Source organism: Centruroides sculpturatus, unplaced genomic scaffold (genome assembly GCF_000671375.1).
Source record: "Centruroides sculpturatus isolate CEXI.00-Female unplaced genomic scaffold, Cexi_2.0 scaffold202, whole genome shotgun sequence".
NCBI lineage: Eukaryota > Metazoa > Arthropoda > Arachnida > Scorpiones > Buthidae > Centruroides > Centruroides sculpturatus.
In genome coordinates this window covers 441,929-514,017 of record NW_019384441.1, presented here as the reverse complement: position 1 = coordinate 514,017, position 72,089 = coordinate 441,929, and the positions used below count along the sequence as shown (strand labels likewise).

The following is a 72,089-nucleotide window of genomic DNA, read 5'->3' as shown; positions in this document are numbered from 1 at the left end:
TTTTTTTATTGATAGTAATTTGTGAAAAATAGGAAAAATATAATTAAATTTTAAGATTTATTACAATTTTTTATTATATAACTTATAATAAGCAATAATTAATAGATAGTCATTAATTAACTTAATTACAGAATTTTCATGTTACATGTGATCTGTGTTCATCACTGTTGTGATGTGATCATATGTTTGCTTAAATTACGGAATTGTTTATTATTATTGTTATTCATATAAATAAGAAACTTTAGAATAAATTAAATTGTAAGAAACAGATTCAGGTATAGAAGGCCATAGTTTTTATTTCATTTGAAATATTTTCAAGCCATCTCATTTCATCATTAGCTAAATTTAGACATATGGAAGAATGTATACAAGTGCACAAAATTTGCATATCTAAAACTAAATGACAATGACCAGGACAGTTCAAAATATTTGATGAAATAAAAATTATGGATTTCTACATTCAAGTCTGTTTCTTACAATTTACTGATTGTGGAATTGTTTTATGCTGTTTTAACTAACTGTAGAACAACGAAATTTAGTTAAACTATTTCAGTGGTCCCCAAACTTTTTTATGACAAACCTCATTGATATTTGCATAGAGACTTGCAACTGAAATATTTATTTTACAGAAATTATTTAAGCTCCTTTAACAACAGTTATGCAAAGTTTGTGTATTTATACATATTGGCTACATTTGCTACATTTTAGAATTTCTTACAACGAACTGTTTTGTCAATGATCAAAAAACTTTTATTTATTAAAAGCTAAGGAAACAGAGAGAAACAAACAAATGTCAATAAACTATCATAAAATATGTTTAACAGCTTTTAGTACTTTATTCTTAAAATATTAGTAAATTTGTTTTTTAATTAATGAAAGTTTCTTTTTGTTATCTGTACATTTTAAGTTTTAAAGTTAAGACTATAAAGCATTTTGAACTATCAGATATTTGATCTAGATGATATGCTAGATCTTATTTTTTCCCATATTTAACCTGTAGTGTGAGCTATAGTTTGGGGACCCTTGAGTTTTGTGATGATAAACAGTTTGTAAGGTGAGAAGATAAATATGCCGAAGTTTTCTGACTTAGTGCATATACATTCTTGCCTTATAGGTTGTCATGATTGTGTTTCATTTGATAACATTGTATGTAGCTCATAATTAACATGAATTTTAATATTTTTCAAAATAACAAGAAAATTGAACAAGTTAGCTTTTAATTAAAATTATTTTGTTTATAAAATTATATCATACTATATTACACACAATGAAAACATAATATAAAATCTGTCATTATCATTTTACTTTTTTCATTTATAAAAGAAATTACATTAAATAATTGTAATTCTTTCATCTTTCATTCTTTTAAAAATAATAATTTTTGTAAACATTGTCCAATTTGTTTAAATAAAATATATCTTTTTCTTTAAATTCATCAAAAAGAAAAATGTGATTTTGCAAGAGCTGAAATATGCTCTTAAAACTTTAAGTATAATAATCTGATTGGAAGTTACTGAATTAATTTTTTAGCAAAAATTCATTGGTAATTGATTTAAAGACAGATTATATTTGTTGAAATGAAAAATTAAATTTNGAATCTTTATTATTAGACTACAATTGTACAAAATTACCACTGTCGTCCTTCCGCCCGTCCATCTTTCCTTAATCTTGAGAACGGTGTTGGATAAATGAAATTAAATAGCAGATACGGAAAGCTTGGCGCAAGAGACCCTGATACATGAACTTCTGATGCAAACCGCAAGTCACGTTATTTCAATTCAAAACTTCTCCCCTGAGAGCAGTTATTAGATGAACTGCACGATTCCATTGCTAACGGAAAAGTATAATGTACAGGGGTAAGACTACTAATTTGAGATGGAGTGCATATATTTTAAATGAGATAGATTAAAAATTGCAACCCAGCATTGTGACGTAAACCCAGCGCGTAATTATAAAATATTTTTTTCAAGTAAATCATAAAAATCGATACGTAAAATTATAAAAACTGTACTCGTTCTAACTAGTTTCAAAATTTGAAGTGAAAGGCCTTTGAAAATGGAATTTCAACCTAAAGAAAAATAAACGTATGTTCTAATTGTAAAAATAAACGTATGTTCTAATTGTATGTTCTAAACGTATGTTCTAATTTGCATGTAATTATATTTTTGCTTCACAACAGGCATTTTAATTCCTCCTTTTAAAATTTATAGCTTATTTTATCAAGATAGGAATACATACTTTGAGAATAAATTTATGGACAGTATTTAAGTAAAGGATATCATTATTCTCTGCAACTAAAGTAATTAAAGGTGTATATCATACCTATTTTTGGTTGAAAATTTTAGAGTAAAGATATGTTGCAGTTATAATTTTTGAATGATTTAAGAATTAAAAAATATCCATGTTTACAATCAATAATATAATTTAAAAAGTAAATAACAAGAAATAATTTTGTTTAATTACTGAGTTTTTACATTTAGGAATAATTATATATCATAATGATAGCTTCATTACTATGGTTATTATTATTAAATTTCTTTTGTGCAAGAAACACACTTATGAATTTATTGGGACAATAATTCAGATCAAGAATTAAATTGTGAAGAAATTTATGAAAATTTTTGTAAATAATAATTGATATTACAATTACAGTAGAATTCAGAACATTTTAACTGATGTTATTTGGTCCTGTTATTAATTACACATAAGTCTTTTTATAATTTTGATATGTATGTATTATACGCACATGAAAATTGTAAAAAGACTAGTTAAAAGCAATAAAACGATTTATTTTGATACTTATGTACATAATGTCCATGTAGGTAAGGTACATATATGTATATAAGTAAGATGATCAGATATCCCATTTTAGAACCTAAAATCCTGCATGTTTTCAGGATTGACATTTTTCTCACTTCTGACAAATAGAAAACTTTTGTGAAACTTGTGAACTTGAATTTACAGGCTTTTATCTATGTCTTGAAACAGTTGTAAAAACTGAAGAGAAAAAGTCATGTCTACAACATTTCATTTTAAGGAACAAATATTGGCAGAGAAGCACTTCAGTTTGTTTAGCAAATGCTTAACAATGAATTGAAGAACTGGAAAATAACAACATAAAAACTGAAGTGTAAGAATACAAATATTTAATTTCTATTAAGCTTGTTATGATATCTGAATCAAATGACTGATTAGTTTGAAAAATTAAAATAATATAGTAGTGTTCATTAAAATTCAAAATATCTTTGAATAATGCTGAAGATAACATGAATTCTATTGCAAAAATACTTTTTGATATAAATGACAAAAAATAAATTTTCTGAAATCACTTAATTAAATGAATTTACTTATAAAAAATTTAATGAACAGAACCTTAAAAAAATTACAATACAAATTCAAACTTACAATTACAATTTTAACATTGAATACTTAACTTCACCACACACCGGTTGAATATATGACATGAGATCGACTTACTTTAACCAAATAACCGGAGTGCTTATGTTTGATAACTGCAAATGTTTTCAAAGCACCTTGTTCACGCTTCTACCCTCATTCCATTCAAGCTGGCCGTTAATATTCTAACACACTGTGTTTGAATATTAATGAATATTATTGCGTTCGAAGCCTGAAGAAGAGCCCAGAAGGGGCTTTGAAAATGTTTGCAGTTATTGAACATAAGCACTCTGGTTATTTGGTTAAAGTAAGTCGATCTTGTGTCATAAATTTTAATGCTGTTTAATTGTTTTTAATTATTTAAAAACATTGAACATATGTATAGTTGAACCTCACATAACAAGTAATTTGCACAATGAGCAAAACAAATGTGGCTTGTGATCACACATTTTTCCAAACTTGTGTTCACACATATTACATATAAACATCAACAGCCATAGCCCATTATATAATAAACATGCCAAATGATATGTCAAATTCTTGGGTTATGTGAAGGCTATAATTAAATATTAGAAATTGTTTAATTTAACTAGAGGTAGGCAGTTATGCTACCATCTTGTATTAAATTTAATGACCAATTCCAGAAATGTCTAAATTAAAAATTAATTATAATTATTAAATTTAATATGAGATGGCAGCATAACTATCTACATCTAGTCAAATTAATTAATTTTTAATATTTAATTATAGCCTTTACATAACCCAAGAATTTGGCTTATCGTTTGGCATGTTAATCAGACATGTTATCTGTGATTTTTTTTTTATTTTTTTCTTTCTGCAAATCAAATTTACATTCAGGTTAGTTCATTCCACACTAGAAGAAATGATGATGATTCACACTCCTTAACAATTTATATTGTTTAATTTTCTTTGAATAAACATTATACATAAAATATTGAGTATTTTTTTCTGCATGGAACACATTATCGTATTTTACATTAATTTATATGGGAAAAATTGTTTTGCTTAACAAGTGTTTTGCATTAAGAATAAAATTCTGGAACGAATTATGCTCATTAAGCGAGGTTCCACTGTAGTTGGGTCAACAAGTTCTCAAATTCACAGGGATAGAGAAACAAAACTATTAAACTTTTCACTATTAAAAGGCAGTATTGTTTACATTTATTTTTTAATGCATGAGTCATTTTACTGTACATACTCTCCGACAGCAGACAACATCTTTAAATGTCTTTTTGAAGAATGTTGGAGGAAGGATGTTCAGAAATTTGGTCACTTCAGTTCATCAAGTAATGAGAAATATTTGTCCTGCCAAGTATTTTTCAGTTCTCAAAATCTGTAGATGAAGCTGCAACTCAAACTCTGAAGTGGAACATGCCACAAGTGAACATCCATGTTCACTGTTTTCTGTGACCATAAAGGAATCATCAAGATTGGTTTTATTGATAAAGGTAATGTAATGAACAGCAGCTGCTATTCTGAACTGGTAAATGAGATCTGTAAAGTGTCTGAAATCAAAGAAATTTTTTTTTTCTTCATGACAATCCATTTGCCCACATCAACCATGTTACAAACATGACAGTTGAACAAAGCAAGAACTCCCATGCCCCAAACAGCCCTGGTCTTATTCCTAGTGAAACATCATTCCAACATTCTTCAAAAAGACATTTGAAGATGTCTGCTGCTGGAGAAAGTGTGTAGAGAAAAATGGTCCATATATTAAAAAATAAGCATAAATAGTTATGCCTTTTAGTAGTAAAAAGTTTAATAGTTTTCTATTTCTCCATCCATGTGAGTCTGGGAACTTATTGACCAAACTATATAAGTTATAGGAAAACCCCATTTATCTGTGGTGGCCAATGCTATCTCAAATAACTGAAAACTAAAATAAAACAGACACTCATTGTTATTTCAGATTAAAAATTACAAATATAAAAGATTTATATAGCATCACTTTTAAGTCTTTTTATACTTTAGTGAATTTAATCATATATAAGAACATTTTTTTAAATATCATTTATTATACAGCTAATGCATATTTTTAAGAATAAAAAACATATATTTTTGTAGTTACAAATATAACTAAAAAATGACATAATTTTTATACTTAAAACTGTTTAATATAAATGGTTTGTCCCACATTGAAGTTAAATGATAAAAGATAACAGAAACAAATCATTTTGTAATACATATTATTGTTTTAAGCTTTCTTTAAAATGCCTTTTAGAGTTTTTTCTTTTATAGCTTCTTTTGCCACAATGTTTCACAATCGCCTAAGTACAGCCACTCACTTGGTACAGTGAAGATTAAAAGTACTACAGTATTTATGCATTGAATACTTTCATGGCAAAGCTTTTATGAATTATAGAAAAAGTAGTTCACTTATAGATTTGCCTTGTATAACGTAGATGGAACCTTGATTAATCAGGACTTGGATAATCAGTATTCTATTGTATTTTATATTTGCAAGGAACAGATGCATTGGTAGAAAGAATTTTTTATTCAATAACAGAATATGGATTCCAGGGGAAAAAAAGAACAGTTTTAAGTAGGAACCTTAATCATTGGTAATCACAAAACTTAATATAAAATTTGATCATTTAGGATTTTATCTTAAAAGTCAGCCAGATACATTAAAATATATTTTAGCAAATAAGAAATGTGTATGAATTATGTTGTTAGTACTTAATAAATAATGGGAGTATTTTTTTGTTCTAAGAAAGAATTTTGCACTATTTTTAAGCTATCATATTTTCAGTTTAGTTTAATTTACATAATTAAGATATGTTTCAATTATAATATAGTACAGTGTTTTTTTCCTTTTCAATGATGTCCAGTTTTGTGTTCAGATATTTCTGGTTGCCTTACATATAGAATATAATTTATGCTAGAATTTAAAAATTAATCCAAAGAAAATTTTTCACTATGACATAAATCATATTTGTTTTTAAATTATCTTCTAGTAGAAACAGCACTTGATTTTCCCTAATCGTATTTTATCACGCAAACTTGTTTTGAAATGTAAAATGTCTGCGTTTTAGTCTTAATTCATGTTTCACTTATTATTTGTAGGAATAGTATAAAATTTCTCTGTTTAATTAATCAAACACAGCATTTTTCNATAATATGGTTCAGTTTTTCATTATTCTGATAAATCTTTTTATTATATTAAAAAAATTAACTGTTTTATTATTAATAAGTTTTATGAATACAGTATATATAAAAATATTAAATTCAAACATGATAACCAGTTATTTTAAAACATTTCAAGTAACTCAATGTATAATATAAATTTTTTAAAATACTAATCATATCCTTATAAAAATAGGGAAATATTGTTTAAATAAATACTTTCATAATTAAACTCCTTATAAGAATATATTATTTAGTAATTTTTTATTCCAGTTTTAATATAATTATTTATTAAATATAATTTTATACTGTAATAATTTTAATTTTGAAATCATGAAACATTTTTAAAGATTAGAGAATTTATTTTTTATTGTAAAATTATCTATATTCTATTGTGTTTGTTAAAATTTTTAAAATATTTTAAATATATTTTTATTAGACTTTTTCATATTTATTTTTGATAAATACATATATTTAAAATTATTGTTTTATTTAAACAATTTTAATCAATTCAAATAGTGTTTATATTTAAAATTTATTTAAAAGTTTAAATTTTTATTTCTGAAATTAAGAGAGAAACTATTTTTGAAAAAGTTAAATCATATAATTATTATAAAATGGAATTCTAAAATTTTTCTCTAATTAATAAAACAATGAATTTTATTTTATGTAAATTTTGAAGGATAAATTTCTAGTTTAATTCAACCTTCAACCACATCTTAAAAAAAGTAGAACAATAAATTGAGATAATGATTTAGGTCAAATACTTCTGCTTTGTTTTTTTTTCCCCCTTCTTTGATGTCAAAATAGAAGCACATTCTGTATAACAACAAATCATTTTTTTCTAGCATTTTTTAAATTTTGAAAGGAAAAGAAATAGTTTATTTTGTTTATTTAAATACAAAAGAAGTTATTAAAATTCTGATATAATTTTTCATACCAAAGATATCATAAATTAATTTCTTTGATTAAATTGCAGAATTTTGAATTGATGAATTGAATGTTTGGAATTCATCAAATAATCAATAGTTAATAATATAAAATTTCACATTAATTTTTATTTATTATTTTATTATGAAGATAATTAAAAAACTTCTATTAATTTTTTTTTGTAGTGTTTTGTACATAAATTCTCTTAAAAGTATTTTAAAGTAAATAAACTGCATTTTATATAAAAGAAAAAGAATAACTAATTAAGCAATAATTCAAGTCATTTAACTTAAATAAATCTGATATGTAAATCAGAAGTGATCGTTTTGCATCCTTCTTTTCATTTAAATGACAGTATTTTAAATACATTTATTTTCATAGATTAATGAAACAATATTTCATTAAACATTTTTTAATTGTTTTTAGAATTGTATCTAGTTTATAGATTGATTTTCATCTTTCTATACTATACTAATAGAAAATTAGCTGTATATATGTACTGTACATAATGTATGAACATACATATATACAGGTATACCTCGCCTTACGTCGGTAATTGGTTTCAGGAGAACGACGTAAGTTGAATTTACTTGTCTCTGAATCTACTTATCACCAGGCTAAACCGTAAATTACCATTCCCGGTTCTGTATTTTATTTATTAATGCATTTTTAATAATATATGGTTAATAAAAATCTGTTTTAAGCTTACAAACAAATAAATTTTAGTTTTTAATATAGTACAGAAAAAAGTAATCTAAATTTACGAATGCATGTACCGTAAATACAGTACATACTTGTATATATTTTAATATTATTTTATGTGCTTTAATTTAAACGTTTTTCTAGTGATATTACGACTTCAATATTTGTGGCGGACAGACATAAAATCGAATAAAATGACTTAAACTTGATTTTTATTTTTCCATATACTTTTTTGACTAACGACGTATAATCGGGAATGATGTAACTCGAAACGACGTAAGTCGAGGTATGCCTGTATATTATAATTATTTTCTCTGAGTATAATATAAAGCCACAAAGTAAAGTACTTCGGCACAGATGAATAAGTAACTTTATTATTAGGTATAGAGTGACTTTGTTAGTAAGTAACAACAAATTCTAGTTCAGGAGATGAATAAAGCCAGGACAACTTTCCTAGGTACTGATTATATTGCTTGAGGATTTAAAATTCAGCAGCTAGTGAAATATAAAGAAAAAATATGATGATCCTACATGTGAGGAACAACCACAATGAAAGCAGATAGGCATTCTATTGGAGACTCTTCAAAGATTGGTGTGGGCTATACAGTGAAGGATGATTTCCTTTCAATAGTACAACAGTGAAGAAATTAATTGTAAAAACAGTATATAGATTTTAATCTCTTTTCTGTTCTTAATTTACAGCTAGAATTAGAAAACATCTGGTTGGATATATTTATAATTCACTTTTAGTATCAAATATTTTTAAGATAATTTGGCAATATGCACCTAAAACTATTTTAAACCGTTCATCACTTTGCCAAATACAAAAAGAAAAAAAGAGGTTTTAAAATAGTTGGAATTACTCAATGCTGTGTTGTTTGGATTACAAAGTATGCTGTAAGAAAGCAGATGTAAAAATAAATGCTTATAATAATTTTATAACTATTCCATGTTGACCCATTGAATTAATTAGAATTGTCTAAGTCATGGTGATTCTTATCTGTTACATGGAATAGAGATTTAATAATTTGAAATCGATTATTTATAACATTAATTGTGTGTTAACTAACACACAATTAATGTAATAAATAATCGATTTCAAAGTATCAAACCCTACTTTCCCCTAAGTGTTTTAACTTAGGGGAAAGTAGGGTAATTGTGAGTTTGCTGACACTGGTGGAGATTGGGGACTGAAAATCCCACCTGACACCAGTGTCACTTTGCCGACTGTCAAGGGGGAAAATATTACTTCTGCATCAGGAATGGTCTAGGGTTTGTTCTGATGTGGGTGGTGGTGTTGGAGACTTATAATCAACCTACTTATTAAACGAAGTGAAGCTTACAAAATTCACAAAGTAGTTTCCCTTTTGGCACTGGTTCTAGAAGTTCAAAGTTAGCTCAAACTGGCGTCTTGGGAACAGCGAATATTATCGGTGTTGGTGATGTCAGCCTAGGTGTGAGGACCCAAAAAATGAATTGAAATTAAATAATTATTATTAGAAATTTATTAAAACGAAACTAGAAGAAAAAATCGTCTATTGTTAAAAACCGATCAAAGATCGAATTAGTTGTGTTAGTCATATGAAACCGCGACGAGAGGAAAAAAAACTTTATTGATGTAAACAGAATGTAATAATTTTAAATGATTAATTAATAATTGTAAACAAACGACCTCCAGTAGAGATGGACCTTTGAAAAGTCGCTCATATGCACATAATTAGAATATAGAAATTTTGAAAAGAGGAAACATTAATGTCAAAAAAGGACATCGCGTCGTGTCGTTAAATTTCAAAAACGTCACAGACTAGACAACAATGGTGGAAAATATGAGCGCAAGTTTCAAAGTTCCATCAACATTTTGCAGCCAGAATAACGGATGGTGTCAAGTAGATTCTTCAAGGCGGATCTTTCTCGTGACTCGAAAAGGAATCGTTTTTCGCTTAGAGACAGACGAGGGAGCTAATCAGAATAAACAAATTAGAGAACGGAGATTGATATAATCCCCAATCTTCAAGGACAGAGAGACTTCTTCCGTAAACTATGCTACAGAGTACCTGCACTCCAAAAAGTCCGAAGCAAAAACTCTCTGTGTGTCGGCGCACAGAAGACGAAGAGTCCGCACTAGTGTCCATCGAGAGAGCCGTGCCGCCGACGCCTACCGACAAGTCTCCTTACCTGCCGCAGCCCCGGGGCCCATCTCTGAGTGACGATAGAAAAACATCCTCGACGTTTAAAACTTACGAACATTTAATTGGTTAAGGAACTTTGTACATAGTGTAAGTTATTTCCTGTTAAATTAAACAGATTTTTGTGAGATTCTTGTCATCTGTGTCTCCTCCGCCACACCCACACGCGTTCGACCCTAGATCATTCTGACGCGGGATTAACGATTTCCCCCCGGAAGTCGGCGAACTTACACTAGGGCAGTATTTGATAAGAGGTAGATGGGTTTTCTATCAAGTTACCAAGTTTCGACTTGATGGGCGGTGAGGGTAAAGTGACCAGAGGGACTGTTGTTCACTGGCGCACAAATTATAATCTGCTGATATTAGGTCAAGGATCTGTGTGCCCAATCTTGAAATCCAAAGTTTTTATAATTTTTTCCCTCTCCATCTACCTTTCAGATTGGCCCAACATCCCTCATCTTGTTTCCCCAATTGGTCTCTCCCCTGTCTCCAGGTGAAAACTGAGACCAGTTTGGGAGAGTCTATCTGACACCTTCTGTTGACTCTGATCAGATGTTGATAGAACTATAAACCTTGCACTTGTAATTTAGTCTATTGTTTCCCTTTTCTGTCAATTTAGAATGTTAATGATTGTGCGTGTTGTCTCTGACTGTCAACCCTTCCCCCTTTTCTGATTTTCTAACATAGGTTGATTGTTTACAAGCACTCTTGTCGAAGTTCCATCTCCTGGGTCAACATTCCATTATGATGTATTACATCGTTTATCTCTGTGTCGCATTTGTTTTGACAACTACAGTTCTTTTTCTTCTCTCTCTCTCTCTTTCTCACTCACATAACTTACATGACCTTTGTTCTGATTTAACAGTAACTTCCCTTCTTTTTCTATAGTGTAATAATAATAATTTGATTTCGAACCTTGTCTGAAACCTCACAAATGCTGTACACCTAAGAGAAACCTAAAATAATATACACAAATTTATACAAACATCAAAACTTTATTAGTAAAATATAAGTTTAAAGTGTTCTTTACAATTTGGTTTTGTTTACTTTACATATAAGTTATTTAAAACATTTTTATTAATCAATTTCCAATGCTATCCATCAACAGGAAACCATCCTTCATCTTATAGTCTGCACTGATCTTTGAAGAATCTCCAATAGAATGCCCATCTGCTTTCATTGTGGCTATCCCTCACACATAAGGTCACCAAATTTTTTCTTTATATTTCACCAGCTGCTGAAATATAATCAAGTACAGTATTAAGAATACATGAAAGAATAGTCTTTCATGTGTTCTTAATACTGTACTTGATTTTTGTACATTTTGATATGAATAGTTTACAGAATGCGCAAGTGTCTCAAAATATCAGATCTTTTCAAAAACAGGTAGGCTAATGGACAGAAAATTACACTCATATTTCATACTTGCCAATCATCAGCATTTTGTATGCTTTGTCATTGGACAGGCTGCTTTTCCTTTTTGTCATCGTTTTAAAGAATTCAATATTATTACATAAGCACTTCATTTAAAAATTCTAATACCAATATATAGTATATGCTGATGATATTGTATGTATTTTATTATGAATGACTGGAGTGAACCAGAACAATGTACTCAGATTCATTCAGATTTAGATTCAATTGGGAAAGAATCAAGATTGATATTTTTATATATGTATGTTGGTATAGGTATGAGAATTTTAGCTCAAATATGTTAATTTTTAATGGCAGATATGATAAATTGCATCTTCAAGTCTGGCAATGTTGGTGCCCTTAAGTTGGCAGTTGCATCAATTATGGCCAACCCATCAGAAAGAAACAAATTACTTTTACAATTAGACTAAATTATTGATCAGTTCTACAGTTTCTCCACCCAAAAAGAAGAAGCATCTGATTAGTCACTTAAGAATATACAGACCATATGATACGAACTTTCTCAGGAAAAGAAACCAGTTGGTTCTTTGAGATTTGTGAATTTTACAAAGATTTGTAATCTTTATAAAATAGTAAAATAAGCTGATGATGGTTTTGTCACACAACATTGCAGGACCTCTCTTGAATTGGAGTGTGGCAAATGAAAAAGAAATTCTGTATGATAAGAAACAGTAAGACAGAGATAGGAAATAAATCACAACCAGGAAAATTATTGTCCATAATAATTGCTGTGAAAGTCAATAAACTGACTGATAGCAACTGTCATGAGTACACTGTAACACTAACAAAGCAAACCATGGCACAAATGCATATTGCAGGAAGCACTCATCATGCAACAATATCAAGAACACATCCTAATAATAATGTGATTTATAATGTGCCCCATAAAATACTTGACCTTTTCAAAATTGTGATGTTAAAGAGTATAAAGCTTTTGTCATATTGAAAAATAAACTACACCGATATAAATCCAGCAAAATTTAATAAAATAAAAACGTTTTCAATCATTGAGAAATGATTGAAAACGTTTTTATTTTATTAATGTCATTAATGTAGTCGAATACAGTCATACATTCCTTGTCCATAATTTTATTAATTATGGACAAGGAATGTATGACTGTATTCGACTACAAATACTTGTACCCATTGATAAAATTACCTCCTTGCTTTTGTGTCTAAGGGATTTTTTATTTACCAATATAGAAAATGCACCATCTTATTATGTGCATATCCTGGAATTAGCGCATTTAATTTGTTATACATCATTTTTTGAGTTTGAAGGAAATGTCGTCTTACAAGGAAGAGGCGTATCTATGGGTAGTCCTACATCTGCAATCCTTTGCGAATTGGTTTTGCGGCAACTTGAAAACTCCATCCTACCCGAATTTCAACAACAAATCATTTTGTATGCTAGATATATTGATGACATTTTCATACTTTGGTGTGAAGAACCTAACCTGCAATATTTTTTAAACAAGATCAACGATAACCTTTACGGTTTAACATTACAGCTTGACCAGAAGAGCGACTCCATTGTTAACTTCCTCAACATTTCCATTACATGCAAACAAGGGGAGATCTGGACCGATATTTACCGTAAACTCTGCTTTCAACCTGTTATCATCCCACGCCAATCAGTCGATCCCAAGCGTATCAAATTGGCGGTTTTCAGATCATGGATTAAACTTGCTTATATGCATTATACCAAGTTTCTACGACATGATAAGAGAGCTAGAGTACATTCTCAAGATAGCCTAACTACACGGATATCCAAAGGAAGAGATAGAGGGTCTTATTTCATCCTTCCAATCCTCTGCACAGCACTCTCCCAGGGTTGACCATAATAAATGAATAGTGCTTAATTACATCCCATTTTTAAACAAGATACACAGATCTACTGCTAGGTCTAATAACTTTTGCATTGTATACCAGCACAATCCCACTATTTTCAAACTGTTAAGAAATTATAAAAAGAAAGAGGATCAGAATTCAACAATGGTATATATTCAGTGCCTTTACATGACCAATGTTTTGATTCCAGGCTGGTTTACATGGGTGCGACAATGTGCGGTCTAAAGCAAAGGCTCAAGGAACACAAATATACAATCAATAAGAACCTTGATAACACTGTTAGCATCATATGCAAAGCAACAGGATATTAACGTACAATGGGATCAAGCAGCAAGTATAAAAACGATGACTAATAGACAAACGATCAAACATCTGGAGAGATTGGAAATCTATAAGGCACACATGAAAACTGGTTTATAAACTATAGAGATGCCGACTCATTGTCCTGTATGGAGGTCCTTTTACAATTATTAATTTTTCGCTGTTTATTTGGTTTGTTTGTTAATTTTTCTTTAGTTCGTCCGCTAGGGCATTTTCCGTTAATATTTATTTTTTGTATTTATTTCAAATGCATTTTATATTCTATTTTTGGTAACTGAGGATGATCGTTGAAAAACGATTGAAAGCATTTTTATTTTATTAAATTTTGCTGGGTTTATATCAGTGTAGTTTATTTTTCAACTTATTCTACTTCCAGTACATATTTGTTATATGTTTTGCCATATTCTTGACAGTGTATATGGCAATAGCTTTATAAAATATATGCAGAGATAAATTAAATTTTGTTTATTAAAGGTATTTAATATAAGCCTTGTGCAATATCAATGTTAATACAGAATTTCATTTTTTATGATGTCAGTGTTTTTATTCAAAAATCAGCATTTTTCTATGAACATCCCAGCTAGTCTTCATACTGAAGGTTGGCAAGTATGCATATTTAAAAAAGCATAATTATCTAATCTGTAACTTAAATAGCAGTCCAAGTACAGCTATGAGAATTCTGATCAGATCACAATCTGGAGAGAGCAGGGAACTCTATACAGTCTGTGAACATTGTGGAAAGTGATCAGTTTGCAGATGGTAGTAGTATGGTCTGGGATGAAATTATGCTTAATGGCCACACTGAACTCCATGTTTATAGGGTTCCCATTACTGAAAGAATGTACAAAGACAAGGTTTTGGGATCTCACATCAGACTTTTCTGAATTGCTGTGGCTATAGATTTCATTTTAATGGATGATAAAATTACAGATAGATGCATAAATACACTCATGTCCATACAAATAAGCATTACCATTAATCTAGCTTATCTGTCATTTCATCATCAATGAATTAAATTAAATATTAGCCTAAAGCATAGAGAGCATATATTCATTAAATGCACTCAGATCTAAACAAACAAGCATAAGTATTAGTTTGGTCTATATCTCCGGAACTGATTAGAACAGTGTAAAAAACTTAACATATGAGCAGAACATTGTTTTGTTTGTATGTTAACATTCAATTGCTAAACATAAGGAATGCAATTAAAAAGCAAAAATTTAATCTAAGTTATGTCAAAGCAAAAAACAAGAAAAAGTACCAAGCATATCATAAATCTTTTTGCATAGAAAATTGTTAATATGGCATGTGGTTGCTTCCTGCATGTACATGTTGCATTGCTATGCTGGTTATATAATGTTTATCAGCAAAGTCCATTCTTGAAGCTCCTGGAATGCTTGGTAAAAGCTGGTGATATATTCAATATTGTTTTACAATATTCTTCATCCTCCAGTTCAATATCTTTAGCACATTGTATAAATAGAACAAACATATTAGTACTGAGCATGCTTATCTTCTTTATATTATAATTATTTAAAAATGTAAAGAATTATAAAGTTGTATTATGATTATTATTATATTATTGTAAGGCTAAAGATGAAAATTGAGGGAAAGTGTGTATCTGTAGTATAATTTCGATAGAAAGGAAGTCATCTGATTAAATTGAAATTATTATTTACTGGTGTGTTATTTACTGTAGAAAATTATGTTCATTGCTGTCGTAAATCTTTTATAATTTTATAACAATTATGAAAAGAAAACTTTCCACTTATATATAAATAATTTATAAATTATGCAGTTGATCAAATTTACCTTAATTAGATAAAAAGATATTAAGAAAATTCTGAAATAAAAAATTGTGGGATAAGAACCACAGTATTTAGATAATCTGGACCTCTATCCATTAATTGTTACTTACACAATCTTTCGGATGTAGGTTAATAATAATACCCCAAAAAGAGCTTTTTTTATTTTCATATTATTGCTAAACAACAGAATACTATCTATTGAAATAGAAGTTATTACATTATTATTGTGATCATTTCTAAAATAAATAGAATTTCTGTTATATGGGTAACATATAGGCTGCCTGATAGAATTGCTATTATCTAACAACTTAAACAATTTAGTCATATATCAGGATAATTGCAGGCAGAAAAATGTAAATTAATATAAACTTATGAGATTATCTTTTATACATGGCCTCCATATGTTGTATCCATATATGGCTTCCATATGTAATTTGTTTCATTTGTAGATTGGCTAGCTCAAATTACAGGAATGATTCATAAACATATTGCTTGTTAGACTTTAAATCATCTGACATCTGATTTAAGAAAGGGTTGATATATTATATATATATGTTACTGTGAAAGACTGAAATTAGAGAATGTCGACACATACAAAATACGTCGGTGAAAGACCGAATATTTGGTTAAAGTATTATACATTCGAACAATCGCCAGTGTATGTCGACAAGCACACACAAGCCTTGGTGGAGGTCGAAACGACACCCGAGAAGCTGATGTTGACAGAAAGGCGACAGTCTGTTGTTAAATTCTTTGGCGTTTCCTTCTGCTCAAATTGGTGATACCGTACAAATGCAAGTCCCTGATGTTGACTGTGGCCGTACGGATGCCCAAAATGTGTTGGCGGTTGTTGTTGGAATAGAAGGCTCTGACTTTTATAAATTAGCGAACAAAAATGGTGCCCTCAAGCAGCTTTATACCTGTAATCAGTTCGTAATTTGTAAAGAAAAGTTACTTTCCATAGATGAGGTTTCTTCTCAAGAATTATTGCTGAGAGAAGCAGCTGCAGCTAATTCGAAAAGTGGAGAGCAAGGCTATACATGCTGTAATTGCAAAAGGATGTGTTCCACAAATAAATGCAGTTATAAAACAAAGAACTCTTGTGCAATTCAAAGTACCATAACAGTTTAAGTTGTTGCAATAAATAAGATTGTATGGTTAATGTTACCTATGGTTCCAAAATGCCCGCGCTTCGGGTGGGTTCATTTTGCTTCCGTTAGATTAACTACATTTTTAGTAGATGTTTCCTTTTTTTATATTTATTTTGTTCAAGAACTACCATGAATCAATAAGTAGTGACGTTTGGCACTTGGCAGCCTGCTGGCGGCTCCCCTCCGGGAGGAGTCCGTCTAGACCACAAACAGTTGGAAGCGCATCCATTTTGGAATCATACGTAATATTAACCGATTGGATAATGTTAACCACATAATTTATGTGTAAGTTTATTATTTTTTTTAATGATTTAGGATGTACTGTTTGTTTTAGGTTCAACAGTTTATTTACATGCACTATTACTTAAGCTTTCTCCTATTTTGACATATTAAAAAGTTGCATTTTTGTCTTAACATAATAAAAATATTTTTATTCAACATTCACCATCAGTGCATGCTTAATGTCGACATTTGCCAGTGTAAGTTAGAAATAATGATATTTAGCAAATATTTCATACATACACGAAACGACTGTGTAAATACTGACATTCACCAGAGAATCTTGACATTCGTCAGATATTGGTCATTCACAGTAACATATATATAAGTCTATTTGATACTTTAGAATCCTATCAATAGCATAATTTTACTCTATGTGAAACCAGATGAAAGTTCTCATTTTTGAGCCATGTAAATCATTTTTAATTCAATTCAATTAATTTAATCAATTTAATTTAATTCAATTAATTGCAGGATTAGATTGGTAGCAAACATGCAATAAATCTTAAAATATAATTTTTGAAGTGTATCATTTATTTAATATGTTTTGATAGAATCATGAATGTAACACAATATTTCCATATAATTCCATCATATTTAATTATGTAATAAAGATAACAGATCAAACTGTGTTGACTTTTCTTCTTATAAGATCAAATCTTGAGCTTTTCTGTTTCTTAAAAACATTTTTAAATATATTTGCAATTTCAGTTTTCCTTCTATAAAATATAAAAGAGAAACAAATGCCAAAAAACTGCATAGTAAATTTTTGTACTCAATTTTGTGTTCAATTAACTCAAATTCTTTCATAAATTTTAAAATAACTAAATACCATATCAGTATCAACTTCTAAATCTCCCGTGGGAAAATCTGGATATTCAAAACTTACATCAACAATGATCTTGAGTTTTTGAGCATTTAGTATAACACTACATTTTTCTGTTCACTACAGCATTATTTTTTGTGCTAAAAAAATTAAAAATTGCCTAAATTTAAAAATGAAACTACATAAATAATTTTTTTATATTATTGAAATTAATTAAGTTTTTCTAGAATGATCAAGGATTAAATGTTAAGAGTCCATTTGGTATAATCCTGTAAATATTCAGGTAGGTAAATTTTAATGCTGTTTTTAGCATTAAATTACTTTTAAAGAATAGAGTTTTTAATTTTATTTTATATTAAAATTTTTGCCAATTGAAAAAGCTTTAACTATAGAAATAAAAATATATACAGTACAGCGTCGATTTTCCGAATCAATTGGGGACTGGGGTTCTCCGGATAACTGATATTTCGGATAACTGATTTACATACGAAAAAATAGTTTAACGTATCCGATGTCNAATAACAGGTTATCAAATATGATGATCATCAGAAATAATGCTAAAGATATATTAGAAGAAGAAGGTGTTGTTTATCGGATAGAATGCACGTGTAACAATCCTAGTTTTTACGTCGGTGAAACAAAACGAAGATTAAGGATCAGACTGTCGGAACATTTGGCTGCCGTAAGGTTGAAAATGAGTAATTCTCCTGTCTTCCAACATTGTAATAGTAATAATTGTCAGATTAATATTAATAAATTAAAAATAATTTTTAAGGAAAAAAATATTGTAAAGCGAAAGGTAAAAGAACACTTCGCTATAATTATGCAAAACAATAATGTTAATTTAAATACCGGAATGTTAACAGCGGCATGCTGGGAGTTTTTTGTTAACTGTATAAGTGGCTCTTCAATGAGTTGACTGTTTGAACGTAGATTTTGTGCTGTAAGCCCCACTGAAGAGGCCATAGGCGAAATGCATTTGGGAAGCTTGTTAGTAATGATGTAAATAAAAATTTTTTTCTCTCTGCAGATTATTTTCTTTTTTATACCTTTTTAAACTCTGTTTTTTAAAGATTTTATAGTCATTATTGGCTTGTTTTTTTGAAAAATTGAAGTTTTATATTATCCAAAAGTCAGAAGGGAAAGAAAAATATAATTTTTTCGTAATTTTACATTTTACGTAAGAAAACAAAAGAAGAAATTTTCTGACTCCATTGAATTTTTATAACCTTTTTTTGGTAAACATTTTTTAACATATTTGAAAATCTTAGAAGATATATACTATACTGTATTTGTAAATAAACAACATACTGTAATATAGCATTTACACTATGTATCAATGACATTGTTGAGAATTTATGGAAAATTTTTATAGCTGACATGTGTCACATCTTAGAAATCATAGAAATGTAAAATTTGAATTTTATTAGGCTGTAAAGGGGCTTTCCATAAATTACATAATGCAGATATGGGTGAGTGAGTAGGCCTATACAGGTTATTGTTACAATGGGTCGATATGATACGTAATGATATGTTATGATATCATTACAAGGGAATGAGAATGTTTACAAAAAAATGTAATGCTAGGGTCTTTAAATCAACTGTTATTGTTTGTTAAATATGTTCAGAACAAGTTACCGGTAGTTTTTTTGCCAAATGGCAATGATAACTCAGATTGGATATAGGCTAATTTTCGTTGTCTAATTCTCCAAAAAACAAATGTGAAAGAAGTGTTGCATAGTGGACTGTATGTTTATGCAACTGCTTTGTATGTTATATATATGTAATAATTGTAATTAATAAAATAATTAATGTCTAGTACCCTGTGCTGTTTATTATTCCTTAGTTCAGTAAAAGGGAGAGAGAAGGATCAAAGATATGCATTATGAACTTTGGGGAAGGTTGCGATAGCATTACGGAACATTACAGGGAAGTAGGATGGTAGTTGGAAAGTATAAAAATAGTGTTACATAATTTATGGATTATCACCAATATGATAGGTGAGATGTCAATTTGAAATTCATGTTTTAGGAACTCTTATTTTGTTTAGCATTTAGATTCTATAATTATTTAAATATAAGATTTTATGGTTTATGATCTAAGAAGCAATAAATGATATGAAAATATGTTTGTTAAATTATAGCTTAAAACTTCCAAATGACCAAAAGTAGGCAGATTATTACTTGTGACCAATTGCTACTATTTATAATAACAATAAAAGGTGTGCAAAAACAACAGAAAGAGAACAGTTATAATTATTGATATTTTATGAAATAAAAATATAGTTTAAGGAATATTACAGATACATTTGATGATTAAAAAATATATTTGATTATTAATTCATTCATTATAATAAAATCAACACTTTTATTCTATATAAAATATACAATGTGATAAATAAGAACAATGGTATAAATTAAAAATTAACATTATTTGCTAAAATTGTACTATTACAATACATTATGAAATTACGCACTATAAGCTATTTGAGACTACAAAATCTCTAATACTATAAAAAAAGATTAAATTACTTAAATAAGAGCGTTTAAACTACAAACATAAGAGTAACATGCATATATAGTTAGCATTTTTTAAGAAAAATTCTAGAAAGAAGAAAACATTGAATAAAATTTTATCAAATTTTCTTGATCAAGAAAATTACAATAGTAGAATATCTTCATTTAGTGAAATTTAGCTTTATTAAAATTTATTTTATTCTTATTCAGTATTCAACTTTTAAAATGCTTTTAATATTTCATTTTAAAAGCTGGATACTGAATAAGAATAAAATAAATTTTAATAAAGCTAAATTTCACTAAATGAAGATATATATATATCTAAAAATTATAATAAGAAGGAAAATTTACTTTTTTTCCTTAGTGATTTTATCCAAATTAAAAATTTTTTTCATTAACTTATTTCAGCTTTAACTAAACTATTTACAGTTTAAATAATCCTTTCTATGGAACATTTTAACTAAATAATAATTAGTAATTTTGAATATACCATAAAATCATATAAATAATAAATCATCATTGTACATTTAAACTAATAAAAAATATATAGCCATAAAAGTTGTTTAGTATAATGAAAATAATATCCTACAATCAAAATTTATTAAGGTTTTGATGATGATGATTATAGTAAATTTACTGGGCTTGTTTTTTGTTTTTGACTAAGCAAGTGAGCATTTTTATTTTATTGATATTCAACTTATGAAGTTAAATTATCATATTTTACTATAAATACAACAACTGACATACATAAAGCATTGTTTCTCAACAATATAATACTTTCATATTCCATACTATAAAACAAAATCACTATAATACTACATTACACACACACTCACTTACATATATAAAATTGTCAAACATTTATCATTAAAAACAATCCTTAAAAGAATGTTTTTCTTCTTTTGGAATAAAAAATAATTGCAACTATTTTAATCACAATTACTTTATCATTTGTGCACACATGTATATGGCAGTGAAGGCAGATAATAAATTGCAATAATAAAATATAATTGAGTGTACCTCAATTATATTTTATTAAAATAAGGTACACTCAATAAAATATATTCATTTTGATATACTTAAGCTTGCCTCATTTTAATGTACTTGTTAATGATATATTTTAGTAGTTAGTCTAAATAGCAATTTCTTTCAAATTTTATTTATAAATGTTGTACCAAATTAATTTATTGTTATGAGTTAAATATAGATAGTTTTTAAAATTCATTTAAAACAATACAGAGAGAATTATCAGTTTTCACATTAGATTTAAAATTTTAATAAATTAAATGATATTTAGTTTTTTTTATAAAAATCTAAAATGTCATATAGCTTTGTTAATAAATATTATTTAATTTATTCAGATTTACAAATATTAATTTGAAATTTTATTTTAAATATAGTTACAAAACGTACAAATATATTCAATAATGTAGCCAAAATATACATTTTTGAAATTAATCTTAGAAAAACATTTTTATAAACATTATGCAAAAGTGGAAAAATGCTCAAAAATTTGCAAAATATTGAATTTTATTATAAAACATTTGATATTTGAGTATTTTGTAATAATAATAATAAATATATTATGATGAAATATTAAATAATGATATAAATTTTTATCACAGGTTTTATAAAAATTTTGGTGAAATTTGAAATCATTAAATGTTACATTTATTGTTTAAAGATTTTTTAAAATCAGAAACAATTTGTTTTATTTTTATTCACTGTGTTTACGCTGAATCAATTTTGAATTCATAGATTTTGATTTTCTTTTGGTTTCTGGAAGAAGAACTTTATCAATGCAATGAATGATACCATCTGTTGCAAGCACATCAGACTCAATTACATGAGCATCATTTACCATCAGTTCACCCTTTTCCTTATGTACATGTACTGTTTGAAATTCTGTTTTTAAATCATACATTAACTGAGATTTGAAAGATCCTGTTGAATACATGTTGTCAACTACATGATTCTGAATTACCTGAAAAATGAAAACAAAGTTTAAATCAATAAATTAAATTACTTATCTTAAAATGAAATTTTCCAATGATAAATTTACAGCTAATTTTTGAAACTCTAGCATTAATAATATGATTAATATTTGAAATTAGATCCTTTTTGTTTCTTAGAATAAATTGCTAGCTTTTATAAAAGGGACTTAACTCTACTATTTGGACCAAGGTCGAGCGAGTATCAGTTGGTTTTCAGAAGTCTTTTTCTACATAAATGGATTGTGTGTCAGAGTTTAATAATTTTTTCTATTAGGTTGTTAATGTTTAAAATTACTGTTATGTAATTTTTTAAAACTAGTAGTTGTAAAGTTTAGTAGTGCAAACATTGACATTTACATAATCATATTTATCTACATTTGAATTTCTATCAATAAATTTCTATATAAAAAGTAACATAAATAAAATTTAATTATATATTCTAGAAATTTATACAATTTATGCTATCTAATACTTTCTGATATATGTATTTAAAATTTTTCTGAATATCTTATTAGAAAAATCAAACTAATTTTAGCTAATGTATATTCACACTGGTTTGGTTGCTAATTTATCATCATCATTTTGCAAACAGATTTATAAAAATAAATGTAGTTATCATAGTGATAAATTTTGTAATTTCTTAAAATTTATTTTAAATTACAACTAATAGTATATTAAATATTCTATATTAATCTTATTTTTAAAAATTCTTACTTAATTCTTAAATTTATATATAATTTTTAATATTATCTTTCAAACATGGATAAATAATAAATATAAATATATTGTACTGCAAAATAGTTTCATACAAATAAGCATAAATTGTGATTCTGTAATGGGGCAATAAGTTTCAACAATAATCAGGCTGGATAAACATATCAAGAGCCTATTTTTAAATGTATTTTTTCTGTGGTCACTGAATAATAATGTTAAAGGTGATTACTAATAGACTGACCATAATGTTTAGAATGGAAGAGTAGGTTTTTTGCTCCGTCCAGACTATCTTGTTTTAGTAAAATTTTCATTTTTGTCCTGTTTGTTGAAAATTAAAAACTTAGTTCTCTAGTTTCTATATTAAACACATTTGTAACAAATCTCAACTTCAGATTACAATATACAACATATTTATTTTGCTTTGATAAGGGTCAAAAAATTGAATGGAAACTAGTGAGGAAGATATGTCATGAAATACAGAAATTTCAACAAATTTAAAGAATATATTACACAAACAGAAACAGATTAAATCGATCAATGGTTAATAAAGACAATAATAACCGAACACTTTAAAAAATTAAATGAAGAAAAAATAAATAAATAAATAATTGACATAGCAGACAGATGGGTCAAAATATTTAATGAAATGCATGAAAAGAATCTTGAATTCCAAGATTTTAATAATTTGATAAAATTAGTTCTTTGTTTTTCAAAAACTATAACGTCTGTAGAAAGAATATTCTTACTTCTGAATTTGTGTGGTGAAAAGAGAAGTCAAAATTAAATATTGAAGCTACAAAAAAATGCTAATTATAAAGTAAAATTGCAACTTACAAGATAAGTTTACAATAAAATTGTGAGTGACCAAAACATAAACAAAATAATGACAGCAAAATAAATCCATGTGAAAAATATGCTTGGTTTGATTCTATCAATAGGAAACTTTCTACATCAACCTAACAATACAATATGATACCAAATTAAATAAAGATTTTTGAAAATAAAAACTGATATTTTTGAGAAATTTACATATTCTTTTTTATGCCACCAAAGCAAATCAGTAATAATGTACTAACAAATTGTTAATAATGCCCATCTATATTTTGTGACAAAATTTTAATAAGTATACTCTTATATCTATCATCTTTAGCTCCTTGTCCTGTCCTGGTATCAAGAAAGTACGGTCAGCCTATTTATTATTAAATAATCTCTATAGTTGTAAAAATTTACATTTTTCCAAAGTTTGGAACTTAATTTTAATATTGAAAAATTATAGTTTATTTATTAATTAGCCAATTTCATTTATACAATACAGCTTGATCTTCATGCCAAATATTGAATATAAGGAAGGAAAAACACACTGAGTGCGGCATTATCATCAGCCTTATGTTTTTTGGTAACAAATTGTGTGTTTACAATAAAGAGGCACTAGAATCAGGGTCCTGACCAAACACTGTCTGTAGACAAGAGTTTGGGTCACTGACAATCTTTTTTCTTTCTTCCATTAAAACAGGTAAGAATAAATGTTGTTCTCCTTATCTAGAAACCATTAAATGCAATGTACAGTGAAGACAAAGAGTGAGGGTCATGGAAATGTTCTTAGAAAAACTTTTCTAAGTCTTTCTCACAAGGGAAAACAGGTTAGGGGCATTGGGTATAAATTTACACAACCAAGGGAGGGGTGGTGGTTCAAAAAAGTTTGGGAATCACTGTTGTAAATGATCACAACTGATAATTACTTTGTAATTCTTCTAACACATCTAAGAATATATACAGGGTTTGACTACGCAGAAATAATAAAAGTGCAATGAATTCCTTACAATATTTCACTGATATAAATGTAAAATTTTATTAGGAATTAATTTTTTGCACTATATATTTATAAGTTAAAGTAAAGAATCCACACTTCATATCTGAAAGTTTATGAAATTATAACTGTAGTACACCATTAATACAAAAAGTTAATATTATGATATCACCTGTTTTAATTGATTAGCAACATTTGTTCATTCATAGATTATTTATTTATGAGAATAACATTTCTAATATAACAGGGTTTAAAATGAAATGCCATCCAATATTACTCTAGTAAGCAAAAATTTAGAATAAACAGATTTATTATAAAAATTTGTAAATATCAAAGTTAGGATAGGATAATGAAGAAAAGAATGTTAATCTCAGATACCAACAAATAATTTCAGAATTGTTTTAGATAGAGTAAGTGGAATGAGAAAAAAAAAACATATTGGGAGAATAACCATACTTAATCATCATTGAAACATTTTTTTAAGAATATACTAGGTAATAAAGATGGCAGTATTGTATATTAATAAAATATAGTCTGCTCATCCATATTGCACATTTTGTCAGATTAATTTCTTTTTGTGAAATAAAAGCATTCAGAATATAGCATATTATTTTGAACATGTTATATTTGGTTTCAACAATCTTATTTTCAATTTTTCTATGTTTAGCAATAGACCAAAATTATTCTTTTAGTTCTAATATTTTGCTGCCTTGTTGTTTGATATAATTTGTTTACACAATACTATGAAATCTATTTAAACTAAACTGTTTTATCTGAAAATAACCCCTATGTTAAAATACATATAAAAATAGTCACAATTAGAAAAAAACAATAAAATGTCTTCATATCTTGTGTTCCTGAGGTGTTGAAAAGGACAAGTCTTAATGGCTGAGTTGACCTTTTATTTGAGACATTTTGCACATTGAGACCTATCTCAATGTGCAAAAATGTTAAAAAAATTTCCAGGGCAATGGCACAATTATAAAAACATTAATTAATTAATAAACAAACTAACCAGGACAATAATAAAATATAAAAATATTCATATTGTTTTTCTAATTTGTAAATAAATGTTTTCATATTTTATTGTCTGGGCTATTTTATAGATTATTATAATAATCCATAAAAATTTAAAATCAATAAAAGCATTTATCTTAAAAGATTGATGCTCATTATTGAATAAGTATTAAGAATTACAGTTATTAGCCATACATCAGCAACAATCTTTTCTTTCATGTAAATTTTTTATCTTCCTTTCATCTTGTTGTTTCAATACAGACCTATGTTTGTATTTATAATTCTTCTGATAACAATATTATTGCCAACTCAGCTTTCACAACTTGGGTCTATCAAAATTTTTACATTTATTATTAACCTGTATTATTTCAGAAAAATTATCCAAGATTCAATGTGCTAAATGTTGATTTAACAAGCAATAGCAATCATTCATAGTTTAATGATTGTCTAAAATGCAGTGCACAAATGTAGCATAATGTAACAAATTTATTTTATAAGATATATTTTTAACTTTAAAATTGTACTTGCAATTATTGCATTTGTCAGAAAAATAAAATTGCTTTATTCATTAGTTTACAAACTGTGTGTGGATTTTATATTGGAAATTAGAATTTGATATATTTTTATATCAAATTTTTATTATAAGTCTATACCTCATAACTTTGTTCTCTAATATCTTCTATTTTTGATTCTTTCCACTCTGTAGGTACTAAGAGGGTCTTTTTTTTTTATCAGACCTATTATGGTTTTGACCAAGTGATGAGGGATAGAACCACAACATATCTGCAACAGACTGCCATCTGAAAAATTCCTGGGTTTTTTGACTTGACCAAATTAATTGATGGGTCACCCAGAGCAGTAGGCTGTCATCTTAACTGTTCATTCATCTAACCACACAATAAAGATGTGTTTATGCATATAGTTTCTTTTCATCAAGTCTGACTCAAATCAAAGTTTAAACAGTGTGAAAGTCACAGAAATCAATTTTGCAATTTTAAAAGTGAAATTTAATGAATTTATAAATATTCAACACAGAATTAATTTTAAGTGATAATTTCAATTCAATTGATTAAATCAAGCCAATCATAAAATATTTAAGATTTCTCTGAAAAAATTTTTCGAAATAATCATTTGTTACATTATTGTAATATGGGATTAATATATGTAGAAAGAAATAAAAAATAATTATTGCATATTGTGAAATTAATATATATATTTGATACTAATCACAAAACAACTCACATTTGTAAATTGGTCAGAACATTATAAACAGTAATAATAATCATTGTTCATTAAACTCTATTGTAGAAGTATTTTCAGTTAAAAATATACATGTAATATAACATAAATAATACTATATTTACTTTATGTAATTATTATATTTAAAATATATATCTTTATCTGAATATATTTTTTATTTAAAATTTTATCATTTAATTTAAGATGAATATTCTTTTGAAGCAAGTAGCATTTGATCTTAGTATTTGAAAGTGTTCACTTTTTAGGATAAAAAATATAAGTTAATACGTCATTATCACCATTCTATGAATTTTTAGTCTAGTAAAATGTATTTCTATGTTTTCAATTTATGGAATTTTAAGAATCATTATGTATTGTTAAATTTAATTTTTTAACATATTATTATGTATTTTTGTTTTAAGTGTATTAAATATAATTAAGTTTTGATATATCAAGTCCTTTTCCTTCATATTTATCTAATATCATTGAGCACTATTAACACATTTAGTCTATTGTTAACTTAATTTAAATATTTGAAAAAGTAACCTACTTTTTTCAAATTCCTCTTGTTTCTCATTAAAGATCTCAATTTATCTTTATGCAGTTTATGAAATGCTTTATTGACAGGTGCAAAAAGTGTAAAAGTTGTATCAATTTTAGATTCCATGCTAAGAAATTTTGGATCTTCTCGTCTCACACGGTGAATTGCATCAGCAAACATGCTAACAGATATCAAATTATTAGAAAATTATCATCATTAAATTGTAAAGCCACTGGTTTACTTATTTTATACTTACCTAAAGTCACCTGTAGTTTCAACAACTTCCAAGATACTTGTACTTGGTTGGGTTAATACTTTGTCAACAATATGAAGTATACCATTTTCTCCTTCTATGTTAGGCCTTTTTACTACAGCAGATTCTATACCTATAGCCTGTTTAAAATAAAGCACTATCTACTAATATAATATAATTCTGATAAATATTACACAACTATCTTAATGTTTAAATAATTATATATTAAAGTATAATGAACAGAATTTTTAATTATTTTATTTAATTTAGCTCCAACTATTTTAATAATAAATTTATATATCAAGCATTATGATTATTCTATAGTAACTTTTCTAATGTTGCTAATAAAAAATATTTTAGAAATATATAATTAAAAATATATATAAATTTATAGACATCAAAAATTATTTATTCAGAAAAAGAGCTTTACTTTTAAGTCTTAATGTTTATTTGAATAATTTTTTAAAAATAAATAATGTCTAATGTCTGTTGCAAAGCAATAAACTCTCCCTAAAATCCATTAGACCTATAATAAAAAAAAAAAAAAAACAAAATAGCAATACAATACAAACAGACAATAGTTTTTTATATTTTATTTTTAAGTGTATAAAACAATGAGGAATGTAAACTTTGTCTACAAGTGTTAAAAAATAATATAAAGTTTATTCCTCATAAAAATGCTTTTATAGTTATATAAAAATAGAATATTTACAGAATGGAATAATTTTAAAAGTTATAAAATAGTTAAATTTTGATATTGTAAAAATTTAAAAAAATCCTGTTCGTTTATAAATATAAAAAATGTACTCTGTTTCTTGATTCTTCACTATGATAAATATGTAAAACTTTAGCATTATAATAAAATTTTTTACTCTGACCTGTTTAAAAAGTATTTTCATACTACAGTAATTATTTCTCTTAAAATCTTTTCAAAACTTTTGGTAATATTTTTGGTTTATCTTTCTTCTATCACATTTACAATAATAATTTTAAAAATCTATCTTGAAACTACTAAAGAGTTCTGAATAAAATTTGATCATTATTCTATATTGAATAGTTTTGCATTTTTCCAGATTAAACTTCATTTGTGTATGTTTAGAATATGTATTTTTGTGTGAAAATATAAATTTTATGTTGTTCATGAACATATGAAGTAATTATTTATATTGTAAGTATTTATATTGTATTGTTCTGTGTCTATATTTTATGTTATCTTATATAAAGTAAAGTAAAGTAATGTGATTTACCTGCATGCTAATGAAATAATAAACTGCAACATTAAAACAGCAAAAATTGAATAAAATACAAAAATATTTTTGTCTGGTTAGTTAGCTGGTTAATTATAGTAGAATTGAGAATTCTACTAAAGCTTCTTCTGCAAGAATCTAACAGTTTTCTCATCATTTTTTTACAAACTATACTTATATTTATTGAAAAGTAAACAAACTTAATCACTTTTTTTCTAATCTTATTAACATGATCACATTTATACTCCTGTAATCTTGATTTTTAGGAATATCTGTAGTAAATATTCTTACAGTTGGAAATTAAAGAAATTTTATAGATTTATGACATGATTCTCTGTTTCTCTTTTGGAATAAAAAAGATTTTTTGAAGATCATCTTTCAATTTAGAGAGTTTCCTAAATTGTAGGTTGAATGCCCCTAATCTGAAAAATAATCTTCAAAAATTTCTTTTTATTCCTGAAGGGAACCAGACAATCATGCTTATTCTTGGATTTACCAGGAATCTGTACAATTTCTTTAATTCAAACAATAAGAATCCATAATTATATCACTTATACTATATAAAAGTTCATAAACATTAGAATTGAATCATAACATTTACATTGTACTACAGAAAATAGTAAAATTAAATATGTTTCATATAATCAGGAACTTTTCAATATAGATTTGTACATTAACAACACAAATTCATGATAAAATAATTGTTTTTATTAAGTATACTTTGACTTTAAGCTAGCATAGAACTTTATACCAGTATCAAGTGAATACTGCATTTACATAATCACCCCAACTATAATATATAAAGTTTTGTAATTTAAAATTAATTTAAATAATTGAAAATTATTGTGTAGAATAAATATCACTTAATTTAAACATTAAAAAATCTATGCTAAATAAATACATACATACATACATACATACATATAAATTAATTCATATTTTGTGTACAAAATAATTTTCAATATAAATCATCTCAATTTCTTTAAATATTTATTTTGAAAAATTGTAATTTTTAAATAAATGTTTTGTTTTTCTTTACAGAAAATTTGATTCTTTATATATGTTACCGGCCAAACCCGATTTCAGGCCAAACTAGTATATCCTACACATGTCAGGATATACTAGATTAGCCTAGGACAATCTAGTTTGGCCTAAATACTTTAGGCTTAACTAGTTTGTTTTAGGCCGAACTGATTTAGAATTATTATTTAAGTCAGGCCTGGCCAACCCAAATTGTTTCGCAAGCCACTTTGATCACGCGTAACATTACAATGGGTCACAATTTAGGCAAACATGCTTTTAAAAAAGTAAAATAAATACAAAATGAATAAGATTTCATTGTTATACCAAGAGTTTGTACTCGCACTTGCTCATTATAACAATGACACATGCAAATTTTATTTAATTGGCCAGGCCTGATTTAAGTATATTAATGGTTAAAATAAAATTAAAAGGCAATCAATTAGATGAACAATATTTATTCAAACATAGTCTACTTAATTATAAAAAACGGTATTGATTAGAAGTGACACAACACTTGTACAAAACTATAAAATAAAAATAAGCTAATCAGTACTTATCAGTTTGTATTTTTTTATTACGCCATGCACTTTTAAAGGTAATTAACTTTCAAAAATATTTTCAAAAATTCAAATGAAAGAATAAAAATAACTTTTAAAGTCAAAGTAAAATTAAAAATGAACTTGTTTGTGTTATTTAGTATAGCATATAAAGTATTTAATCATTTATTTATTTTTACAGGGTGGGTTAAAGTGTACCTAGGTAACCCCAATGGTGGCACTTCACACTGTTCGTGCTCCCGGCGGACTCCTCCCAAAGGGGAGCCGCTGGCAGGCTGCCCATTGTTTAACGTCACTAGTTATTGATTCATAGTATTTCTTGAACAAAAGAAAAAAAAGGAAACGTCTACTAAAACTGTAGTTAACCTAACCAAACCAACCTAACCGAAGCACCACTATTGCAGTTACGTAGGTACACTTTAACCACCGGGTGTACTGTGGTGGCATTTCGAATTACACAAAATCATTTTTTTTTACACTGGCATATATTTGTAGTACATAAATCAGTTCAGCCTAGGTCAAACTAGTTAAGCCTAAAGTAGTTAGGCCAAACTAGATTATCCTAGGCTAAACTAGTATATCCTGACATGCGTAGGATAAAGAAGTTTGGCCTGAAATTGGGTTTGGCCAGTAACATATATATGTAGACTGTTGCATACATTCAGAATTCAAGTTTTCAATTGATTTTCTTTCTGAGAAATTGATAAAGCTTATTTATTTCAATTTGTCTAACTTGTAAGAAAGTTTTATTATATTACTTTTTCAGTTATTCTTGTTATACTTGTGAAATATCTGGTTTTAAGTTTCAGTTTTTTAAACAGCATAAGTCTAAAGATTTATTACCACAATAAGTTTACATTACAGTATAATCATGATTCGTGTATGGATTTTGTTCTTAGAACAAAAAACTGATTCATGTAAATTGAGACTAATCATATCTTAGAAACACATTAAAATCTAAGAAAATGTTATTGACTACCTTTTTATAATTACATTCATAAGAAATATAATTTAAAAATTTAAGATTTTTTTTTATTGTGCTTAATTTTTCAGTTGCTTGCATTATAAAAAAATTATTTTCATAAACTCATCTTAAAAATTGTTTTTATTGTACTACATAAACAACTTCAAGTGTCATGTAGCTAGTGACATTTTTCCAGTAATTGGGAAAAATATTATTCAGTGATTATTTGATTCTTTTGAGTTAAGAATATAAGATTGACTGTTTTGTTTTTGAGTTTGTTTGAATATAACATACAAAATTGATTATTTGTCATATTTAAAGTAGTAGATAAATTTTGAAAAAAAGAACTGTAAATCACAACCATATTGTATTACATAGCTGTGTATAAAATAAAGTAAAATATTTTATTTTCTGACAAATTTGCTTGAAGATATAATTTTTAACATATGTATAGTTTTTTATTTTGGCTGAACGTGGGTTGTAGGAATCAGAAATTTTAGGATAAAGTATAGGTATGAACCTTGAAAAGCAGTTTTCTGTGAAGTGATTCTAAAATTTTTAATAAATACAACTGAAGAAGAATAATTTGTTGGAAATATTTTCCAAAATTCATATCATATGATAATGCTAAACAACAAATTAACTAGCACAACAAAAATACTTAGGCTTACCAAACATCCCGTTTTGACCGGGATTGTCCCTATTTGATGATGTGGTCTCAGCATACTGGCCAGTTTGTCATTTTGTCCTGGTTATTTGGTAAAATTTTAAAAATGCCAAATATACAAGAAGTAAAAATAGTGCAGCCTTAAGTAAAATGGCAATTTGGCAACTAAATAATCCCTTCTGTTACACATGCTGTTGCCAATCTAAATATTTTGTATCTAGATCTAAGTACATTTAATGTCTAGATCTTTTCCCCAAAAATTTATGTCATCTGGCCTAATGAATTTAGATGTTTTATTTTTTCATTCAGATATTTTTTCACAGAATTTATAATAGCATGTAGCCTTTGAGTTCCAGATATTTTTATTTCATTTTTTAGATATTTTGTTTCAATTAGAGTTGGAAATACTGAAACTTACACTGGTTATGTCATTGTTGCACATGTCCTATCTTAGTCCAGTTCAAATTGCTAGTTGGCATTTGTGATTATTTTGTACTGTACATTAAATTAATATAATCTCCAAAATGCCAAAAAGAAACCATGTATTTACTGATGATTGAGAAAAGTCTGCAATTATGTTGATGAAGTGAAATGTGAACTGTGCTTTTCAGAATTTTCAGTAACTCATGTTGGGTGTTCAAACATTAAAAATCATATAAATTGTGTGAATCATAAGGCAAGCCTAGTAACAATAGGAACTTCCTGAAATATATAGTCATATTTTAAATGGTACTGATTTAAATGACAAAGAATTTTTAAAGAAAGTTCCCACTAAGGATAAATATTAATAACTTCTTAATTAATAATAAGATGTGTTCAGTTGAATTATTAAAAATTGTTTTTAACTCATTGTTGTTTTTTGTTAACAACTTTTTATGTAGTCTTTTCAATTATAAGTACTTATCCTAGTAGGCTTTATTTTCTGTTGAGAGTATTTTCTTAAAATCAACAACAGTGAAGTGTCTGTACAAGAGAGATCTGGGAGGAATAAAATGATCAATTTTTTCTTTTCAGGTCAGCATCTGCTTAGATTTTTAATTTTTAAACTACTATTAATCTAGTAACCCTGTTATTTGCAAGTTTATATTAACAATTAACTACAATGGATACTGGAACAAGATACATTTCAGGATATGCAGGATACCAGGATACTACAAAAACTGAATTGTGACAATTGTGAATTCAAATTATCTCATGATTTACTTCAATCTAACTGCCACAGAATCAATGAAGTGTTTGGAACTGTGTCCTCTGCTGGAAAAACATTTGTTGCACAACATTTCACTAATGAGTGAATTTTTTTATGTAAGATCCAAGTGCTGTTTGAATGCCTTGTATAGTTACTGCAAATGTTCCCAGTACCAGAGGCATCAATGTAACATTTCACCAGAAGCAATGTTGTAACAAGTATAAACATCTAGATTTATGGTTAAGAAAAGTCAACAAGAACAATAAGTCCATTCATGAGAAATCCTTCCAGTGAGTGCATTAGTCCCAGCAAGACAGAAAACCACCAGATTTTAGGTTGAATGATACTGCTGAAGCTGCATTGAAATATTGTATTGGAGTATTGGTTGACTTATAATTTTACTACACACATGCAACAGACTTCAATCAATTGTCAGTGCATCCTATATAATATGGTAACATTGTTCAGTCAGTGAATTGAGGTCATCAGGAGGAACATTCATTATGTTGTTCTTCTAAAGCAGGATGTTCAGTATCCTGCCAAATATTTGGGAGACAGTGGGACAATAGAAGCTCAAATGTGGGAGTGACTCATCTAATTTGGGACTTATAGCCAGCCACATTAGATTAATACTAAATTTCAGATTTCCAGATGAAAAAATTATAATATTTGTAAGTATGAATTTAAATATTAAAAATAATTTTGTTAAATTATCTGATTAGTTACAGAAATTGATATATATTAATTAATCATATAAAATTAATAAATTTTTGTTATACTTAATAATTTTAGTTGTATGATGAAGTTATGTTTATAATGATCTTTCATAATCTATTTTAGATTAGGACTGTATCAGTATGCAATGCATTTATTATTATTTTTAATGATAGATTCAAAAATAGGTTGAAGTTTTATGAAGTGTATGAATATGGAGGAGGAGGAAGAAGGCTTACATTTCAGCATATGTTGATCAGTATATACAAAGTTCTCAATATTACACTTCTGGAGACAATTCTGTAGTGCTAGACAGATGGTCCTGCCTGGCATTTCAATCTGTGACCTTGGAACAGTGAATATAAGTGCATTTGATTAAGGTGCAGAAGGACACAGTATTATGCATGAAGGGGTTGAAGGAAGTGGAACCATTACATATCTCCACCTCCTCCTGTCCAGCATAATCATCATATCTCATCAAGAATTTTCCACATATTGATAAATGCCAAAATGTAAGCCTACTTACTCTTCTACACTCAGTTTGAAGGGTTTTGGAGTACATATCTTAAATCTATTGCTCAAAATAATAGTAATTGCATTGCCTATGGATGCAATCCATACTTTTTACCACCTCCTACAGTATTTTAGATTGTTATATATTTATTTATATGATAAAACTTTGCATTTAACTTTACCTTTCTGTAAACTTTTAATCGAAGATGATTCTGCCTATCTAAAGTCAAGACTTTTTGGTTGTCTGCTATATTGTCAGATCGATGTCTACCATGGACAACATGATAATTAATTAATTCACGTGCTTTTTCTACATCTGACATCAATTGGTTTAATTCTGATTCATCCAATGTTTCAAATGCAGCATCCGATGGTGCAAATATAGTTACTGTAAGATTTGCACTATTAAGTATAGATTCCATATTTGCTTTTTTTAAAATTTTTAAAAATATATCAATTTTATCAGAATTCTTCTTCATTAAATCTTCCAGGCTTCTAGCTGTAAAATATTTAATTAAAATATTAATTAAAATGACATTTATGGTAAATTTATTAATTTTTGATTACAAAATAGTTTACCTCTGTCAGGAATAATAACATTTTCTAAAACTTGAATCATTCCATTACTAGCTATTAATGTTTCTTTCTTCAGTTTTGCATCATTTGCATATAAACCAGATTTATTACAATGCAATTCTAAAACTCCACCTCCAAGTGTTGTGAGATGATGTTTATCAATGACAACTGATGGACACACAGCATGTGGGATAATGTGATTTTTCAAAAGTGCTAAAAATCATAGAAATAAATTAAATTATTGAAAGCATTCAATCAGCAGAATTACATTTTATGTTTTCAATAATAATTCATAAACATTTATTACTTCTAAATATATTTTAAAATTACCTCTTTTTGCTTCTTTGTTGTTGGAAAAAGATATTCCATTTTCACGCATTTTGTAAAATGTTTCATCAGTTGGAGCCAAAATAGTGAAAGGCCCATTAGCTCTTAATTCATTCACATAATTGGTTTCTATCATTAATTGAGCCATTTCACGAAATCTTCCATCAGTAAATATAATTTCTGGAATACTTGAAAGTCCTCTAGATGGTGGTGGAACGAGTACTTTATCGATAAGATGGACAATTCCATTGGTGGCTTGTTGATCTTTACGTACAACAAGAGCACAATCTACAGTCATCATCTAAAAACAGCATTAGAGATTTATATTTTATTATTTTTAATGCATTTTAAAAGTATGGAAAAGGCAATTTATTTATAATAAAATTCATTGAAAATTAATAATAATTTAAATTAATATTTATGATTTATTTTAATTTGACACTATATGTTTGACACTATTGACACTTTTCAGTTAAAATAATATTTTATTTTTTTATAAGCTATTTGAAAGTTTTTTAATGTTTATTCTGTAAACTTACTCCATTTCCAAAACGACTAATTCTTAATTTTTTTCCACTATACAATGTTTCTGCTTCATTATTGCCATGTAATTCTCGACTCAGTAATTTATTTTCAATAATATGATAGCCGAGATATGGAGATCGCCTTTCATTAATGCTTTCTTCTAAGGAACTAATATAATTCAAATCCATTGCCTAATATAATGATTAAAATACATAAAAATTTAAAATTTAAATTATTTTGATTGAACTTAAAGTGAATAATATATATTTTTTAAAATTTATTAAATATTAAAACTATATTTTAGTCTAGATAGTTATTAACTACATTTTGAAAATGAGAAAGTATTAAAATAATGTGTATGTATATTATATATTTAAAATACTTTAAATGCTTCATTTGTAGGAGCAAATAATGTAACAGCTTTCTCTCCTTGTATCAGTTGCTGGGAAAATCCACCACGAATTAAATATTCTACAAACTTAGTCGCTCCAAGGTCTCTCGCTGTATCTAATACATTAGACATTGGTTTCACTGGAAAAAAAAACTGCTTTATTAAAATAATAATAGAACTAGAGAATATAAAGAATGCAACTTAATTTAAAAACATTGCAGAATATAGTATTATACTTAAATTTATTGTCAATTATTCTGTTTCTGGAGATTGACAAGGTAAAAATAGATTTGACTTATAATCTAAGTTTTAAAATTTTTATATTTTGCTCTCACTTTTAAATGATAGAATGTTTATTCTCAAGATTTAAGAAAGTGTTAACTACCTTAAGTACTAATATATTAAAATCATTGTTGAAACCTTTAATTTTAAACATACTGTAACCACTATTTAAGTTTTTTTTTTATTGAAATGTTACTCAAAAAGATATTTCTGTTTATCATTTAAGGAAATACAAATATGGTCATTATATGAATGTATTTGTATATTCTAATATGTTCATAATGTTAGAAATATTATGATTTTAATAAATTCCTTATATCATTCATATTATTATTGTAAATCTTACTATAAAAAAATTAATGTTTAATTGATTATTTTAATTGAAATAGCTACATAAAACATTCAAAACAATTTCTAACTGATTATTATTCATTTCAAATCTCTTACTATTTATTATTTTGTAGATAACATCTTTAGGTTTCAAGTTTTTTCCAAAGATACATAATTAAGGTACAAAGGCATTAAAATTAAATAGCTAATAAAATTTTAATCTCTAATTAAGTAAAAATAAAAAATATTCAAAATAATAATAAATGAGAATAATAAATATTTTTCATTTCATTTTATACAATAAATAAATTTTATGTTTTAATATTTTTTCCCCAAAGTTTTAGTACAATTTATTTTGTTCTATAATAATGCTAAGAGCAAGAAATGAAGGTTAAATTATTAATCTCATATACAGTAATCTTTCAGTGTTTAGAAAAATTCCTAAAATAATTGAAATAAATATTCATATTTAGATCAAAACTGCTTACAGAAATAAAATAGAAGTTTCAAAACATGCAAAGAAAACAATAAATAAATTTTTAAATGCCTTTGAAATATTTGATTTAAATCTACTACTAAAAATAAAATTAAGAACTTGTTGTTAATAACATTAATACCTCCAGTACAACCAGGTTTGCCTTCAACTTGAATATAGCCTTCACAACATTCGTATCTGATAATCCTAGAAATGCATTAAATGTATTTAATCTATTGAATGATATAATAAAATGCAAATACCTCTTTTATATTTAAATAATTTTTTGAAAATAAAATTGTTGAAAAATATTAATGAAAACAACATATAATTGAAATGATAGTTATTGAATTTTCGTTTCTTTATTAGTATTTAATAGGTTGTATAAATATCTTTATTAAAAACTTACGAATTAATTCCACAGATTTCTCTGTTTGTCCAATATTTACATTCTGTCCAATATTTATGAGACGTTTCCGGAATTTCTTCTACTACACAAGTATTTGGTCTGCGGGAGGAATATTTTTTTATGTATATATTATTTATAAAATAAATATTTTCATTATTATAAACTTTTTATGTTTCTTTAACGGTAAGAGCATTTATTACAGATTCCGAAATTATCGGGTAAATAACCCCTAAACACCAAATTTTGTTGAATAATACAAAAGAAATATTGTATACCCAATCATTTTTGATATTAAGTGTATCACATTTAAAATTACTTTTCCATATAACAGACATCAGTGTGAAAAATAATATCTGAAGCGTTATATGGAAGAAAAAGGATCGGAGTTTCGAAACTTATAACAAGGTCTGAATTTAATTTATTATTATATATATATATATATTTTTTTTTTCTTTTTTTTTATCCAAAAAGAAGGAGTCCAGCTTTGAATTAAAGCAGTGAACAGGACACGTTATTTGATACTTGTTAAATGGCTCTGTTTAAAGGAAGAAGCTCCTTTAATTTATTTCATTTCTACTGGGCAATCTGATCACAAATGAGTCATTACAGCTGTTATTGACTTACATTCATTTGGCGCTCGACTGAATCATTAATCCTACTCATTTGGTAATCTACATCACCACGTGTTTCTCTACTTTCTCACGTTTCGTTGTTGACGTCAGATACCGCCATCTATCGCTTTTCTTTAGAACTTTATATACAATTTTAAGCTTAGCGTGATTAATTAGCATAATAAAAGAAGTATACATATAATAAATCTAAAGAACCTCTAACCATTTTAAAATACGCAAAATATATAAACAGTATAAATTTCACATCCGATTAAAATAAACTGCTTAAGCCATTTCCGATATATAAGTAGCATTTAACTCGAGTTTCAAAATAAATTATTGGATTTATTCTTCCTCATAAAATGATGTTTAAATTTATTTACTTTAAACACATTAACAGAAGATCGATTACGTTTCTCTAATATTTTAAATTATTTTATAAATTATTTATTAAGAATCACGTGGTTTGGTGTTATTGCTCTTTTAAGTAAGAAGAAAAAACTCCGTAAAGATTTAATTACTTTTTTTTATAACTATTAATATATAAAACGTTATTCTGAATTTGTTTTTATTTCTATAAAGGAAAAAAAAACTCGAACATGTTGCAGATCATATTTTATTTTTTCAGAGAGTAAGAGCAAACGTCCGAGTGCACTGGACAGTTTATAAAAGTTGTTTATGAATATTCGGTCGTGGTATAAGTACTTATTTCTTAAATATAAACAATTTAATGCTGTATAAACTTATAATTTCTAGCAGAAAACGGCGATAAACATTAATATATTTATTAAAGTATGGCTAAAAGTAAGTATTGCTTTGTACAGTACATACTTAAAACTGCAACAAAAGCTAAAATTTTAATGGCTCACACACACATATATATATATAACTCTCGGAAGGTATCATTTCTTTAAACGTAAACATATTTTAAAATATTTAAAATGTAGATCACAAACATTCTCTGCCCTTCAGAGATATATTTCGTGATAAATGGCGCGTCATGTAAAATTTGACAATTTCCTTTTTAATGAAAAATAAAATTATTTTTAAAACACCATTTTATTTATAATAGCCCATTATATATATATGCTATATATCATTAACCTTCGGATTATTAGAAAAGAAATTACTCTACTCAAACGAGTATTTTTACATTAATTTTACATTTCCTTGTAAAATTAATGTAAAATACGCTCTGAAAAAAAATAATAATAATTGTTTTGAAATATAATATTAATATCAATTTATTTAGAATGGAAATGATATTAAAAAATTGGTTTTTTTCATTAGAAAAGTTAATTTTAAATTTGGGTTGTTAATGGAAATTAATGTTGTATTATGGAATAAAATTTAATTTTAAAAATGCCAATTAAATTTTTAAACAATAGAAAAATGACGTACATTTTACAAGGTAAAAATCGCAATCTTAAACTTTGACAATTTAATTTAAAACATTTAAAAGAACAAAAAATAATTTAAAAACTTTTTAAAAATTATTTCTTAATTATATCTCGGACTTTAAATATATTTAAAAGCAAATTGGCAAAAGTTGAGTATAGAATATACAGTATATATTTAGCCTTACCCTTGACTTTGGGCTATCTTTATGTGCCAATTAGAAATTCGTTTGGCCACAACAAAATGAATAAAAAGTGAAAACAAACAAAAATGCTTCATGATGACGTCACAACGGTGGCTTAGGTATTCAACTTCTTGACACAAAACTGAAATCGGAGTTTGGCTACCGCGCCAGATAAAGGAATTAAATACGGCCTTGATTCTACATCGCATGCGCCGATGTAGGCGGAAAATGTGACGTCACGAATGTCATTGCTCACTGGGAGGGTAATTGAAATTGTTTGGAGGGAAGCACCCCTCGTGAAAAATTTTTTAAAATTACGTATTTTCTATAATAAAGCTGGATTAAAAAAAAAAAAGTGAACGTGTTCTTGCGCAGTAACCGTACCGACGGGATGGAAATAATGTATACATATTGAGTATACGTTATCGAGATTTATGTATTTCTTATTGGAAGAATATTTTATGAACAATAAATGTCAAAAGAGAGAGATTTTTATCTCGATTTAATAAAGTTATGCGAAAAACAAATGGGGAAGAAAAAAACTGTTTTGAAACGGGTTTCTCCTTAAACGAGAACGTAAAAATAGCTTTGGGTGGCAACTTTCTCCTTTTAACCCTTTATTCATCAACATAAACATAGAAATCGTTCTTAAAGAAATAAATCGATTTCCATTTATAGATATTATGTTTCTTTTAATTGGACAAAGAATCATTGAGATTTATTTTTTCGAGTTCTCTGTATAATAAACTTATTTATTTTGTCCAATTTTATAATATAGAATTGAGGTGGCATTAAGATTAGTTTTGGCCACCTACAGTCACATTTCATGGCCAATTTAATGATTATATCTGCTATATAATGTAGGCGATCGCTTTTCATTATTTCACTAATGACAGAAGCAGTGGACAGTAAATCTACGAGTTACACCTCTTAAAATTCTTGCCCTATCCGAACAAAAGTGCGAAGGGAAAAGGAGAGAGAAAGAAAGAACGTTGTTTACAACAAAATAATGCTAAAAAAAGCTTCAGAGCTAAATTGAGACAAAGAAATTTTTTCGTTTAATACCGTTTTTGTAATTATATAATTGGATAATAACCAAATGGGCCGTTTCTCCGGGGGATTATTTTGTTCACGTGGGCGAAAAGTCGTAAAGTCTGTCGGCTCTCATTTTAAAGCTATAGATACTGTTTTCACGCTCCACCCGAATAATCTGGAAAAAGCAAATGGAGCTTTTAATATAATAATTTTTTACTAGCCTATATTATAAAGCCTGAATTTCCAGCATCTTTATTTTGTCAACAACAAGTTTGTGTAGGAGTTAGTCGATCGCAATCAAGAAGCTTATCATCAATAGCTTATATCTAACAAGGAAGTCACGTTAATTTTAATGAAGCATTTTAGGATAAGTTGGATGAAAACGTGACGTTTTTCTCACGATAATTTCTTATCTTTTTTTTCCTAACTTAAAATAACGGCCTAAAATAACGAATTATAAAATGAATATTATATTTACAACTTAAGAATGTAGTAAAATTTGAATTATTCGCTTGTTTAAATACAAACCACTCCCATTCGCTTGATAAATATCTGTAACGATCTCCACCCATTTCGATTATCTCAGCACCATAACCAAGGTAATTTGATCGGGATTGGTTTTTGCATCTGTTTCTTTCCCTAATTAATTCAACAGAAGTAAACAAGAGTATGAAGTGAGGAAAAACATGATTAAACAGGTCATTTAAAAACCATTTTAATATTTACAGAAATCTGATTGCCTTAAAAATGAGATTAATTTTAAAACTTGCGCCAAGAGCATCATCACACGCATCACGCATCTTTTCCGTGATGTCACGTATCCCCGTGACATGGGATGTGATAAAGTAACTCTGGGCGTGATGTCGACAGATAGTTCCTCCCTTTTGATTTATTTTACAGACACTAGATGTCGTCTAGTGGAATAAGAGTCGAGTTAAAAAAAAAGTTTGATTCGCTATTAGAATAATAAATTTATTATAAAATATTTAAACACATCCGATTCGTACTAATTCTGTAATGTTGCTAGACACATTCCATGGGAATAGCCAATTGGCAAGTAAAGGGAAATCAGAATATAGCATCAGGCAAATAAGTAGGATTGCAGTTTTGTATTCGAAATATATGCAAGTGACTGAACTTATTCATTCGTCTTTCTAAGAAATATCAATAACATTAACATTCTTCCATTTAAGACGGTAAAAACCGTATAAAAACGTTCGAAATAAACTAAAATATGGAAATTATATTCGGCTTTTTATAAAACGAGGAAATTTGTCCAAGCTCTAAATGTGTAGCCTATATTTTAAAGAACGAATTTTCTACGTAGTGTAATTATCAATAAATTCGTAAATTAGTTAATAAGCAGGAATTTTAATTAAGACGAAGAGTAAAGTGAAAAATAACGAGGGGACACCTTAGATACGTGTGATGATACCGTTACGTGGTTATGATGTCATTCGCACACAAGGTCGGCATTATTTACTAACTAAAGCGATAACGCTGCCAAAATACTTGAAAGAGATTCCAAGTGGGTCAGAAGTGCCGTCGCTTTATAAATTTGATATCGTCCAGCAATTAAATGGGGAAATTCTATCTGCTATTATTAGTAAGTGAGAAGAGAGCAGAGTTTTAGATTTATAAAAATGTAGAAAATCGACTGGTAATGGACTGTGGAATGCTTTCCAAACTACATTATAGTGCAGTGATATAATGGAAGGAAAAGATGGTGGAAATGATTAGTCTCTCGCAAATTTCAGTCGGCTGCACATTAGAATGACATTTGATACAAATTTCTCCCTTTAAATTTTCCTCCGTGTCACTATTTAAATCGCTATAGAATTGATAAAATTAAATTACTTGGACAGATATCATTAAGTTCGTTTTGTTCCCGCTAGATGGCAAACGATGTCTTAAAGCGGCTTAAATTAAATTAGATATTTATTTCCGGTCGATCCCAAATTAGATCAGTCTCGTTATTAATAAAATTAACTTCAAGATATTTTCCTCCCTTTAAAATATTTATCGTTTTTTTTTTCTATATTTACAGTTCAAAAAATTAAATTTATCATAAATATTTCGGTTATTAACATTCATGATTATCATTTATTTTACTGTTTTAAGATTGCATCATATATAATTACTTATAAATCAATTAGTATTTAAGATTTAGGCGGAAATAGTTATTAAAAACAATAAGAGAAGCCAAAATATGCGGTAGATTATTAATAAATTTGATAGAGAATTAATTTAGGGAGAAATTCTGTGTTGTGTAAAATGGAACCGACTGCTACTTTGAGAAGATTGCAGTGGTGTAATGAACTAGTTCACATCAAAGTTTCTCCAATCTAGAGAATCGGAAGTAATCAACTGGTATCAGATTTTCATCGGGACCGACCCGCGGCATATTTTTTCTTTTTAAAAGAGATGGAAAGATGTTTGCAGCTTTGTGTCAGGAAATGCTTGTCTGTAAGTTGATTTAAATGAAAACAAGCTCACCATTTCACTTATGCCTGAGAGCGATTTGAGAAGCAACGTTTGAAAATTCGCAGCAAAACGCAATTTCGTCGTAGCCTAAAGAAACAAAAATGCTAGGTGCAAGTTTAATAGGTTTGAATTCCGAAGATCTAATATTCGGTCCTCTCTAATAAATTGGCTATGGCTATTTAGAAAACCGTCAAAATTGTATATTTAGAATTTAAACGAGAAATTGCTCAAAATGAAGTCTTTATAACAAAAATCAAAAGTGCAGATTTGCTTCGAACTCTTCAATAATGAACAAAGAATTTCTGGAATGTTATGCTACAATGTTTCATATTTTCAATAAATGACTGCTCTTTACTGTTATTTGAAGAAAATAAAAGAAACAAAATTGAATATAGTAGCTTATTTCTGCCGATTCCTATAGAATAAAGAAGAATATCTCTAAAAATATCAACTAATTCAATTCATAATCATCAAATTCCGACATTCTCCCTTCTAAAATATCATTAATACTTTCAATAATTTGTTTGTTTTTCAAATTATAAACGCTTGGTATTAAAATATATTTTTATATATAAAAGTGTTTCATTTGGAATCGAATAATTCCTAAAATATTTAAAGGAAAATTTTTTAAATAAAATTTGATACCGTATCTGATACTCAATAGTGGATAATAATATTTTCGTTAGAAAAATTGCATTTATATTACAACATTATAAAAATATAACATTAAACAGCGATATTGTCAATTTGTAAAGAGCAAAACATTTATTTTTCTGTGATTAAAAGCTTTTGGAAAATATAACGGAGGATTAACGTTTCAATAATTATTATTGGCATTATACCGCACGCATCAAACACGTGCGGTATAATGCATTTTCTTTGAAGGAAAAAAGTGTAAACACCAACTAAATTTCTTTAATTTCTTTCTGGGAACTTTAATTTCGATCTGGGATTTATACATAACAGAGAACATTTTCTCAATACAGTATCTGGATACGTCATTGTTTTGCATAATTTTGTATTGGATGAAAACTTCCGTACTTTACTTACGCCTCCCTACCGTTACGCTCTGTTTAACAGGCACGAAACGAGACTAAATTAATCGTAAAATAAAAATATAAAACCGGGACGATAACTACGGTAAAAATTTTCACAAGTTCAGAAGAAACACTAAAAAACATAAAAGTCTCTTCATAATTCGTCCTTCTTCACATCTCGGGATCGAATAAAATAGTTGAATAGGGTCACGGCACAATCGACCTTTATTTTCAGATCTTCGTCCACTTCAATATGCAGAAGATGTTAAAAATTCCTCTCGAAGACGTCTTATAAAGATACTTTTATGTATTTTTTTCGTGTTTCTTCTGAACTTGTGAAATAGGAGCGATTAAAAAGAAAAAAACTAATTAATTATCATACAATTCAATTTGTCACTTTTTGAAAAAATTGAAAAAAAAAATATTAATGAAACATAAGGGTTTGTCTATTATTATTAATACTAAAATTTTATAAATGTAGTACTTTATTTTTGTATTTAAGTTATATATATATATTTATTCTCTTGTTCTCTCGATAAACTATATTTAGATTTTGTGTTTATCCGACTCATATTTACTTATCGTTTGATATAAAATTGATTTAGATTGTTGTTCTAGAGAAATATGATATTTGAGAAACGAAAGTTTGAACGGATAAAGTATATATTTTACAGCAGAATATATCTTTTATAAATTCATTAAATTATCTCTCAAATAAACGGTCAATTGATAGCAGATTATATATATATAATCTTATAAAAAAAAACAATTCCTATAGCATCTTCCATCTTCCTCTTGCTTATCTTCTATTGCTCATCTTTCTTTTTATGTTCTTATGATCGAACGAGTAAAGTATTTAAAAGAGTAAAGAGAGACAATTTTATAAAAGTAATTAAAATAATTTAGTTCAATTACAGAAAAGTTTCGACATCCAACGAAGATATAAGTTACAGAAAAAGGAGAAGATTGGTTTATTTAAGATAGATCTGATTCTATAGCTAATTAGAGCCGGAACAAAGAAGGAAACCACAAATGAAATTAGAAAAGAGAAAGAAAAAAGGTTGTTTTAATGCAGATAATAACAAGTTTGTTAAGAATTTGTTCTCGTTTCAAGTATATCCAAGTAAAAGAAAAAAACAACAGAATATTAAAAAGATAAACAAAAAATAAAAAATAAATTAAATACAGTATATGTATAATGTACACATATAAGTAGCGACCATAACGAGATACAACAAGAAAGGAAGAACAATAGCGTTGTTAGATATGGGAACGATTTAATTGTGAAGATCAAAATCTGATAAATTTAAATTATATATTCGAATGTCATAAAAATAAATAAATAAACTATTAAGAAACAGAAAATAAATAATAAATTCTTATCGTGGAAACAAAAGGAATAAGAAAGTATATCTTGTAAAAGTTATTTTCGACTATTTTTCAACAATAAAAGAAAAAAATTGCAAATTCTACGAGTAGAAAATTTTACATAATATAAGTATGGAAGAAATGTTTTTAAGCAAGTTCGGAAAATTGAAAACTAAGTCGAAAACATTCAAGATATTGACATTGTGCAACATGAAGGAAGATTTAACGGATAGGCGTAACAAAAAGATATTTTACATAATAGAAAATGCTGAAGAAATTGTGAATATTTAAAAATATTTTCCATGAAATCTAAATTGTTTGAGCAGTCTTTTTTTTCAATAACAGAAGAATAAAGTATCTGGCTAACAATTTTTTTTTAAATAATAATAATAAAATAGAAAATTGAAGATAATTTTTGCTGATTTAAATAATTTTACTCGATCTGAATTTAATTTCCGATTATTTTATTATTATTATTTTTTTTTAATAAAATAAAAATAAAATTTGTTTCTCGTATTAATTTTTTTTATTTTATTTATTATACAAATTATAGACTATTATTTTAATAACTTTATAACCTCTTAAAAGTTTCACTATAGAAAAATGATTAAATCAAGTTACTAGTAATTGAATTTTATTTCGAAATAACTGAAGAAATATTTCATATTGTAGTAGTAAATAATGTTACATTAAGGCATTTAACCTATTTATATATCATATAAAAAACTAAATTATCTAGAAAAATTCAATTAGTAGAATATTTTCAAGGAAAGAGACGTATAAAGCATTAAATAATTAAAATATTAAAAATACAGCTAATAACTGTAAACTAATTTATAGATTTAATAAATAAATAAATGAAAAAATATTTATAGTAATAATATATTTAAATAATGAAAAATTTATACAGTTATGTTTTAATAATATCTTTTGATATGACAGGAATAAATGTTAAATGAAAAATAGGAAAAAGTCCATTAAGAGCTGCAAAAATTTGACAGTGTCAATTTTTCAAAAGGTAAAAAATAAAAAAGGAAAACAGTCGTTTGAATAAATCGAAGAAGTTTCAAGACTTGTCATATGCCCAATAAGTTTGAAAATGGTAAAGAAAAATAATAATATATACATACTTGCTTGTCAAACTGCAAGCAATCTTCTAAAAACATCATTTCTGACGAGAATTTGAAAATTTAAAATTGAAATATTGTAATATCAATGTTTTTTTTTTTTTTTTTTCTTTTTTGGTCAATATATCGTGAAATTTAGATTGTAAATTGTAAAAGTTGGCAATGAAACGCGAAATTATAATTTATAAAATCTATTTATGCAGAAAAAAACTGTACGAAATAATAAATTCAGGAGAAGGAAAGAATGATAAAAATGGAATAACAATTTATAGTCGCAGAAATCGAAATCTTTGGATAAAACGATAACGTAATGTTAATTGTATGAGTGTAAGATTCGAAATTATAAAATAAATATTTTTATATATTATTTTATTTGTTTTCTGAAAAGATATATTTTTTTTATTCACGCTGATTAATCAATATGGGGTTTAATAACTTCATACCTGACATATTTAATAAATTCCTGGAGATGTTTCTTGCCTATGGAACTTCATAAAATATGTCGATAATTTCATAAATAATTCGAAAAAAATAAAAAGATATTTTAAGTTAGAGAAGTTTTCTTATTAATATTTATGGAACAATCAAAATTCAAATTTCTAAATCACTGGGATTTTAAGAAAAATCATTGTTTAAAGAACCTATAATATATTTACCTGACACGCATCTTGAACCAAAATTGCTCAATTAGTAAGGGAAAAATAAATATCTTGAGCTGAAATAATANTTTGACAATTTAATTTAAAACATTTAAAAGAACAAAAAATAATTTAAAAACTTTTTAAAAATTATTTCTTAATTATATCTCGGACTTTAAATATATTTAAAAGCAAATTGGCAAAAGTTGAGTATAGAATATACAGTATATATTTAGCCTTACCCTTGACTTTGGGCTATCTTTATGTGCCAATTAGAAATTCGTTTGGCCACAACAAAATGAATAAAAAGTGAAAACAAACAAAAATGCTTCATGATGACGTCACAACGGTGGCTTAGGTATTCAACTTCTTGACACAAAACTGAAATCGGAGTTTGGCTACCGCGCCAGATAAAGGAATTAAATACGGCCTTGATTCTACATCGCATGCGCCGATGTAGGCGGAAAATGTGACGTCACGAATGTCATTGCTCACTGGGAGGGTAATTGAAATTGTTTGGAGGGAAGCACCCCTCGTGAAAAATTTTTTAAAATTACGTATTTTCTATAATAAAGCTGGATTAAAAAAAAAAAAGTGAACGTGTTCTTGCGCAGTAACCGTACCGACGGGATGGAAATAATGTATACATATTGAGTATACGTTATCGAGATTTATGTATTTCTTATTGGAAGAATATTTTATGAACAATAAATGTCAAAAGAGAGAGATTTTTATCTCGATTTAATAAAGTTATGCGAAAAACAAATGGGGAAGAAAAAAACTGTTTTGAAACGGGTTTCTCCTTAAACGAGAACGTAAAAATAGCTTTGGGTGGCAACTTTCTCCTTTTAACCCTTTATTCATCAACATAAACATAGAAATCGTTCTTAAAGAAATAAATCGATTTCCATTTATAGATATTATGTTTCTTTTAATTGGACAAAGAATCATTGAGATTTATTTTTTCGAGTTCTCTGTATAATAAACTTATTTATTTTGTCCAATTTTATAATATAGAATTGAGGTGGCATTAAGATTAGTTTTGGCCACCTACAGTCACATTTCATGGCCAATTTAATGATTATATCTGCTATATAATGTAGGCGATCGCTTTTCATTATTTCACTAATGACAGAAGCAGTGGACAGTAAATCTACGAGTTACACCTCTTAAAATTCTTGCCCTATCCGAACAAAAGTGCGAAGGGAAAAGGAGAGAGAAAGAAAGAACGTTGTTTACAACAAAATAATGCTAAAAAAAGCTTCAGAGCTAAATTGAGACAAAGAAATTTTTTCGTTTAATACCGTTTTTGTAATTATATAATTGGATAATAACCAAATGGGCCGTTTCTCCGGGGGATTATTTTGTTCACGTGGGCGAAAAGTCGTAAAGTCTGTCGGCTCTCATTTTAAAGCTATAGATACTGTTTTCACGCTCCACCCGAATAATCTGGAAAAAGCAAATGGAGCTTTTAATATAATAATTTTTTACTAGCCTATATTATAAAGCCTGAATTTCCAGCATCTTTATTTTGTCAACAACAAGTTTGTGTAGGAGTTAGTCGATCGCAATCAAGAAGCTTATCATCAATAGCTTATATCTAACAAGGAAGTCACGTTAATTTTAATGAAGCATTTTAGGATAAGTTGGATGAAAACGTGACGTTTTTCTCACGATAATTTCTTATCTTTTTTTTCCTAACTTAAAATAACGGCCTAAAATAACGAATTATAAAATGAATATTATATTTACAACTTAAGAATGTAGTAAAATTTGAATTATTCGCTTGTTTAAATACAAACCACTCCCATTCGCTTGATAAATATCTGTAACGATCTCCACCCATTTCGATTATCTCAGCACCATAACCAAGGTAATTTGATCGGGATTGGTTTTTGCATCTGTTTCTTTCCCTAATTAATTCAACAGAAGTAAACAAGAGTATGAAGTGAGGAAAAACATGATTAAACAGGTCATTTAAAAACCATTTTAATATTTACAGAAATCTGATTGCCTTAAAAATGAGATTAATTTTAAAACTTGCGCCAAGAGCATCATCACACGCATCACGCATCTTTTCCGTGATGTCACGTATCCCCGTGACATGGGATGTGATAAAGTAACTCTGGGCGTGATGTCGACAGATAGTTCCTCCCTTTTGATTTATTTTACAGACACTAGATGTCGTCTAGTGGAATAAGAGTCGAGTTAAAAAAAAAGTTTGATTCGCTATTAGAATAATAAATTTATTATAAAATATTTAAACACATCCGATTCGTACTAATTCTGTAATGTTGCTAGACACATTCCATGGGAATAGCCAATTGGCAAGTAAAGGGAAATCAGAATATAGCATCAGGCAAATAAGTAGGATTGCAGTTTTGTATTCGAAATATATGCAAGTGACTGAACTTATTCATTCGTCTTTCTAAGAAATATCAATAACATTAACATTCTTCCATTTAAGACGGTAAAAACCGTATAAAAACGTTCGAAATAAACTAAAATATGGAAATTATATTCGGCTTTTTATAAAACGAGGAAATTTGTCCAAGCTCTAAATGTGTAGCCTATATTTTAAAGAACGAATTTTCTACGTAGTGTAATTATCAATAAATTCGTAAATTAGTTAATAAGCAGGAATTTTAATTAAGACGAAGAGTAAAGTGAAAAATAACGAGGGGACACCTTAGATACGTGTGATGATACCGTTACGTGGTTATGATGTCATTCGCACACAAGGTCGGCATTATTTACTAACTAAAGCGATAACGCTGCCAAAATACTTGAAAGAGATTCCAAGTGGGTCAGAAGTGCCGTCGCTTTATAAATTTGATATCGTCCAGCAATTAAATGGGGAAATTCTATCTGCTATTATTAGTAAGTGAGAAGAGAGCAGAGTTTTAGATTTATAAAAATGTAGAAAATCGACTGGTAATGGACTGTGGAATGCTTTCCAAACTACATTATAGTGCAGTGATATAATGGAAGGAAAAGATGGTGGAAATGATTAGTCTCTCGCAAATTTCAGTCGGCTGCACATTAGAATGACATTTGATACAAATTTCTCCCTTTAAATTTTCCTCCGTGTCACTATTTAAATAGCTATAGAATTGATAAAATTAAATTACTTGGACAGATATCATTAAGTTCTTTTTGTTCCCGCTAGATGGCAAACGATGTCTTAAAGCGGCTTAAATTAAATTAGATATTTATTTCCGGTCGATCCCAAATTAGATCAGTCTCGTTATTAATAAAATTAACTTCAAGATATTTTCCTCCCTTTAAAATATTTATCGTTTTTTTTTCTATATTTACAGTTCAAAAAATTAAATTTATCATAAATATTTCGGTTATTAACATTCATGATTATCATTTATTTTACTGTTTTAAGATTGCATCATATATAATTACTTATAAATCAATTAGTATTTAAGATTTAGGCGGAAATAGTTATTAAAAACAATAAGAGAAGCCAAAATATGCGGTAGATTATTAATAAATTTGATAGAGAATTAATTTAGGGAGAAATTCTGTGTTGTGTAAAATGGAACCGACTGCTACTTTGAGAAGATTGCAGTGGTGTAATGAACTAGTTCACATCAAAGTTTCTCCAATCTAGAGAATCGGAAGTAATCAACTGGTATCAGATTTTCATCGGGACCGACCCGCGGCATATTTTTTCTTTTTAAAAGAGATGGAAAGATGTTTGCAGCTTTGTGTCAGGAAATGCTTGTCTGTAAGTTGATTTAAATGAAAACAAGCTCACCATTTCACTTATGCCTGAGAGCGATTTGAGAAGCAACGTTTGAAAATTCGCAGCAAAACGCAATTTCGTCGTAGCCTAAAGAAACAAAAATGCTAGGTGCAAGTTTAATAGGTTTGAATTCCGAAGATCTAATATTCGGTCCTCTCTAATAAATTGGCTATGGCTATTTAGAAAACCGTCAAAATTGTATATTTAGAATTTAAACGAGAAATTGCTCAAAATGAAGTCTTTATAACAAAAATCAAAAGTGCAGATTTGCTTCGAACTCTTCAATAATGAACAAAGAATTTCTGGAATGTTATGCTACAATGTTTCATATTTTCAATAAATGACTGCTCTTTACTGTTATTTGAAGAAAATAAAAGAAACAAAATTGAATATAGTAGCTTATTTCTGCCGATTCCTATAGAATAAAGAAGAATATCTCTAAAAATATCAACTAATTCAATTCATAATAATCAAATTCCGACATTCTCCCTTCTAAAATATCATTAATACTTTCAATAATTTGTTTGTTTTTCAAATTATAAACGCTTGGTATTAAAATATATTTTTATATATAAAAGTNAGAATAAAGAAGAATATCTCTAAAAATATCAACTAATTCAATTCATAATCATCAAATTCCGACATTCTCCCTTCTAAAATATCATTAATACTTTCAATAATTTGTTTGTTTTTCAAATTATAAACGCTTGGTATTAAAATATATTTTTATATATAAAAGTGTTTCATTTGGAATCGAATAATTCCTAAAATATTTAAAGGAAAATTTTTTAAATAAAATTTGATACCGTATCCGATACTCAATAGTGGATAATAATATTTTCGTTAGAAAAATTGCATTTATATTACAACATTATAAAAATATAACATTAAACAGCGATATTGTCAATTTGTAAAGAGCAAAACATTTATTTTTCTGTGATTAAAAGCTTTTGGAAAATATAACGGAGGATTAACGTTTCAATAATTATTATTGGCATTATACCGCACGCATCAAACACGTGCGGTATAATGCATTTTCTTTGAAGGAAAAAAGTGTAAACACCAACTAAATTTCTTTAATTTCTTTCTGGGAACTTTAATTTCGATCTGGGATTTATACATAACAGAGAACATTTTCTCAATACAGTATCTGGATACGTCATTGTTTTGCATAATTTTGTATTGGATGAAAACTTCCGTACTTTACTTACGCCTCCCTACCGTTACGCTCTGTTTAACAGGCACGAAACGAGACTAAATTAATCGTAAAATAAAAATATAAAACCGGGACGATAACTACGGTAAAAATTTTCACAAGTTCAGAAGAAACACTAAAAAACATAAAAGTCTCTTCATAATTCGTCCTTCTTCACATCTCGGGATCGAATAAAATAGTTGAATAGGGTCACGGCACAATCGACCTTTATTTTCAGATCTTCGTCCACTTCAATATGCAGAAGATGTTAAAAATTCCTCTCGAAGACGTCTTATAAAGATACTTTTATGTATTTTTTTCGTGTTTCTTCTGAACTTGTGAAATAGGAGCGATTAAAAAGAAAAAAACTAATTAATTATCATACAATTCAATTTGTCACTTTTTGAAAAAATTGAAAAAAAAAATATTAATGAAACATAAGGGTTTGTCTATTATTATTAATACTAAAATTTTATAAATGTAGTACTTTATTTTTGTATTTAAGTTATATATATATATTTATTCTCTTGTTCTCTCGATAAACTATATTTAGATTTTATGTGTTTATCCGACTCATATTTACTTATCGTTTGATATAAAATTGATTTAGATTGTTGTTCTAGAGAAATATGATATTTGAGAAACGAAAGTTTGAACGGATAAAGTATATATTTTACAGCAGAATATATCTTTTATAAATTCATTAAATTATCTCTCAAATAAACGGTCAATTGATAGCAGATTATATATATATAATCTTATAAAAAAAAAACAATTCCTATAGCATCTTCCATCTTCCTCTTGCTTATCTTCTATTGCTTATCTTTCTTTTTATGTTCTTATGATCGAACGAGTAAAGTATTTAAAAGAGTAAAGAGAGACAATTTTATAAAAGTAATTAAAATAATTTAGTTCAATTACAGAAAAGTTTCGACATCCAACGAAGATATAAGTTACAGAAAAAGGAGAAGATTGGTTTATTTAAGATAGATCTGATTCTATAGCTAATTAGAGCCGGAACAAAGAAGGAAACCACAAATGAAATTAGAAAAGAGAAAGAAAAAAGGTTGTTTTAATGCAGATAATAACAAGTTTGTTAAGAATTTGTTCTCGTTTCAAGTATATCCAAGTAAAAGAAAAAAACAACAGAATATTAAAAAGATAAACAAAAAATAAAAAATAAATTAAATACAGTATATGTATAATGTACACATATAAGTAGCGACCATAACGAGATACAACAAGAAAGGAAGAACAATAGCGTTGTTAGATATGGGAACGATTTAATTGTGAAGATCAAAATCTGATAAATTTAAATTATATATTCGAATGTCATAAAAATAAATAAATAAACTATTAAGAAACAGAAAATAAATAATAAATTCTTATCGTGGAAACAAAAGGAATAAGAAAGTATATCTTGTAAAAGTTATTTTCGACTATTTTTCAACAATAAAAGAAAAAAATTGCAAATTCTACGAGTAGAAAATTTTACATAATATAAGTATGGAAGAAATGTTTTTAAGCAAGTTCGGAAAATTGAAAACTAAGTCGAAAACATTCAAGATATTGACATTGTGCAACATGAAGGAAGATTTAACGGATAGGCGTAACAAAAAGATATTTTACATAATAGAAAATGCTGAAGAAATTGTGAATATTTAAAAATATTTTCCATGAAATCTAAATTGTTTGAGCAGTCTTTTTTTTCAATAACAGAAGAATAAAGTATCTGGCTAACAATTTTTTTTNCTACTGTTATTCTAACTCTTACAAGAAAATATGTGGAATTCTTATTACTTTTCATCTATGTAATTTATTATGAAAATTAGTCATGTTCAATTATATTTCTTTCTTTTTAAATTACTTTAGTTAAAAATAAAATCTTTTGAATTTGTATTACAAATACCTGGCATCAATCAGCATAAATGAATTTTTTGTTTGCTTTTTTTAGTTAATTTTTTATAAATTGCATTCAAATCATACTTAGTTGATCAGAAGATTGTACTAAAAGCATTTGTTTTATAGAAAGAAATATAATATGTGTCTGATGCATATAAATGACAAATTGTAACTTATTGCTTATTTTTTCTGATATAATAAAAATTTAATGAAAGTTATAGAGCAAAATCAAAACAATGTTCTATGCACCTGGTAGTAGGCTGTCCAGCATAAACATTATGCTGGAGAAGTAGGATTCTTTGGTATAATTCATGTGTATTGCAGTATATTTGCAGTTTTATGACTGTTGAAAATGAAATCAAAACATTCTGTTCCATTATCATTTGTCTTATGTTTTTAACTGGCTAAAACATTTTATAAAGCCTAAAACATATAATCATATTGAATACACAAATTTATAAGTATAGTACAATAGAAATCACACTTTACAACAGAATAAATTTTGACTAAATTTTTGGCAATCTTTCCCATTTTGATGATTACTGAATTAGTAGAGACTCCTAGGAGTAAAATAAAAAGTTATCAAAGTAAAATTTCTATATATAAGTTACCAAAAGTAACTGATTTTCCAAACAATTGCCTAAATAATCAGGCTATAATTTTGTTAATTTTAATAATTAATACTAAGTACTTTGTTACTAGAGATAGATGTTAGCTGCCATCTCTTAACTAAATTAGTTAAGAGATGGCATCTAACATCTATTGAAATATCTATTTATATCTATCTAAATTAATAACTATAATTTTTAATAATTTATTAAATAATTTAGAACCATCTGAAAAGAAAAGAACTGACCCAGGTGGTGCTTGAATCTGCAACCTCCACTTGCCATGCAGTGCACCACCCAGATCCTGAGCAAGCCTTCGCTTCCAGATGTATTAAAATTTAGATATAACCTTATGCAGTTAATCACAGTGCTGGTTGGGAACGACTCCTAAACATCCATCACAAAGCCTGATATGTATATAGAAACATCACCAAAGAAGATATATATGAAGAGAAACCATCTTCCAGATGGTTCTAAATTATTTAATAAATTATTAGAATTAGAATTATTAATTTAGTTAAAAGATGGCACCTAACATCTACTTCTAGTAGCAAATTAACTCTGTATTTATTATTAAAATTAGCAAAATTATAGCCCGATTATTCAGGTGATTGTTTGGTGATGTTTCTATATACATATCAGGCTTTGTGATGGATGTCATATGTAACTGATTTTATTGAATACATTAAAAAAATCAATTAATCAATTATTTACAATTGTGCCAAACAATTACTTCCCACACACAGCTTGACAAGTTGGCTGATGTTTAGCATCACTAGACAATTGATGCATTAAATTTTGTTTAAGTTCTGTTTAACTCTGTACAATGTGTATCCTATACAGTTATTGAAATTGGGCTCAAATACAGGTTGAGAGAAATTTTCTACCCCCTTAAAACAGAAAAAAATATTGACTAATATTCAGACCAATANCTGTATTTATTATTAAAATTAGCAAAATTATAGCCCGATTATTCAGGTGATTGTTTGGTGATGTTTCTATATACATATCAGGCTTTGTGATGGATGTCATATGTAACTGATTTTATTGAATACATTAAAAAATCAATTAATCAATTATTTACAATTGTGTCAAACAATTATTTCCCATACACAGCTTGACAAGTTGGCTGATGTTTAGTATCACTAGACAATTGATGCATTAGATTATAAGTTCTGTTTAACTCTGTACAACGTGTATCATATACAGTTATTGAAATTGGGCTCAAATATAGGTTGAGAGAAATTTTCTACTCCCTTAAAACTCAGAAAAAAATATTGACTAATATTCAGACCAATAAGATAATTCATTTTAATGTACTGTAATTTTCTTATTGGATGAAAGTAAAATACTCTTTGTATATTAATCATTGAAATAATCTAATACAGTGTAATGAAAGCTTACTTTTATGTTTCAATACTTTATCATCATCACAATCATCAGTTATGATTAGTTTTCCATCTGAAGATACTTTAAATTCATCTTTCTTAGGTTTTTTTGGTTTAGTTGCTAAAAATATAAAAATAAATTAATGAAATAATTTCTGTGCNTTTCTATCACAATTGAATTTGATTAAAAAATAAACTATTTAAGTAATTTAAAGAATTATACCTATTTATGAGTAGTTTGTAATAAAATTATACATTAATCATGAATAATTTTTATCTGAAAATTATCAATATCAAAATAGCAATTCTTATATATGTGACAGAAAATACTATATTGGCCTGAATATAAGTCAACTCCAATTTTGAAATCCTTACTTTTTAAAAAAATATTAGGACCTAAATATAAGTCAATCTTTCATTATTAATTTTATTTGCATATAAAAAAATTTAGAAAGTCATTGAAACAATGTTTCATCTCTTGTCTCTTTGATCAATTACCACTCTGTTCCATGCAAGTTGTTGATAACATTTATTAAAGACCTTTATGACTGTTTTTGCCACAATCTTTCATAATTCTATTGTTGTTCTAACTCTTACAAGAAAATATGTGGAATTCTTATTACTTTTCATCTATGTAATTTATTATGAAAATTAGTCATGTTCAATTATATTTCTTTCTTTTTAAATTACTTTAGTTAAAAATAAAATCTTTTGAATTTGTATTACAAATACCTGGCATCAATCAGCATAAATGAATTTTTTGTTTGCTTTTTTTAGTTAATTTTTTATAAATTGCATTCAAATCATACTTAGTTGATCAGAAGATTGTACTAAAAGCATTTGTTTTATAGAAAGAAATATAATATGTGTCTGATGCATATAAATGACAAATTGTAACTTATTGCTTATTTTTTCTGATATAATAAAAATTTAATGAAAGTTATAGAGCAAAATCAAAACAATGTTCTATGCACCTGGTAGTAGGCTGTCCAGCATAAACATTATGCTGGAGAAGTAGGATTCTTTGGTATAATTCATGTGTATTGCAGTATATTTGCAGTTTTATGACTGTTGAAAATGAAATCAAAACATTCTGTTCCATTATCATTTGTCTTATGTTTTTAACTGGCTAAAACATTTTATAAAGCCTAAAACATATAATCATATTGAATACACAAATTTATAAGTATAGTACAATAGAAATCACACTTTACAACAGAATAAATTTTGACTAAATTTTTGGCAATCTTTCCCATTTTGATGATTACTGAATTAGTAGAGACTCCTAGGAGTAAAATAAAAAGTTATCAAAGTAAAATTTCTATATATAAGTTACCAAAAGTAACTGATTTTCCAAACAATTGCCTAAATAATCAGGCTATAATTTTGTTAATTTTAATAATTAATACTAAGTACTTTGTTACTAGAGATAGATGTTAGCTGCCATCTCTTAACTAAATTAGTTAAGAGATGGCATCTAACATCTATTGAAATATCTATTTATATCTATCTAAATTAATAACTATAATTTTTAATAATTTATTAAATAATTTAGAACCATCTGAAAAGAAAAGAACTGACCCAGGTGGTGCTTGAATCTGCAACCTCCACTTGCCATGCAGTGCACCACCCAGATCCTGAGCAAGCCTTCGCTTCCAGATGTATTAAAATTTAGATATAACCTTATGCAGTTAATCACAGTGCTGGTTGGGAACGACTCCTAAACATCCATCACAAAGCCTGATATGTATATAGAAACATCACCAAAGAAGATATATATGAAGAGAAACCATCTTCCAGATGGTTCTAAATTATTTAATAAATTATTAGAATTAGAATTATTAATTTAGTTAAAAGATGGCACCTAACATCTACTTCTAGTAGCAAATTAACTCTGTATTTATTATTAAAATTAGCAAAATTATAGCCCGATTATTCAGGTGATTGTTTGGTGATGTTTCTATATACATATCAGGCTTTGTGATGGATGTCATATGTAACTGATTTTATTGAATACATTAAAAAAATCAATTAATCAATTATTTACAATTGTGCCAAACAATTACTTCCCACACACAGCTTGACAAGTTGGCTGATGTTTAGCATCACTAGACAATTGATGCATTAAATTTTGTTTAAGTTCTGTTTAACTCTGTACAATGTGTATCCTATACAGTTATTGAAATTGGGCTCAAATACAGGTTGAGAGAAATTTTCTACCCCCTTAAAACAGAAAAAAATATTGACTAATATTCAGACCAATAAGATAATTCATTTTAATGTACTGTAATTTTCTTATTGGATGAAAGTAAAATACTCTTTGTATATTAATCATTGAAATAATCTAATACAGTGTAATGAAAGCTTACTTTTATGTTTCAATACTTTATCATCATCACAATCATCAGTTATGATTAGTTTTCCATCTGAAGATACTTTAAATTCATCTTTCTTAGGTTTTTTTGGTTTAGTTGCTAAAAATATAAAAATAAATTAATGAAATAATTTCTGTGCTTGAAAATTTACAAAAAAGTTAAATTATAAAAAATTAATTTATACCTAAAATTTTTTTATTTACACTTGAACTGAGAAAATCAACAATATCTTCATTATTTTCTTGTATCCACTCCTTTGTATTCTTTTGGCTAACTTTATTGTTAGATTCATTGTCTTCAGAAGTTTCTTCATCAGAATCTTCTTGTCTATTATATTATCATATTTCATGTTACTTTATAAATAAACCTTTATTGATTTTTCAAAATTGTAATATTCAATATTCAAGCTAAATAACTAGAATATACACAGACAAATGTTTGTGTATATTCTGGTTAATCAGTCTATTTCTATTTGAACATATACACAAACAAAAGTTTGTGTACATGATTCAAATGTTTCTTTTCATTAAGCAGTTAAATTATCTCAAATATGCCCAAAGACTTTTTCTAATTAAAAAAAATAAATATTCTTTTAAACTGCATATTGTTTTATTTGTCAAATATTTTACATGACAAAGACTATTATGCTTCACACAGATCATATAATAACATACAAAGCCCTGTATATGTTACTTAATGGTGCTCTGTATTCCATTATGGTGAATTCCTTTTTATGAAGTAACATATACAGAAAAATAGGAATAGAAAGCAACAAGAGAATAGCGTATAAGAGAAACACGACAATATTCCAAATGCTAAGAAACCACAAAACACCCATAGACAGGATGCTGGTTCCAGGTGCGTACAGAATACCATTGCATGATAACACGCTGAAAAAGGAGATACATTATATAGGAGCCACAAAGAGATCGTTAAATGAAAGATTGAAAGAGCACGAAAAGAATATAAGATTTAAATAACCAGTCATGGCTTTGGCTAATTATGCGATCGCAGATCCAACAGAGATTGAAATTAAATGGAGCAAGGCTGATGTCATACAAAATGTTGAAAATAGAAGACATCTAAAATATGCAGAAGCCTGGCACATTTACAAATATAGGAAAAAAGGGTAAAATATAAATTTTCGAGAATCAAACAAAATAGCATCAGCATGGATAGCGGCGGCGTTATAATTATAAAAATGAACCTGCGCAATTGAATATGAGAAGATTATAGAACGTACGTTTTGGAATTTCCGTTTGGCAAATTTAAATTCTGTTAGTTCGATCCTGAAGAAGGTCTGTTAATCTGACCAAAAACGTTCGATAAGTTTTAAAAATAGACTGCATTTTAAAGGTATTTGGAGTTTATTAATTGATTATAATAATGCAGGTAGAGATATAAAAATTTTGATAATGAATTTGTTCACAGAAACAAGTCTTTCTTGTTTCTTTTTGACAGAAAAATTGTTCATGATTTGATGTATACATCAAATCATGAACAATTTTTCTGTCAAAAAGAAATACTTGTATCAATGTTATCTTTCAAATGTTTTCACTTGATACTATTCAAACTTTTTCAGACGTACACATTTAGAACAGAATAAAACTCATTGGAACAAATTTAGATACAGAATATTTTCAAAAAACCTTGTGAAAATAATTCTAACTTGCATTAAACAATTATTCATTCTATTTATCATAACAGAATCACAGAAAATTTTAACAAAATCTACATATTATTATTATTATTTTTTGAATTCGTGTGTAGAAAAAAAAATGAAAAGGTTTTTAGTTATCAACGTCTGTCTTCAAGTGTTGACATCTGCCGCGGATAGTGTTTTAAATGACACTCTTAATTCGGTTATTTCGTTTTTCTGTTTCTTGTAAACAATCCAGTCGGTTTCTTTCTTCACTTTATTCCGCTTTCGTCCGTTCTCTGACGAAAAATCGAATATCCGAAAGGGCAATCCGTACGTAAATTACAAGCATCCATCATTCTACTAGTTCGATATTAATCGGGATATGAAGGAAACAGACCTTTTGTTAGCGACGGCAGAACCTTTAAAAAAGAAGAATTTTGTTTAGGAATGCATTACAATGTCCAAATTATTCTCGTGTTTCAATATTAAAATAGTTTTCGATAAGGCAATCTCGATCGCTGATTTATTGTAAACTTGTCTAATATTACATATACGTACGCTAAACACGACGAGATAAACGGGAACGGAAAAAAAAGGGGAAAAAAAAAATTCAAACTAGTTAAAAATCTTGTCTCGTTTATTATTGAACTGATTTAATCGCGTTTTGTTATATTTTTTTCCGATTTAAAATAATTTAAAAAGTTTACGTGACGAGTAATCGTAAAGGATAGTTCATTTGCCGATTGGGATACACGCGTTGAATAAAATGATATTCTATCCGGATCTTTATTACGTAAGTATAGAGGAGAACATACGCCTTCTCCGATATCTGGAGATAGTAAAACATCCCGAAAATATCCTTCTCAAATATTTAGAAACTTGGTGAATTCCAAGTGCATTAAATAGATCGATACGACTAGCAAAAATATCCGAGAAGGGTGGTTCGGGATCGGCATTTTAAATCCCCAAAGCGTATTCGTTTTTATTATTTTTTCGATATCGTTTCGAAATTTTTATCATAATTAACATTCTGTCTGTTTATTAAAATCCAGAGGTATTTATAATTTAAAATTGAAATAAGAATTTTTTCCCCTTTTTTTTATGGGAGGAACTGTTCATATTTTTGAAATCAATTTAAATGTCAAGTACAGATATTCTTTTATAATTCCGGTATTTTTTTTTTCCTCCGTTTAAACATTTTTTTTAATTTTTTTATTGCAATGTAAGCGGCGTATCGTTAACGTAAAATAAATTGTAATTAATCGTCACTTTGGTCGTCGTGACGTCAACCAGATAGAATTTTAAATAATCGCGTATTCGACAATGTAAGGTAGAGAACAATTATGAATTTGGTTTTGATTTTACGAAATTTATTTTTGAAATATTGCACTAATTAGCAATCATACAATACACTGTCGGATGTTTATTGTAAAGTATTCATCGATTGCGGAAATGAATCATTAATTACGTATTTCGACGCTAATTAGTACTAAGTATTCTTAAAAGTTTTAGGATTTAATCGCGAGTTTTCTAGTTAATTTAGAAACTATTGCAATTTAAAACAATTTTAATATCGGATTCCGACAGCAGATGGCGCTAGATTGATTATTGAAATCGAAGAATATATTTATAATTAAGTCGACAAAAGTATTCCACCGAGTGGCGAATAAATGGAATTGTCGTTTCGAAATTTACGTAACAGATCACGCATACCATTACGCCGGAGCGGAAACGATAAATTAGAACCGGCCGTGACGTCAGAGATGAGCCGGTACAACCAACCGAATTTATCAAAAATATAATAATATTACGTTGTTAAGGAAATAAATCTATCTCTCATCACCCAGTAGGAATTTAATCTGTCCCGCTTCATAATATAGTGTCGTCTGGAGAATCCGGGTTCGATTACTCAAGTTAAGAGATCGAAACGCGCAAGATCGATCAACCGAAAATAAGTAATTGCAGGCTCTACACGACAATCTTTCGTTTCTTAGAATTTATAAATATTCAAATAAAACTTCATTTTTTTAAATAATTTCTTATTTTATTTTACGATATTAAGAGTTTAGATGGCAAAAAATTGTCGGATAGAATTTTTTTTTCTTGTTGTCGTGGTTATTATTAACTCTTGAAACGGAAATACCTCGGAGGACTTACAAAATGGAACCCGTGGGAAGAATCGCTGTATATACACTCATTTACTATGAGCAAAGAAGCTCGTAACATCCCAAAAGTGATTTTAAATGATAAACTGATATTTCGGGATCGCGTACCATTGGACGGCTAGATTTTTTTATTTCAGTATTTTTGAATAAAATAAGATTTCTATCATTGTGTATGATAAACTTACATTCTATTGCTGATTTGTATGTGATTCAATCCGTTTCGGGATTTTCTATTTATACAATTTACTTCTTTAGATTACAAAATTTTTTGGCTTTTAAAATATGTTCTTTGAGGATAAATTTAAAAAAAGTCACTTACACATATTTAACTCGATCGTTTGATAGTCAAAATAATGCTGTATTACTTTCGAAAAATATCTTGAAAAATCATAAATTTGGTTGATTTACTTAAAAAAAAAAAAAAAAAAAAAAAAAACTCGTAAACTCTTGCTAATCCGGTGCTTAATAATCAAGAATCCCCCATTATGTGTGTCTCTTATGTTTTTTTAAATATATATATTAAGCTTGTAACATTGCATTTATCAATAAGAAAGAAATTTATAATTATTGTACATAATTTCACAATAACAAAAATAAAGCTCCAAAAATATCAGTACCGAAGAGCGTCAGGCACGTCAGTCAAGACTCTCAATAATCCACACTCTCGCTAATCCGTGCAAGGAATGGCCGGATTAGCGAGTTTAGTGTAATTGGAAAGTTCATTCCAAATATTGACTAGAAATGTTTTAACCGAATAAATTTTTAACAGAAATGTTTGAATTACGTCTGCATTTGATTCGGTTTATTACGAGAATTTCCGATTGTTGGATATCTTTTATGATTCGATCGAATCTTATAATCGATAACGTGATATTTAATCGAGCAGAACGTAACACATTTTCAATCAATTCAAAAACAACTTAAAAATGAAAATAATCTATTTTCATAATCTTTCTCGTGGTTAAAATAATTATAGATTGCATCATTTTGTCCTGAATGAAATAATAGACAAAAATGATGCAACTCAGACTTGAAAATTTGTAAATTAATATCGAATTTGTAGAGTCTATCTGTTCGTTCTCATATTAAGTCCTCAGTAAACACACGTATATAAGCATATCTACAACAGAATGAATATTTTTCGTCGTAGAAAAGTATATCGTTGGTTATTTATTATTAACCAATGATATACTTTTCTAAAACAACCTTAAAAATCATCCTGCGTTATTCTAAATGTCAGCATTAAATATTTATCTTGGGTATCCATTAAACGATATTTAGACAGAAATAAAATAAAAAGGAAGTCATTGAACTGATTTAACAGTTTAAGTAATTGGGGAGATCAGACGGAGAAATAGAATTAAGATCGATTAAAATTTAATTCTAGTCTTTCAAACGAAGAAGAAAAACAAATATTGCGACGTTGTTTCGAATGAAATTACGTCCATCTTGCGCATAATTCGCGTAAAATATCTGTTTTTAGGCCTATATAATAAATCCTTTTAATGTATAGGCCTACAACTAGAAAATAGTAACATCATGGAGGAATAAGGTTCACATCATAGGGAATTAGGGCAGCGATTCCCAACCTGTGGTATGCGTACCCCTAGGGGTACGCGATAGATTGTTTAGGGGTACAGAAAAAAGTTAGTTATTATGGCAGAAAAAATAATACATTATGTATCACAAACTAATAGTATTAAAAAATTATTAGGTAAAATATGTTCCTTGCAACAATCACAACTTTATTATACATTTTTTCATTTACTTTTTTTCTTTTAATTTAAAGCTACAATATGTAAAATTAACAATATGGTTACTCACTAAATTTCTTAAATGAGGGGTACAATCTAGAGATATGACATGTCACGGGGTACAATCTAGAGATATGACATGTCACGGGGTACGCTAATGAAAAAAGGTTGGGAACCACTAAATTAGGGAATTATAAAACATTGATCTAAAAATTGAACTTTATAATAGTAAAAGTATAATAAAAATTGTTTAAGCATAAATTTGTAGAATTCCACATTTTTAATTTAAATTTGCTAAAGATTAAAAGTATGGACACGGATGAATTAACAATGTCTACAGGACGAATTGGATTATAAATAAAGAAAAAATATAGAAATTATTAAGTGCTAAAAACAAATCCTCAATTCGAGATGAAATAAAGACTTGGGCATCTAGAAATTGCCAAACTATCCACCAACTGGCGATTGCGCTTAGAGTCAGATGAAAAGATGACTGATCAATCCTGGGGCCAAATTCTTATCTGAACACTTAGTGATAGAAATGTATGACATCCTTGAGTAACTCCAACAACGCTCCTGGTGATAACTGTTCCTTCTAGATTTAGACAATATCCGATTGAAGTAAATGATTACTTTGCCCCGCGATATCCAACGGATCATCAGCTGCTTTCGATTGATTCGATGAATTTCATGTCGAAACGAGATATCTGTAGTAGAACCAGATACAAAAGCTTTACGTGTTTATATATATTTTTACCAATTTAATTGTTGAAATCAAATATATTAAAAATAATAAAAATTAATTTTATTATTATTAGTAGAAGAGCAACTTGACAGCAAGAAAATTATAAATTTTAATAATTAAAACTAACAGCTGATAATTAATAATCAGAATAAAATGAATTAATTTAATGTTTTTAAATCTTAAAATTCTATTCTAGTCACATGCCACTATTTGTATGTAGCTTAATATTTTGTGCAAATCTATGGCTAATCTATTTTGTGCAAAATTTTCAATATGCACTAAAATTCTGAGTATTTTCTTCTTTCATCTGCAATGAATATATGTTAAATGAAACTCAGATTTAAAAATAAGTAATCGTTCAAATAATATGCTATTATTTGAACCATTTAGGAAAAAATGAATCAATAAAATAGTTTAGTTCTTGTTTTATCTTCAACACAAGAATGATTTTACATAGAGAGAGAGAGAGAGAATTTGGATTGTTAGAAGATATTAAAAGAAAGTAGGATATATAATGAATAAACTTCTCGGTTTATTTTTGTTTTCTGGATTTAAAAAAAATTAAGTTTTATATAAAAATCTTAAAATTAAAATCTAAATATTTGAACAAAGGATATTTTAACTAATTAAAGTTTTATTATTTATTTAATGGAAAAGCACATTAGATCTATATCGTTTCAAGTCAATCGGTAAAGTAAATAAGTTAAGTATAAACATTTATTGCCGAGTTTTAAAGTTTTATGAGAAATTTCTGTAAATATTAGTAAATATAATTTTAAAACACGAGGATTTCATCATAAAATGATGATGGGACAACGAAAGATATTTTTCATTGGCATTTTATTTCTTGGATATTTATCTGGAAATTGGCAAAAAAGTATACAAATTAAGTTATTTTTATTGCACACTTTTATGGCAGAATTATCCAATAATAGTGTTATTTGTAACTATGCTATAATACGGAATTTACAATTTAGTAATGAAAAAAGAAAGAGATTGAAATGTATTAACTTGATTCTGTTTTTAAAGCATTTATTGGGATTTTCACCAATATTATTACCGCATCATAGCATTTTATCTTTCGAATCGGATCCAGATCATGATAATTTATCGCGAAAGGGAGCGTTGTTTCACATTCTTTACACATGCTGGCCATTGCGGCCAGGTTCCGCAATGCCCAACTTGTGTGAGGAATGTGGAAACTGATGTTTAAAACTATTTCCAGCTGTATACTCGCATTGACCAATCAATCAATCAATCAACTTCCTATCGCATCTGGTCTGGACCTTTATTTTTTCATACATAGTTTGACTCGGCTAACATTCTCCATTTCTCACTCATGTTAACTTCATTGCAAATCATACTTGTTCATTGTAAGAGAAATTGAAGCTGGCTATATAGTCCTTAGTGATCGGGTGTCAGGTGATAGAAATTCAATCAACTAATACTGTTAGAAAGCTTTAATGAAATATATAATATGATAATTAAAGATGTATTTATGAACTTCTATTTATATAAAATGTAATGCCTAAGCTATGTAAAATAAGAAAAATTTTCATGATATTTTCCTTTTGATTTTCTATCTCAATATAATAAAATGCTGCTTTAACAGTAAATAAAATTTAAAAAAAAAGTATTTGATTGCGAATGGAAAGTAAAATTCACATCTTTAAGCATGAAAAATGAAAAGAATAGAAAGTATGAGTAGTTTTATCCATAAACTTTCTAAGATTAAGTCGTAGAAAAATGCAGGGATTCTCTTTTGCTAAGGAAGAAACGAGAGTATTCTGTGACTGATTTTAGCTATATTCTCGAAGCATTAGATAATAAAATTGATTTATATATTATTACGAAGAGAAGCTTCTCCGTAAACAATAATTATTCAAAATTTGTTAGCATAAAAGAAAAAAGAAAAAGAGCGAATCCTACTGAATACGATGATGAAAATATAGTTCTAATAAATTATGATACAGGTGGGTTCATTCTCTACTTCTTATTTTTAAGAAGATAAGAAATTAAGATAATAAGTTGTTGAAATTCTGTTTAAATAAAATATCTGTGAGCTAATAACCAAATCTGGATAAATTGACAAGAATGTATTTGTCGACTCTTACGGTATTTTATTAACATAAAGACAGTTTTTGCCAAGTTTGGATGGATACAGATCGTGGCATTCAACATCGGCAAAAGCACATTGTAAAATCCAAATTAAGCTATTATATTTGCTACATTCGCAATTCAAGTTTTACAACCACTCTATCGCTCTGTAAAGTGCTGAAAATTTTTATCGAGATACTTCAACATAGATTCACAACCATCCTCTTATTCAGTTTTCAAATCTATATTCTGAAGAAGTATTTCTTACTACTTAGTATGGAATTATCGAAGTAAACTATACAGTTAGAGGTCTTCAAAGAGCAGGAAGCAAATGGTTGAATCATCGTAAAATTCGTGCAGGAAATTTTATTCATTTGAACCAATAGATAAACAAAGTAGTATGCTAAATAAGGGAGATACTGTTTACACAACGAATTCCTTATTAGATCTAACTTATCTGAGTCGAATAACAGTAAATAATTAGTAAACAATATTATTTATTTTAGACAAAAAATGATATCCTTATTTGAAGATGATTTTATTCTCTTGTGTTGTGTGTAGCTATTTCCAGTTTCAAACGAACAATACTAATAATTTCTTTATAAAATGTAAGAAAGTAAGGTTAATGCTTAAATAATGTAAGCATAAAGACTATATTATCTAAAAATGTTTTTGGAAACATTATTTAGTCCACATTGTAATATAAAAACATTGTTTATATCGAACAATGTATCACGAATGAGCTTGATGTTGGATATATAACCTATACAGCCTATATACTGAAGAGAATATTGCTGTTAATTTTCAATAGTATTGCATTATGAATGGCTTTAACTAACATTTAATAGTAGTAGGATTGCTGACAGAATTTACACTCAATCTGGTTCCATTTCAATTTGTAGAAATTTTAAAAAATATTGAAGTCAACAAGACATTTAGTAACTCTGCCTCAGTAGTTAAATGCGTTGATGTTAATAAAATATTAAATAGAAAACAAATAAAAACACCATATTTCCGTGTTAAAAGATATAAATGATATAATAAAATACACAATATCGTTCAGAAGACAGCAATAGCTGTAATTAAGATGATAGAAGATAAGATGCAGACCCATATGCCGGAACTTGGTACGAAAATTAGGAAAGAAGAAAGTTTTTGATGATTAAATAATTCTCATTTCATTAAAATGCAAGCGTTAAATTAATTTTATAATAAATAATAAAATTTAATTTCTTGTGAAATGATATTTGTATAATTATTTAAAGAATTTTAAAGTTCAACACTATTCGTGAAATTAAAAAATAACAAGAGTCAACCTCTTCTTCTAAAATTCTAATTATGAATTTGATAAATTAATACTAAAATTCCAGAGAAAAGCCTTAACTTTTTAAATGTTTAGGCCTGTTTGATATACCGTATTTGTGTAGGCATGTTAATAATACTTTTTCAATTTCAATTTTCATTTATTGAAAGTATTGAATATAATTTTTATTTTGTATTTTTCCTTAATGATGACACGTTTAGTGAAAACGTTAGTCAAATTACGATAATAATAATAATAATTAAAGACAAGCTTGAGCAAATTATTAAATCTCTGTCGTTTTAATAACTTATTGCTTTGTTTTCTCTATTAGAACTTAACTACAGTTTCTTTATAATAAGAAAAAATTATAACAATCGCTACAGGAGAAAAAATATGTAATAAAAAGTAGTTTCCTTTATTAAAAAGTCGTTTTGAATTAAACAAGGCAAATAAGAATATTTAATACTTATGATCTAAAGACGAATTTCGGAGCTAAAGATACTGAAAGTGTACGATTCCTAAAAAGAAAATCAAAGACGAATATTTTAATCAATATCTTTTAATGAAATGATTACGTCTTCGTTCCCGTTAAATTTCTTTTCGTTTCGAATTGGACTGGATTGATGGGATAAGGCAATGCAACACTTGGTAACACTTGGGCGATATGCCAAGGGAGAAGTGCCTTTCGAGAGGTTTTTCTATAGGAAATTGGTCCCTATGTAGATATTAGGCAAGCGAAGAAACCCAGAAAACTCTATATAGTCAAATGTAAATCCACATCTAACTACCAGTTTTTAATACTTTTATTAACTCGGCCACTCTTGGTGGAATCTTTCCATTCTGGATTTTGAAGAATGGAAATGTCAGTATCTGTCCAGAGCAAAAATTCTGAGTAAGTAATGATGCGAGATTAGATTCGATAAAAATCTATAAATTCGAATTGATGTATCCATCACTAATTTATTTTGATATAACAACATATACATAAATAAATCTGTATTGAAAACTATGAAAAACTTATTTAGTTTTTAGCTTAGATATACCCTGAAAAATTTTTATTTATATATGATTTTTATCGAATGGCATAATGATCAGTAAGTTTCAATTGAAATCTACCTTGGCATTCTCAAATCACTAATTTACCAACTCCTCGATGGACTTCTCCAAATTGCTCTAGACGAATTGAATTAACCAGAATATTAGATTAAATGGCACGATTGTTTGACATGTTTTGGTTTATGAATCAATCGAAAAGAAAAAAATTCTATATAAAAAAAAATAGAATCTCCAAATTGGAATATTCTATTCAACGAACTAATCTGTTATTATTTGTCCGATAAATCGATATCAAGCAATCTATAATCAGTTCTTCAGCTTTTTCTACTGTGTTTACATTAGAAAGTGTGTTTTATAGACTTACTAGTTTCACTTTTAGAATCAATTTACTTATCTGAAACATGAAATACTCATTATTTAAAAACCAATTGATGAAGTGAAATCAAAATTGAAAAATAAAAGGATCCAAATATGATTTGACTAAATAAAACTTTAAACGCTCTACATCGTCAATCAGTTTCATCCTGTATGGTCGAAAAATCTGATTTATAATAAAGAAAAAAAAAAACATCTGTATCGTGAAAACTGAAAATCCTGCCCGAATGACTAATGGAAACTCATAAGTATTTCATCAGATTTGTATTCGGTCTCCTCCAGAGACGTTTTTCTCAACTCCTAAGACATTCAGTGACAATAGGAGTTGAAACTAGCTTATCCTTGAAAATACTATACTTGAAAGCCGCTAAAAGTATATAAAATGAAAAAGAAATCGGACATTTATGATAGTTTATTGTACTATATTTATCTTTTTCAACAAGACGATTGACAAAACGAAGGTTTATACATCACTAGCTTAAAATTTTGACCATTAAGAGTAAACTCTTCCGTTATTGTATTGAGGAAACTCATTCCAACTCATTTTTATTGTGATAATTTTTATTAATAATTTCAGTTATGGCTTCGTTTTTCTCCTAAATTGGCCTGCTAATTATAGGTTTAATCCACAATAAGTAGGTTGTGGAATTTACAAAGAACGAAGAAACCTTGACCCAACTATTTATGGAAATCACTAAAATCAGTTGTATGAATTAATCAAGGTGACACGAACATTCGGCATCACTCGGAAATAGAGAGGAGTAATTTTTGATCAAAACTTTAATACAATGTCTTAATTACAACATCAAATACAATCTACTCGGTAAAGATTTTCGAATTTAATAAATCTCCAACATCAATTTCAAACTAAAGTTACAAGGAAGAACATTTATCCAAATAAGCGATTTTAAGATCAATATTTAAAATTTAAGACATTCTTTTAAGAACGAAATTAAAATCGCTGGCAAAAATAAATTAACCCTACAACATTTGCGCTTCTCGTATGCAAATAATGTTGTTACACATACAAATGCTAATACATAGCGAAACACTACAATAATAAAGCAAAAAAAAAAAAAAGGCAGCCTAGCTCGCACGCAATTTAAAGATTTTACCAAAATATTGCGAACAACAGAAGTGCCTTGCCAATCTGTAAACGGGTGATATACAAAATATAAGTTTCTGAAATTTTTATTTGTAGAATAGAAATCAAATTACATACTTTTTAAGTCCAATGAATTAAAAAAAAAAAAAAAATACGAAGGAAATCAAAAGTTTTAATCGTATTCAATATAACTTGGTAATAGAATAAGTTTTATTTCATTAAATGATATTTTTTCATTATTTATTTTCACGAAAGCTAAATGTTTTCTATAAAAAGGACTTATCTTATATTATAGAAGTTCTTTCTTTTTAATATTTCATCACAATAAGTTAAATAGTAAATTTGCGAAATTGGTTAGTAATTCGTTAATGATGATTATTCTCTGGTTGAAAGAGTTTTGTAGCAATCTAGTGTGCTTCCACTGGAGAGCGTAAAA

At 27.5% G+C, this 72,089-nt stretch overlaps 1 protein-coding gene across 4 annotated transcripts; it reads right to left on the bottom strand.

Annotated features, from left to right (window-relative positions):
- Nucleotides 1-22,176: 22,176 nt before the first annotated feature.
- LOC111620166 (transforming growth factor-beta-induced protein ig-h3-like) lies at nt 22,177-48,257 on the bottom strand. 4 transcript variants are annotated; one of them, XM_023362044.1, is made up of 12 exons: nt 48,205-48,257; nt 47,992-48,036; nt 38,305-38,403; nt 38,038-38,102; nt 36,800-36,948; nt 36,432-36,608; nt 35,896-36,193; nt 35,569-35,778; nt 35,172-35,488; nt 28,119-28,255; nt 27,872-28,043; nt 22,177-22,534 (listed from the first exon to the last, which is right to left on the bottom strand). In XM_023362044.1, exons 1-12 carry the CDS (start codon nt 48,213-48,215, stop codon nt 22,268-22,270), a joined length of 1,947 nt encoding a protein of 648 aa, XP_023217812.1. In that variant the 5' UTR covers nt 48,216-48,257; the 3' UTR covers nt 22,177-22,267. The 4 variants fall into 4 exon arrangements, with proteins under 4 accessions (XP_023217812.1, XP_023217814.1, XP_023217813.1 ...); XM_023362046.1 differs by lacking the exon at nt 48,205-48,257 and adding an exon at nt 38,929-39,055; XM_023362045.1 differs by lacking the exon at nt 47,992-48,036.
- Between the last annotated feature and the right edge of the window lie 23,832 nt (nt 48,258-72,089).

Bases quoted from the DNA above. Each gene is read 5' to 3' on its own strand.
- LOC111620166 (XM_023362043.1), bottom strand. From the start codon at position 40,706: ATGCGATGTAGAATCAAGGCCGTATTTAATTCCTTTATCTGGCGCGGT. The intron at 36,949-38,037 runs GTATTAATGTTA...TTTTTTTTCCAG, and splicing joins CAAACCTGGTTGTACTGGAG to TGAAACCAATGTCTAATGTA. The intron at 35,779-35,895 runs GTAATTTTAAAA...TATGATTTTTAG, and splicing joins CAACAAAGAAGCAAAAAGAG to CACTTTTGAAAAATCACATT.